This window comes from Bombus vancouverensis, chromosome 2 (genome assembly GCF_051014615.1).
Source record: "Bombus vancouverensis nearcticus chromosome 2, iyBomVanc1_principal, whole genome shotgun sequence".
NCBI lineage: Eukaryota > Metazoa > Arthropoda > Insecta > Hymenoptera > Apidae > Bombus > Bombus vancouverensis.
Genome location: NC_134912.1, coordinates 938,359 through 1,010,447, shown reverse-complemented (window position 1 = coordinate 1,010,447; position 72,089 = coordinate 938,359). Strand labels below are relative to the sequence as shown.

The 72,089-nt window shown below is 39.6% G+C and overlaps 1 long non-coding RNA gene across 1 annotated transcript; it reads right to left on the bottom strand.

Annotated features, from left to right (window-relative positions):
* Positions 1-35,028: 35,028 nt before the first annotated feature.
* LOC143304854 (uncharacterized) lies at positions 35,029-37,390 on the bottom strand. Its single transcript, XR_013061487.1, has 2 exons — positions 36,631-37,390; positions 35,029-36,536 (listed from the first exon to the last, which is right to left on the bottom strand). It is a non-coding gene; the product is annotated as an uncharacterized LOC143304854 (long non-coding RNA).
* Between the last annotated feature and the right edge of the window lie 34,699 nt (positions 37,391-72,089).

Sequence of the window (72,089 nt, the reverse complement as noted above, 5' to 3'; positions counted from 1 at the left end):
TTTTAATTTAATTATCTAATTAAATTATTATTAATTAATTATAATAGCAATATTTATAATAGTATTGTTAATTTTTTATTTTTATATTTTAAAATATATATATAATGTACGTATCCATTATGTATTTCCAATGTACGTACAGCAGATACTCACAGGAAAAACCAACGAGACTAATAATAAAATCAATGAATTAGAAAAAAAGAGCTATAGACAAATATCTTATAATATACCGTGGCATAATCTGCAATTTATTATAAAATAATTGATCCGAGCAGTATCAATTATAAAAGAAGATGGCTGAATATGATAGACACTGTCGAACACTAATCAAATATAATCATTTAGTTAATCTTTAAGATTTAAGTTAAGATACATCTTTGAGGAATCAATAAGTCTTTCGCTAATAGCCTAATAGATCTCTTGATAGATCAAACGAAGAAATACCTAACCGCGATTACAGCCAATTGGTACATATTATTCGATACATAATTAATATTTGTATCACGTACAGCGATGCAAGTGGTATTGAAGAAAATAGCCATTTTATGTTACAACTATAACGAGTAAATTTACTCGTTTAACTTGAGAGGAATTAAAAAGGTACCTGACTTTTAAATAAGCATTAAATAAGAAATTTAAATATCGCAGACGGTGATGTAGGTGTTATTCAAGAAAAGAGAACATTTTATTTTGTAATTAGCACGAGTAAATGAACGAATATCGATAATATAATATAATGATTAATATGAATTTTATCTGGCTGATTATTTAAATACCATAACATATTTCACAGTAACGTCATCGACTGCCGTTAGGCTCTTTTCCCTTTTTGTTCAAACTAATTGATAGTCGAAAACTAGTATCAAGGAGGTGTGAATTTAGTCTTAGTTTGTAGAAACTATTAAAATGATAAAAATGGATAGCGTATTAAATCGTCGAAGGCGCCAATTTACGATAAAAATTAAGAAATTGTTCAATTTGATTTTGTTATAATGGAAAACCCGTCCTTTGCTATGTCAAGAGATCGTTAACGTTTGATTGACATCTCGACACCTTGTCAAGATATATAAGGAACGCGGAAGTCGCGCGCGAGCTCTTTCGTGCCTGAAATTCCGGACAGTGAACATCCAAGAAGAATTTAAATATAAGGTAAATAAAAAAAAATATCAAATAACAACATTGTAACTAGTAATTTATAACGTCTAAGCCATTAATTTACAATACTTGAGAAATTAATTTATAATATTTAAGCTATTAATTTATAACATTTAAGCCATTAATATATAACATATAAGCAATTAATTTATAACGTCTAAACTATTAATTTATAACATTTGTTGAGATATGTATAATTTTCTGTGTTGGACTGGGTTAAATGTGTAGTAGAGATACTTGTATGTGAATATCAGCGTGTGGATGTATGTGTGTGCGCGGCGTCTCGAAAACAGATGAATGTAAACTGTTCAGTCCGTTAACAGTCGGGTATAGAAGAAAGTGCTGAGACGCGTGCAAGTGTGTATCGATGAATATATAAGAAATCGTCCATGAAATAAATATATTACTATTTTAAAATTAATCCTCAGTATAAATTTAGTGTTCTTATAACATTATTTCGACTTCAAAGATCCACAATTCTCAACAACATTTGTGCTATTAATTTATAACATTTAAGTTATTAATTTACAACATCTAAGCCATTAATTTACAACATTTGAACTGTTATTTTATACATTTAAGTTATTAATTTATAACATTTAGGCTATTAATTTACAACATCTTAGCCATTAATTTACAATATTTGAACTACTATTTTATACATTTAAGCCATTAATTTATAACATTTAAACTATTAATTTATAACATTTAAGCCATTAATTTATAACATTTAAGCTATTAATTTTCAACATCTAAGCCAATAATGTACAACATTTAAACTGTTATTTTATACATTTAAACTATTAATTTATAACATTTAAGCTATTCATTTATACCTTCTAAGCCATTAATTTATAACATTTAAGCCATTAATCTAAAACAATTACATCATTAATTCTTAACAGTTATACCAATAATTTATAACAACATTTTCCCATTAATTCAATATAATTATGCTCTTAATTTATAACAGTTGTACCCTTAATCGGAAGTAACTCTACATTCATTGATTTTAATCAATACCATAAATTCGTAGTGAGTGAATTAAAGATTTATTTTGCTTTATTTTATTAACGAAATCTATCAAGTCTTTGAAGTGCTATTTCATTTCCATATAGCATTATATTTTAACTCTGAATACAGTATTCAATTTCCAATTTCACTATTTCGTATAAAATCTGTGGTAACACAGAGTGTCGATGTATGTGTCACGTAAAATAACAAAATAAAAAAGGAATTTGAGGTAAAAAAATAAAAAAAGAAAACTTTATTTTTTTTCTAACATCAATACACTTTACAATCTACTTCCGAACTCTAGGCGTGACTTTCTAAGACTGACTCTTATGATTTTACTTTCGATCGGATCCGATTACTTTCTTTTGTCATCCCTCAACATCCCCACCGTCCATGCATTTGCTAGGCGTCCGCGATCGTTGCCACGTGCTCTTTCTTCTAGAACCTTCGGTGGAAGGACCGTTGGGATGTTGATGGTTCATTAGGCACTTCAGCGATATACATTGTCGCCGAGTGCTTTATCTCTATCGTCAGTCCGTCGGATTTGAAGTACGCCGGTCGTGACATATGTAACGATATATGGTATAACGTTATAACGTATTACTTTACATGATATAACTTTATAACGTATTACGTTATATGGTATGACGTTATAACGTATTACGTTATATGAGATGACGTTATAACGTATTACGTTATATGTTATAACGTTATAACGCATTACGTTATATGTTATAACGTTATAACGTAATACGTTATATGGTATGACGTTATAAAGTATTACGTCATATGGGATGATGTTATATCGTAATACATCATATGGTATGCCGTTATAACGTATTAGGTTAAATGGTATGACGTTATAACGTATTACGTTATATGGGATGACGTTATAACGTATTACTTTATATGTTTGTAGTATCGTGGACGAAAGGCCTGGGCAATATCGGACGAACTATGAACAGTGTCGCGAGAGCCGAGGCGCCGTCGGGCCCATCAATGTGTCATCGGTCTTTTCAAGTGCATAGTTTCGTGGAAAAGACCTACGTGACCCTGGCCACGAGCGTCTGCGGAACACGTGTGCGGTGGGCCTAGGAAAAGGACAACAGAATGCGACAACGGCCAGAGTGTTAGTCGAGAAACAGAGTGCGAGCGGAGGAGCCGAGTGCGAGTCGAGCGGAGAGAGTTTGCGAGTGGCGTTGCCGAGAGAGTGTGGATTGCACTGTGTTCTGTACGTTTGGTATGAATAGTTCAAGTTAAGCCACAATCGTCTTTTCTGTCTGATTAACATCTCTATTGTCCACTCTTTGTAAACATATTACATCACGATATTACATATTTTTGGGGGCTCAGCCGGGATTGGACAAGACAGAAAACGAAACGGTTTAACAGAGCTATTCGAGCTAGTTGTGAATTTACCGGTACGCGGTGCGGTAAAAGACGATATCGTTGACTGTTTGAGTTTGTGTAGTGTGAAAAATGGCAAACGTCGGGGACGAACGATTGTCGGGTGAAGAGGGTTCGACGCTGGAGGAGCTGAGGAATAAGCTCGCGCGAATGAACCTCCCTATATCGGGTGCGAGGTCAGTGCTGATTGCAAGGCTGAATCGGGCGTGTAGGGCTGGACAATCGTATCGTAAGGGATCGACGGGCGGTGAAGAGCTAACCGGTCAACGAGATTTAGAAAATGTACAGAGAACTGAGCGTGATTGTAACGAAGATGAAGATGTTGAGAAAATGAATACGAAGGAGTTGAAGGAGCGCCTCGCTAGTTTGGGTTTAAAAACGACGGGAAGAAAAGTAGAATTACGCGCACGGCTACAAGCGGCCATGGATGGTAACGACATATCGTCGGAAGAAGAAAGCGACGACGAAATTGAGGATGAAGATGACAAGAAAAACGCAAGAGGATACAAGAGAGATACGCGAAGGGTGTATCAGGACCGTGATGAATATTGTCGAAGGGCATGTGTTGGTTCGACACTGAGTTTTAGAGACGTCGAAGATGCATTAGAGTCGTTTAGTGGCGACAAAGGTGAAAATGTCGAACGACGGTTCGAGTCGTTCGAGGAAGTCGCTGATACGTGCATGTGGTCGGATGGGCAGAAGGCAGTCTACGCCAGGAAGCTGCTGAAGGGATCGGCGAAAATATTTGCGAGCTTCGAGTGTCATGCCAGGACTTGGCATGAGTTGAAGAGGGGGCTAGTGAAAGAATTTTCGAGGAAAGTCAACAGTAGGCAGGTTCATCAGAAACTTGAAGAAACAAAAAAGGAGAGTGATGAAGCATGTTTGGCTTACATGTACCGCATGCTCGAAATAGCCAGCCATGTGGACATAGAGGAGGAAGCAAAGGTGGAATACATAGTGGATGGAATAATAGACGACGAGAACAATAAGGCTATATTGTACGGTGCTACGTCAATCAAAGAGTTGAGGAAGAGGTTAGTGATGTACGAAGAGCAGAAGAGTCGCAGAGCAAAGTCGATCGTGAAGCCGGCTAAAACCCAGAAGAACGAGAAGCCCAGTCAATCTGTAGATGCAATGAAGAAAAGAAGATGCTTCATTTGCGGTAGTGAGGATCATCTAAGTGTTAAGTGTCCGGAGAGGGGAGAAGGTGTTAGGTGTTTCAAGTGCAGCGGATTTGGACATATTGCAGCGAGGTGTACGACACGACCGAAAGAGACTTGCGTAGTGTCAAGATCCGAAAAGGGGAAGTATGTGAAAGAAGTGGCGATAGATGAATATAGGTTTGTGGCACTAGTGGATACGGGTAGTGATCTCACGTTCATTCGATCAGACGAGTATGCGAGGTTAGGGTCACCACCGCTAGGTAAATGCAAGCTCAAGTTCGACGGTTTTGGTTCCGCTGGCAATGAGACCTGGGGTGAATTCACTAAGGTAATGACGGTTGATGGGTGTAAACTGCCAATCACTTTGCACGTTGTCTCAAACAAAATATAGACGAAGCACGGCCTGTTGTTAGGCACTGATTTTCTGGATCAGGTAGAGTTACGGGTTAAACGGGGCGAAGTGACTTTCTTGCGGCTTGACGAACAGACTAACAAAGACGTGTCGGATGTGTTTAGAATTAACGTAGTAGAACAGACCGACGAAACAGACCTAACACACGTGCAGGAACCGCATTATCGTGAAGCGATTCGCGATATCGTTAGGGGGTATAGGCCGGAGAAGAAGCGAGACGTGGGAATAACCGCAAAAGTAGTTTTGGAAAGCGACAAGCCGGTAGCGCGAAGACCGCGAAGACTGGCGCCGTCGGAAAGATAGGAAGAAGATGATTTGATGGAAGCGTGGACAAACGAGGGTGTCATCAAATCGTCAGACTCGGAGTATGCGAGTCCGATAGGTGTAGTTAGAAAGAAAGATTTGTGTGTGCGTGTTGCTAGATGGGCCTTGTTACTAGGCGAGTTTAAGTATCAGGTGTGTCATCGGCCGGGGAAAAGTATGCAGTATGTAGATGCTCCGAGTAGGAACCCCCTGCCGAGCACTATGTATGTAACGGAGAGTGAAGACGGGCTGATTGCACGGTTGAGAAGGGCACATAACAAGGACATTGAAGTCCGTAGGATTTTGGACGCCGCAACGTGCAGTCAGGCCGACGGGTATGTGCTAAGAAACGATATTCTGTATAAGGAGTGTGAGGACGATGTGCTAATAGTAGTACCGAAGGCGATGCAGACGCAAGTGGTCAGGTAAGCGCACGAGCGTGGGCATTTCGGGGTTACCAAAACCGAAGCTATGGTCAAGAAGGACTTCTGGTTCAAGGGGTTGTGCGAGAAGGTCGAACGCGTGGTATCCAACTGTCTCGACTGTATCCTAGCCGAACGGAAGTTAGGCAGGCAAGAGGGATATCTTAATCCGCTGGACAAAGGCGACACGCCGTTAGATACTTACCATATTGACCATGTGGGCCCCATGACAGCTACAAAGAAGAGATACGCGCACATCTTTGTAGTGGTGGATGCGTTCACGAAGTTCACGTGGCTTTATCCCACTAGGTCTACTAATACCGCGGATGTTGTCGACCGACTGAAGAAGCAAGCGGCTATTTTTGGGAATCCGCGGCGAATCATCTCCGATCGGGGAACAGCGTTCACGTCCAACACTTTCCGAGAGTATTGCGAAGGAGAAAACATAAAGCATTCATTAATCACGACAGGGGCACCGAGGGGGAACGGGCAGGTAGAGAGGATAAACAGGACTCTCATACCATTACTAACTAAACTGACTGCCCCTAAACCCGATGACTGGTATAAGCATGTTGACCAGGTTCAGAAACACCTAAATTCCACCGTAAACAGAAGCACAGGGAAGACTCCTTTCCAGCTACTGGTTGGGGTCGAAATGCAAGTCAGGGAAGAGGCGAAGATTAGAAAGCTGATCGACGAAGAGTGGGCCGCGAGGTTTGAAGAACAACGTCGCGAGCTACGTGAGGACGCGAAGGGGAAGATCGCCGCAACTTAAGAGGAGAATCGTCGAAGTTACAATAAAAGAAGAAAGAGCGCGAAGCAGTATCAAAGGGGGGACCTTGTCGCCATAAAGAGAACGCAGTTCGGCGCAGGGTTAAAACTCGGGGGCAGATTTTTAGGTCCGTACCGGGTCGCGCGAGCCATGCGAAATGACCGCTACACTGTGGAGAAAGTGGGGGAGCATGAGGGGCCCGCGCACACCTCGACGACTGCAGATTTCATGAAGCCTTGGGTCCTGAACGCCGAAGATGACGCATCAGACGATAGCGAGGGCGAGCGCAACATCTGAGGGCAGATGTTATTGCAGGATGGCCGAATGTAGTATCGTGGACGAAAGGCCTGGGCAATATCGGACGAACTATGAACAGTGTCGCGAGAGCCGAGGCGCCGTCGGGCCCATCAATGTGTCATCGGTCTTTTCAAGTGCATAGTTTCGTGGAAAAGACCTACGTGACCCTGGCCACGAGCGTCTGCGGAACACGTGTGCGGTGGGCCTAGGAAAAGGACAACAGAATGCGACAACGGCCAGAGTGTTAGTCGAGAAACAGAGTGCGAGCGGAGGAGCCGAGTGCGAGTCGAGCGGAGAGAGTTTGCGAGTGGCGTTGCCGAGAGAGTGTGGATTGCGCTGTGTTCTGTACGTTTGGTATGAATAGTTCAAGTTAAGCCACAATCGTCTTTTCTGTCTGATTAACATCTCTATTGTCCACTCTTTGTAAACATATTACATCACGATATTACATGTTATAATGTTATAACGTTATAACGTAATACGTTATATGGTATGACGGTATAACGTATTATGTTATATGGTATGACGTTATAACTTATTACGTTATATGGGATGACGTTATAACGTATTACGTTATATGGGACGACCTGTTTCTGTCTGGAGATTGATTCCTAATACAACGTGTGTCCCATTATATCAGCATCTCTAAAGTACAATTCTATGTGATTTCTAGGGAGAACAATACAACCGATCCACACCTTGGTCAGGCAAAACGTTTATCCCGTGACCGCGGCTACGCTCGGCGACCAGCTGCCACCTCGAACCCACCCTCGCCATCACATATATCGAACAATTACAAATGACAACAATTGCTTAATTACAGCTATGACAAAATCCAGGTTAAAGCACCAGAAGACTCTCGCAAAATTGCAAAGGGAAGGCTCCGGTTTTCCTTTCATCTCCGACACGTTCTTTTGTGATCCCGTTGGCCGCGGATTCGTTGTCGGGCCTGAGACCATCGTCACTAGTGTCGCGAGTGCCAATTGTCGTGATCAATTGTCAAGACTGTAATAACTCTATTATTGTAATAAACTACACCTGCGTGTACCGTACCAATGGTTAATTCCCGTGAAGATTCATTTGACGCCCACAACCCTACTCCCAGTGCTAATCCGACATACATATTAATATTTTTAAATATTTTTTTTTAATATTAAAAAATTTTTTAAATTTCCCTAATATTTTCAATATTATGCTCTAAATGTATAAGCTATTTAAATTAAACAAGTTCATCTTTCTCTTTATTTAATTTAAATATAAATTAGTAATAATATAGATATAAATTAGTAACCCCAACCTAACCCCAACGACCGACACCCTCGAACTATTACAGACGCGACAACGCACGTCCTTCGAACACTAACAACAATATCAGAAACAACCGCCAAGATCGAAGATCGGTACCTCCATCGCAGAATTTTTCGAATACTACAAGACAAAATATCACGTGTAATTATTGTAAAAAACACGGGCATCTAGTGAAAGACTGTTACAAATTTAAAGCCCGAGTAGATGTCGGATTAATCGTACCCTATGCTTCGAGACCATCGGGAAACCAAACACGTCCTTCGGGAGAATGGGGCGAGCCACGAAGGAACGATACGCCGAATCGCCCAAGAGTACAGGCGGCAATCAGGCGACCGGCGCCGACGGCAACAAACAGAACAAGGGCAGCCACCCCCGCGAGATCGACTCCACCACCCATAACGAGAGACAGAGCGAACGCAATGCCGACTATAAGATCGAACGAACAATCACTAAATACTGTCATCCCACAACCAAACAAGGTCACAGACAGAGAATCCAGAATCTCAAGACAAAAGGGAAAGAGTGAAGCACAAGCAACCGGCGAAGGAAAATCATCAGGAGTTGAATTCAGATTCGGAAGGCGACCTCTCCGAATTATTTCAGTAAAATTTAACGATTCCCCAACGACCCCAACTGCACGAATAGTTTCCCCAGATCTAAAAACTAAGACGAGTTTATTATTAGACTCTGGATCGGAAATCAATATTATCAAAAAACCTGCTTTACCCGATTCAGCCATCATCGACGAAAAGGAATCAATCGAAGTGCGAGGAATTACGGCAACGAGCCTGGTCTCCCTAGGGCAGACGGTAATACAGGTTGCGGGCCATCCGGTTAATTTTCATGTAGTCGATGATTCATTGCTAATCGATCAAGACGGAATCCTAGGATCCGAATTTTTTGCAGGTTGTAAAGCTCGTTTAGATTATGAGGAAAAACATATCAAGTGGGGAAATATTTATATTCCCTTCGATACTAAAGAAAAAATAATTATACCGAAGCGAAGTTGAATAACGTGTTCGATTAATATCGCTAATCCAGAGATAAAGGAGGGATTTATTCCAAGAATCGAGCCGAACAAGGGAATCTATTTTGGTAATGCAGTTGTGAGGAATCATAAAGGAAAAGGTTACATAAGAGTAATAAATACTACTTCAAGAGATTAAGAATTTACAACACCAACGATGGTAATTAAGGAATTTGAAAATCCCTCCCCGCTTCCTAGGACAGCGTGTAATACAGTTCTAAAATCGAAGGAAAGTAGACACGATAAAATAAATGAGTTACTACGACTCAAACACTTGAGCGAAGAAGAAAAGGAAAATGTTAAAAAGTTGATTCGTAATAATCAAGATAGGTTTCATATTCCAGGAGATACATTGGAAGCAACCGAAGTTCTGGAACATAGGATAATCACGACGGACAATATACCCATCAATACTAAACAGTATCGATATCCGCCAATACATCGAGAAGAAATAAATCGACAGGTCCAAGAGCTACTAGATACGGACGTAGTGGAACCATCAATATCTCCATATAACTCCCCGTTATGGATTGTGCCCAAAAAAACCGATTCGCAAGGAAATAAGCGCTGGAGACTAGTCATCGATTATAGAAAATTGAACGATAAAACGATTGGCGATGCCTTCCCACTACCCAACATTACAGAAATATTGGATCAATTAGGAAGTGCAAAGTATTTTCCCACGTTCGACCTAGCATCGGGCTTTCACCAGATCCGTATGTCACAGGAAGATGCCCACAAAACAGCATTTTCGACACCATACGGGCATTTTCAATTCAAAAAAATTCCCTTTGGATTAAAGAATGCCCCAGCAACATTTCAACGGTTGATGAATTCAATATTATCTGGTCTGCAAGGAATAGAACTATTCGTCTATCTGGATGACATAGTGATTTATTCCACGTCTCTCCAAGAACACGAAATTAAGTTCAATAAGTTAATGGAAAGACTGAGGAAAGTTAAATTACTATTACAACCTGATAAGTGCGAATTTTTACGACACGAGGTGAATTATTTGGGACATATAATTAGCGAGGATGGCGTGAAACACGACCCAAAGAAAGTCGAAGCCGTATCAAAATTTCCATGACCGAAGAGGGCGAAAAATATCAAACAATTTCTGGGACTAGCTGGATATTACAGAAGATTTATACCCGATTTCTCCAAGGTCGCGAAACCATTGACACAACTATTAAAGAAAGACACTCCCTTTAAATGGACAGAAGATCAGGAAAACGCATTCAATAATTTAAAGACAGCGTTAGTGACGAAACCCGTCCTGCAATATCTAGACTTTTCTAAACCCTTTAACCTTACTACAGACGCATCAGGATATGCAATAAGCGGTGTACTGAGTCAAGGGCCAATCGGAAAGGATTTGCCGATTGCGTATGCCTCAAGGCTATTAAATCCCGCCGAACAAAACTATTCTACCATAGAAAAGGAGTGTCTGGCAATTGTTTACAACGCAATGCACTTCCGACCGTATCTTTACGGAAGAAAGTTTACCATCGTAACCGATCATAAACCTTTAGTGTGGATGCATTCTATCAAGGATCCTACTTCAAGAATTTGGAAATGGAAATTAAAACTATCGGACTTCGAATTTGATATTGTATACAAAGAAGGCAGGGCGAACGCAAACGCAGACGCATTATCTAGGAACCCTCCGGAAGTTTGTTTACCAATCAGAAAAAGAGAGGAAGTCTCACCGATTCGCTATCCAGTCTCAAAAAGATTTGAAATAGGCACATCAACGGAAGACTCTCCCATATTCGAAGCTAAACCACACGTCTTGCCTCAATCCAGTGATTCTAAAAATCGAGGAAAGGGTTTTACCCGAAAACATTTTACAATAGAAGAAACTCCCATAAAGTATTTAGACCAAGCATTAGCAGAAATCGATGTAAGTACAGATAGAGAAATAACCAATCGAGAAAAAGAAGACACGAATACAACAAGCGAAAAAGAGACCTCCACTGTAATTCCAGAACTAATTCAACAACGAGAAAAGGACGCAAGACCTACGATAATTGAGGAACTAAGAATTTCAGAAACCCGAGACTCAATTGCGAGAGTAAATGACCATAAAGTAGTATTTATAGATATGCATGGTGTCTTTTCGTATACGTGAAGAGTAAAGACATTTACAGGAATACTTTACTTGTTTCTAGAAACTGTTATCCCGTTTCGCGTATTCGTGTATATTATTTTAAATATTATTTTCAAGGTATACCATAAACAATATCGCGTAAAAAGATCGATAAATTATGCTGGCATGCGTATCTTTTTACTTAATCTTATCGTAGTAGGTACGTTTAAACGCGGATTTTGATTCGACTATGAAATTTGAAGTTTGCTGTTAAATATACGCGCAAAGATTAATAGCGTGTTTTCCGAATTACAATGTAACTAATAAAACGAGATAAGATAACGCGTTAGATAGATGCTAAATTTTCCAAACTTTGTATTTCGCAGTATGCGTTATACGGCATAAAAGCGATACAAATGCGTAACTATTATTTTAATTATATTCGTTGGAATATATAGGATCTTTTGTCCGGCGAATAGTCAGATTACATTGTTGCGTAAAATGCTTAACTTGAAAGCGGCGCTCGCGAGTACATTTTGTTCTATATAAAGAAGCTATTAATTATACTTGACAATGAAAGTTTTGTCTATCCATACGCAATACCGCGGGCAATATGGCAACCAGATGTCTTCGGATACTCGCAGCGTATCCTCCATAGTTTCAAGGACCTTCCATAAATCTCATAGATTTCCTAGAAAAGGTCCTTCAAACAAAACAAACATCTGGTTCGGAAGAATTTCTAAAGACTATTGTCTACCACGGCTTAACTAAGGGAAGGTAGTTTTTCTCACGCACGCTGCAACTTTCCTCCCACTAATCACTTTCTCTCGAGGGCGGTTAAGACCCTTCGTTTAACCAATTAAAAACGAAGCCTATTCCCTCACTCTCCTAAATAACATCGGCACCAACAAATCCCGTTCCATGACAAATCATCGTCTCCCAAGACAGTACTGATTTTACATCCTTCGAACGGTCAACATCCTTCGAGCGGGTATACACACCCGTAGATCAGTCACTCACTCATCTCGTACATACGCACCAGTGTAACTGCCTTCGTTATAAGTTGTGGAATAAACGGTGAAATATAACTTACTACTGTGTCATATTCATTCAACCACCTCTGTTATCTTAACCGAAACAACAAACGACTACTTCGCGGCGTCGATTCACCGAATCGTAGCGAGAATTTACGCCTCTCGCTGACGCGTTTTCCTCGCGACCGCGTCTCTCCGCGAACGGTCGTAACAGCAGGTTTGGAATATAGTTAACGATAATTGTATTGTTATATTCGATCGATGTTTTACTTGTGGTTCTTCGGGTAGGCAATGAAACTCTGGTACAGGCAGTTCGAATCTTGAAAATCGTGTAACTTTACGTGCGACATAATTCACCTGCACAACGGTTTCGACGGTTACAACGATGATCGTTCAATTTTGTTTCTCAATATTATCCTATAGAATTAACAAGCGTAGCTATGATATGATACGAAGGTATGAAATTTACGATGTTATACATATTTGACAGTTTCTATGAATCTTTTTTTGCTATATCATGCAAACGTTATAACGTATCTTATCGAACAAACGCATAGCTGATACTGGTCATTATGAAATTAATATCGAAGAATCACCCTACAAAATACGTTCTCCTATGTATCCGATAAAAAGTAAAAATATAGAAAAACCAATAACCTCAGTCTGAAAAGAGAGCAAATGCCATAAACGTTATTCTATGTTCCGTGTATAAAAGAACGTTGTTATAAATTATGCAGAAGTATGGATATTTAATATTTTTGCTATAGAGAAATTCACTGGTTTGCCTTTGGTGATCGAGCCGATACTTCAAAGAACGGATACTTTGTGCAATTGTAATGGTTCATTTCACTGTATCGTATGTGAGAGGCATATGTAATATTTACATGGCACGATATGGTGTACTTGCAATAAAATCAGTTCGACAGTCTCGCTTTTGCACACTTTATATTCGTGGATAAAGATACTGACGAAACTACAATGGATTTGCAAAGCGTACAGCGGAAAGTTGCCAACTTCTTTACCAAATAGGTTACAGGGGGTAAGAAATTCCGCTAACTTAAGATCATTTTAACTCTCGTGTGTAAAATTCAACGAGACGTTTCACGTGAAAGAAATTTTAATGCGCAATTTGTTTCGAGAGAAAGTCAAGTGTCTCGGTGAAAATACATATGCATATGGAAACTAGGACGGTCCTTTAATCGTATACAAAATAAGTTTACCCTGTTCACCTTGTTTTATACGAAATTTCTTCGCCAACAATTTCGCGCAAAATATTTTCAAGCGATCTTGCGACCAATTACAGCTTTCAAGAAATTCTTAATACGCGACATATGACGCGACTTTCTAGCGAAACGTTTCCCGTATATCTTATAAAACTATTTTTATCAATTTTACGTTGCCAGATCGCGCTATGAATTGTGCCAGAGCACTAGAAAATAAAATTATAATATCGCGAAATACGTATTTGTTATATCTGTGCTAACTGTTAAAGTAATTATTAATACGCGTTATAGTAATTATTTATACGATATTGCAATTCCACGCATCAAGTTATATATAAAAAACTACTTTTCGTGGACTGTACGATTATGAAAGATGTTTAGGTACAACGGAGGATCGTGCGTCGTTGTCAATTAAATTGAACGAATACTACGAAATACGAAGTGTCTCGAATCTGAACCCTTATTCCCGTTCGCACGAGAGTAAAATGAACGAAAATTCTTTTCTCCTCAGAAAGATCAAAGGCAGATCGAAACGCCGAATCGTTTGTATGTTCTAGAAAATTAGTGGTTCTCTTGGCAAGATTTTTTTATCTCTTTGCTCAAAAATATCTAAAGTATACAAATTAAAGTTACAACATTTAATAACTGAAACAAATCTGAAATATTTAGATCCCATTTCTTCGACTATAGTCATGCAAATATGAAATTGTATAAACATCCTTAGTCAAGAGATAACGATAATAGTTAACGATTGTGCAAAGTTGCGTGGCAAGTGGCAGAAGCGTAATTAATTATGTTACCGATGCGTCCGCCTGAAAGTGTTAATTTTCCAACAAATATTTTAATGAGTAAAGTTGGCGACTCGATGGTTTAGCGTATTATTTTGAAGGAATCCGCACGCGAATTGGAAACAAGTGCTTGAACACGAATCTACAAATTTTACTGATAAACCGGTGAGAGTCACAAGGTGAGTGGATGTGAGCGGAGAACAAGGCACCCGGTTCGAAACTCAAAGCCAAGTTTCTTTAACGATGAAACCAATGAAAGCACTACCTACTAGCATTGTAATCTGTTCGAGAGCGCAGTCGAGCAGCAATACATCGTTGAATCTTTGCGCGTCTACACGCGCGTCTATACACGCACAGTACAGCGAATTATCTAGATGGCGAAAAGCGCTGGAAGAAGTAGTTTGTTTCTCCATTGGCATAATACGTTATGGCAAATAACACGTTATTATCAGAAAAACACGAACGAGAAAATATTTTTCTCCATTTTCTTCATTTCAATGTCACCTTACGATTAAACAAGACAATTTCAATATGGCATATAGATTGGAAGAGAAAACAACCTATTAGGTTCAAAGATGTTTAAAACCAATTGATAAATTGACGAAGCATTAAAGTGATATGGAAGCCAAATGTATAATAATCGAGCGATATTTTAATATCTTGGATATTCTAACATTACGATGTAACATATTTTAAAAGTCTCGAAGGGAATAAAAGAAGCACGTGTTTATCTCGAAAATCATATATAAAGACAATTTTGTAATATCAATGTAGTATCGTGGACGAAAGGCCTGGGAAATATCGGACGAACTATGAACAATGTCGCGAGAGCCGAGGCACCGTCGGGCCCATCAATGTGTCATCGGTCTTTTCAAGTGCATAGTTTCGCGGAAAAGACCTACGTGACCCTGGCTACGTGCGTCTGCAGAACACATGTGCGGTGGGCCTAGGAAAAGGACAACAGAATGCGACAACGGGCAGAGTGTTAGTCGAGAAACAGAGTGCGAGTCGAGGAGCCGAGTGCGAGTTGAGCGGAGAGAGTTTGCGAGTGGCGTTGCCGAGAGAGTGTGGATTGCGCTGTGTTCTGTACGTTTGGTATGAATAGTTCAAGTTAAGCAACAATCGTCTTTTTCTGTCTGATTAACATCTCTATTGTCCACTTTTTGTAAACATATTACATCACGATATTACATATTTTTGGGGGCTCGTCCGGGATTGGACAAGACAGAAAACGAAACGGTTTAACAGAGCTATTCGAGCTAGTTGTGAATTTACCGGTACGCGGTGCGGTAAAAGACGATATCGTTGACTGTTTAAGTTTGTGTTGTGTGAAAAATGGCCAACGTCGGGGACGAACGATTGTCGGGTGAAGAGGGTTCGACGCTGGAGGAGCTGAGGAATAAGCTCGCGCGAATGAACCTCCCTATATCGGGTGCGAGGTCAGTGCTGATTGCAAGGCTGAATCGGGCGTGTAGGGCTGGACAATCGTATCGTAAGGGATCGACGGGCGGTGAAGAGCTAACCGGTCAACGAGATTTAGAAAATGTACAGAGAGCTGAGCGCGATTGTAACGAAGGTGAAGATGTTGAGAAAATGAATACGAAGGAGTTGAAGGAGCGCCTCGCTAGTTTGGGTTTAAAAACGACGGGAAGAAAAGTAGAATTACGCGCACGGCTACGAGCGGCCATGGATGGTAATGACATATCGTCGGAAGAAGAAAGCGACGACGAAAGTGAGGATGAAGATGACAGAAAAAACGCCAGAGGATACAAGAGAGGTACGCGAAGGGTGTATCAGGACCGTGATGAATATTGTCGAAGGGCATGCGTTGGTTCGACACTGAGTTTTAGAGACGTCGAAGATGCATTAGAGTCGTTTAGTGGCGACAAAAGTGAAAATGTCGAACGATGGTTCGAGTCGTTCGAGGAAGTCGCTGATACGTGCATGTGGTCGGATGGGCAGAAGGCAGTCTACGCGAGGAAGCTGCTGAAAGGATCAGCGAAAATATCTGCGAGCTTCGAGTGTCATGCCAGGACTTGGCATGAGTTGAAGAGGGGGCTAGTGAAAGAATTTTCGAGGAAAGTCAACAGTAGGCAAGTTCATCAGAAACTTGAAGAAACAAAAAAGGAGAGTGATGAAGCATGTTTGGCTTACATGTACCGCATGCTCGAAATAGCCAGCCATGTGGACATGGAGGAGGAAGCAAAGGTGGAATACATAGTGGATGGAATAATAGACGACGAGAACAATAAGGCTGTATTGTACGGCGCTACGTCAATCAAAGAGTTGAGGAAGAGGTTAGTGATGTACGAAGAGCAGAAGAGTCGCAGAGCAAAGTCGATCGTGAAGCCGGCTAAAACCCAGAAGAACGGGAAGCCCAGTCAATCTGTAGATGCAATGAAGAAAAGAAGATGCTTCATTTGCGGTAGTGAGGATCATCTAAGTGTTAAGTGTCCGGAGAGGGGAGAAGGTGATAGGTGTTTCAAGTGCAGCGGATTTGGACATATTGCAGCGAGGTGTACGACACGACCGAAAGAGACTTGCGTAGTGTCAAGATCCGAAAAGGGGAAGTATGTGGAAGAAGTGGCGATAGATGATTGTAGGTTTGTGGCATTAGTGGATACGGGTAGTGATCTCACGTTCATTCGATCAGACGAGTATGCGAGGTTAGGGTCACCACCGCTAGGTAAATGCAAGCTTAAGTTCGACGGTGTTGGTTCCGCTGGCAATGAGACCTGGGGTGAATTCACTAAGGTAATAACGGTTGATAGGTGTAAACTGCCAATCACTTTGCACGTTGTCTCAAACAAAATATTGACGAAGCACGGCCTGTTGTTAGGCACTGATTTTCTGGATCAGGTAGAGTTACGGGTTAAACGAGGCGAAGTGACTTTCTTGCGGCTTGACGAACAGACTAACAAAGACGTGTCGGATGTGTTTGGAGTTAACGTGGTAGAACAGACCGACGAAACAGACCTAACACATGTACAGGAACCGCATTATCGTGAAGCGATTCGAGATATCGTTAGGGGGTATAGGCCGGAGAAGAAGCGAGACGTCGGAATAACCGCAAAAGTAGTTTTGGAAAGCGACAAGCCGGTAGCGCGAAGACCGCGAAGACTGGCGCCGTCGGAAAGAAAGGAAGAAGATGATTTGATGGAAGCGTGGACAAACGAGGGTGTCATCAAATCGTCAGACTCGGAGTGTGCGAGTCCGATAGGTGTAGTTAGAAAGAAAGATTTGTGTGTGCGTGTAGCTAGATGGGCCTTGTTACTAGGCGAGTTTAAGTATCAGGTGTGTCATCGGCCGGGGAAAAGTATGCAGCATGTAGATGCTCCGAGTAGGAACCCCCTGCCGAGCACTATGTATGTAACGGAGAGTGAAGACGGGCTGATTGCACGGTTGAGAAGGGCACAGAACAAGGACTTTGAAGTCCGTAGGATTTTGGACGCCGCAACGTGCAGTCAGGCCGATGGGCAGGTAGTAAGAAACAATATTTTGTATAAGGAGTGTGAGGACGATGTGCTAATAGTAGTATCGAAGGCGATGCGGGCTCAGGTAGTCAGGCAAGCGCACGAGCGTGGGCATTTCGAGGTTACCAAAACAGAAGCTATGGTCAAGAAGGACTTCTGGTTCAAGGGGTTACGCGAAAAGGTCGAACACGTGGTATCCAACTGCCTTGACTGTAGCCTAACCCAACGAAACATAGGTAAGCTAGAAGGGAACCTGCGAAATTACAAGAAAAGAAGAAAGCGTGCGAAGCAGTACCGAAGAAAGGACCCACACACACCTCGATTTTATGAAACCTTGGGTCATAAACGCCGAAAGTGACGCATCTGATGACAGCGAGATAGAAGGCAACATCTGAGGGCAGATGTTATTGCAGGATGGCCGAATGTAGTATCGTGGACGAAAGGCCTGGGAAATATCGGACGAACTATGAACAATGTCGCGAGAGCCGAGGCACCGTCGGGCCCATCAATGTGTCATCGGTCTTTTCAAGTGCATAGTTTCGCGGAAAAGACCTACGTGACCCTGGCTACGAGCGTCTGCAGAACACGTGTGCGGTGGGCCTAGGAAAAGGACAACAGAATGGGACAACGGCCAGAGAGTGTTAGTCGAGAAACAGTGTGCGAGTCGAGAAACAGTGTGCGAGTCGAGAAACAGAGCGCGAGTCGAGCGGAGACGGAGGTTGCGAGTGGCGTTGCCGAGAGAGTGTGGATTGCGCTGTTTTCTGTACGTTTGGTATGAATAGTTCAAGTTAAGCCACAATCGTCTTTTCTGTCTGATTAACATCTCTATTGTCCACTTTTTGTAAACATATTACATCACGATATTACATCAATGTTAAAGCTACTTCGCTGTAATAAATAGAAAATGCGACTTGCCATGTTTCTCCTCCGTAGAGCATAATCGTATATGGTAATATCGTAAATGAAAGCAAAAATAAAAATATGAGCCGCCCGAAGGGCAAAATGATTATCTCCGTTTGACGAACTTTTTTTAAATCTTGGCATCGATAAAGTCCAGCGGTAATTTTAGCATCGGTAAAATTCATCAATGTACAAATGTGTCATAAAATTTTAGCGTTCTTATAATAGTTTATCGACTCTCTACAACTTTGATTTCTATAACTTCTCGTTCAAATGATACGAGTTTAACTTTCATTGTCTACCATGCTATGTGTTGAAAGAGAATCAGTGGCAGACTATACTCTGCACATTTACCCTGACATTTGTCAGTCTGTGTTTTCGTTACTTAGTTATTTATCGTTAATTTTACGCGATTCTACTCGATTTTACGGTTACGTGTTTTTCCTTTTGTATCGTTAAAAGTATATCTTACCAAGCAATTTTCATATAAAACACAAGCAATAATTAAGTATTTGAACGATCGAAAATTGAAGTAAATCTTATTCGACTATCAGAAAAGTACAAATAGACACGATAATTTCCCTCGAAAACAGCTATAATATATATAAAATATAAAACTTTATGAATATCGATAATTGCGTGAAATTGATTACAACGTGTTCGCATCTAGCATAATATTTACATAACGACTTGATCGATTTACGGGTTACTATACTTATACCGTGAAAGTTGCGGTTGGAAAATTACCGCTTGGAAAGCAACCAACTCGCATATACCATACGCGATATACGTGTGTAGGTGTTAACAACGCATTAAATGAGTTAGGAACATTTCTCTGTACCTGTCAAATTATATCGCGACTAGTTACAATAATTATTGATTGCGCGAACATTATCCGAATAGAAGAATTTCAAGTATAATTTAAATGTCTTCGAGTCAGATTTGTTTAAGTTAGGCATTTCAGACTTTTACACGAAGTGTCCCTAGCTTTAATTAAAAATATCTCACGAATTGTCCATTTTTTATAACATTTTACCTCAACATCTTTCGACGTGGAACGTTCCAAAGAATCCACATATGTAAAAAAATATATATCGTTTCGTTAAAAAGAACAAAGTTCGTCTTCGTATGTCGTCTATTCCTCTGATAAAAAAGCTAATCACGTCAAATTATGTTCTCCCTCGGAACGATCCAAATTTTATTTGAAATATATCTCGTTAAGTCATTGTTTGCGCGATAACCAAAGTGGCTGCAATTACGTGACCCACCCTGTATACGATATATACGATGGGTTCGTTCGTAGTTGCATCTGATTATTGTCAACAGCACAATAGCAATGTCGTCTTTGGTCTCGTTTTGATCAGGAAAATCGCATCGATGCGTTATTGGAATCTTTGTTCACGGAAGATTTCAAATAAAGAAGTTTCATTAATGTCGTTGTCTCGCTGATACGAAAGCGAGAGCGAAAGCGAAAGCGGAAGCGGACCCCACTGTGGGGTTACTGGGTAACTGGAAATACTTTTGAAAGAAATTTCTTTGACGAGTATGCGATGATTATTACTACGATCATCGAACGATATTATACATACTTGTACGAAAGAATATGAAAACTTAGATTTCGAAAATTCAGAACGATGATTAAATTCTCGATAATTTACGGTTCGGTGCGCGTTTACGTGCACGCTACTGTTCTTTCTGACCTACTAAACAAGAAACTTGATAATTTATTAGAACGTTTCGATTATTAGCACTGTTATTTGAAAAATGAAAAGGAATAGAGCGAAGACGGTTGAATAAAACATTAGAAAAATAATTTCACGAAATTGTAGTTTGTCACGATGAGGTAAAATTAAATAAACTGCAATAGCGGAGATGTTAGAGAGCCGCGTTGACTCGGTCGACTGGGGTTCGGATTCGTGGCCAAAGGGCTCACGGCACGGTTCAAGTTCCGGTTGATCATCGGCCGGCATTTCTGCAACTCGATTTATTCGCAATTACGTTGTACTTATTTCAGCGTGGTTCTGGTGGTTCGGAACCCATCTAAAGCTGTAGCTCCCACATGTTTAACCATTTACAAGCTCGTCTTTACTCGCTCCACGTGTGAACGTTTACATTCATACTGGCATACTTAAAGAGACTAAAACCTCCGGCAAAAATGAAAGTATGGACGTACAAGTTGCAAAAAGTAGTTACAAATAATCCTGACAGTCGATGCGACTTTAGATAATATAAAAGAAACTAAGATATTCGCGATACCGACGATGACGTCTTTGTCAATTTATATTCTATACGGTTAATGAATTGAATATCAATAAATTCCACCACTGACGAATCGGTGGTACTTTACGATCGCTCGATCAACCAGAAGAGAAAGTAAAATTTTGTTCCGTGTTCTATGACACGTAGTTGACTCGAACCAAACGTTGTTGGAACAAACAAGTAATAATTATTTATCGCCATTCGAATTACAATTATATTACTTGCTTTTGATGCTACGCACAATTACCCATCGACGATGAGAAGGCGATGTTTAATTCTCCCTGTTCCTTACAAACCAAACTAAATCTACGCGAACCGTGCAAGATCGAGCTGCGAAACTAACATTGAATCAGGAAACAGCCAAAGGGAGTCTCGTCAAAAAGTTCGATCTCGCATTCGACGATTACGCCAGTTTATTTCTTATCATACAAGTCGTACAGTTTCACGAAAAGCAGTTTGAGCGATGTACACGACATGACGTGAACGATTTCACGAGGAAGATAAAGTTCTATAAGTAGTTGGTCCGTCGTAGCCAGCACGCAGACGATCTCGTAGCTCGAATATGGCTCGCATTTCCGAAGGGGGAACCGACTAAAAGGAGGAGAGAATGAAAGAGAGAGAGAGAGAGAAAGAGAGAGAAAGAGCAGAAGACTCGTAGAATTATATTGCCGTAGATAGGATGCAAGAGACCGCCGCATCTCGAGAATACCAATTTGATTTCGCTAGAAACGCCGGAAACGCAGCCGAAAGCTCGTAAAGTATACAAGCAACGTGGTCAACGAACCTTACGTCTTGCCGCTGCAGACTACCGGAAGTACTGTCCGTTACGAAAGGGTCGAGTCGGAGGCGAAGGTACTTAAGGAACGAACGATGACGCATCCCGAGTCCTTTTTCAGGCACTGATGTGGTCGTAAGAAGGATCATGCACGTTGCTCGACTTTTTGTCCCGACTCGAGCATTTTACTAGAATTCGCTAATGAATGCTGACCTTATTACCAACTTATACAAGGTTCCCTTTGTCTACCAAGTAATAGTTTGGTCGATTTTGGAATTCAGCAACTTTTGTGCTCGTTGGTTCGATTAGTTGTAATTTGAGAGTAATTAATACAGAGTTAGTTTAGTTCCGAACTTACAAGTTTGATTATTATTGGCAAATGTTACAACATCGAATTGCTTGCGCGAGAGCCTTTCAGAAGTCAGACTATAAATTAACTTTACTTTTTGTTAATTTCGTTACACGAAAAAAGCCAATCGACGCTTATTATAGTACGAGGTGTGGAGAAACAAACGACTCGATTCCGCAAGTCCATTTATTGCACAGAAATGACACAAACAATAACAAATTTTAAGGTATAAGTTTGAACGAATAGAATCGTTCAAAATGGTCCTTGAACGGCTCATATTATAGCGATATAATGGATTTTGTAATACATAGGCTTTCGAGAATAGAAACTTTGTTTCAGAATAAATATATCTTCGTAATTGCGTAACGCTTGCTTTAGTGAATTTTTCATCGGCATATGTTTGAAACGAAATTGATATAAGAACGAATAGCTCGTCGAGTTCTTTACGTTAAACGGAAAATAAGCGTGCATGTATATTTCTGTTCGGCAACCAACCTCGGCCCCTGTTCCTCGAGAAACACGTACAACCGCAATTTCTCTCGAGCTTCGTTAACAAACGTTGAGTCGTAGTATTTGTCGAGGAGCAAATCACTCGAAATTTTTCATTTCCGTAACATTCGTATTTTTGGCTCGTAAGATGCGTGGCAAATAAATATCCTGAATTGAGTTTACCTAATCGAATCGCATCCGCCCTGGTTATGCGATCGTTCGTAAGTCTAAAAACAAATATCAAGTAATTTGGTTAAATTTCTCTCGCGTCTCGTCGTTCGTTTGAAGATAAAAATAAGAACGTTGTCGGCAAATGTTTGACCAAAAATCGTGTTACGCGTGTACGGGTCGTTAACTTTATTCGCTTTAAATATCTTGCTCTCTAGCCATAACAAAATCATTAGCGTTGCATCGTAGCCCCCTTTATGGGATAGAATTCTGCAAAATGAAAACAACCATTTAGTCAAACAATGTTCAAACGTTGATACGTCCAAGATCCTCGTTACCTATCGAGTCGTCTATTAATCCGACGGTGTTATACCCTGAGCTTCGTAAACGATAAATGTCAAATGTTCTCTCTATGTTCAGCTATAACGTTATGACATCATTCGTTACATACGGTGTACCTTAAGAACGGAAATTTCTATCTGTATAAATAACGCCGAAACGGCGCGAGCGGAGAATTTAGACGAATGATCCGAAGGAGCCATGCAAACCGGAACTTTTCGTCGCCTCCATTTTCCACCGAGAGTTCGATTTAAATCCTTCCTTAGTATACTTAAAACCACATTCGTAACGTTTCGCTGAAACTCGTTACACGCGATAGACAGAAGTAAGTCATTTACATTAGTGAAACAGAAAATCGGTTTCCACTTTAACGGGATTGATTTGCAGTTTGATGTTGGTCGAGCATTTTTAAATCGTTTCGTTTAACGCTACGAATTTAGATGTTTGCACGTTTTAAATACAAGAATTTGGTATATTCAATTTTTCCAGTCATCTTAATTTATGTGCTTCGATGATCGATCTCCGTGTTTTTCTATTTATATGAACGTCTGTTTTCACATTCGGTTAGTAGTTACTTAGAAAGATTGAAATTCGAGAAACTATAGCGTTCTCTTTATAATAAATATATGTATACAATTGCAATTGTCATTCGCAAAGTACTTTATATTTTCATTGAACAACGAAGTATCTATGTTCTACTACCTCCGTTCGTTTTTTTTTCTTTTCTTTGGTATTTCGAACATCGCATAATGTATGCCAGGTATGTAAATATGAAACCGGAATTTGTGTATAGAAAATACACGTTTATTGTATGAAAAATAATTAAAAATATTTTACTCGAAGTATTGCCCATCGCTAGCGATACATTTTTCCCACCTGTCTGGCAATTGGTGGATGCCACGCCAAAAAAACTGTCGCCCTTTTGAGGCAAACCAGTCATCCAGCCATTTTCGTATATTTTCGTAAGAAGCGAAGTGCTGGTCAGAAAGTGCGTGTCCCATCGATGCAAATAAATAGTAATCGGACGGAGCCAAGGTTGGTGAGTAAGCCGCGTGCGAAAGTATTTCCCAACTGAACGCTTCGATCGTTTCCTTGACCGGTTTTGCTGTATGTGATGGTGCATTATCACGAATGCAAAATTACTTTGTGTTGCCTTTTTTGATATTCTGGTCGTTTTTCACGCAAAGCTTCATTCAAATCGATCATTTGTTGTCGGTAGCGCTCGGTATTAACGGTTTCGCCAGGTTTTAACAGCTCATAATAGATCACACCCTTTTGAGCCCACCAAACACAGAGCATTGTCTTACGCCCATAGCGATTTGGTCTTGTAGTCGATGTCGGTGGTTCGCCTGGAGCTACCCATGATCTTTTACGCTTAGGATTCTCAAAATATATCCTTCGATATAGATCGCGACGTTGCGTCGCCTCGCGTGGTTTGTGTTTTAGAAACGCAGTCGCGCACGAGCGTCATGGCACCATTTAGCGTTGCGTGAAATGGTCGACTAAAATTGTGTCTTACGTTTCTTTCTTATCTACGTTAACATAATAATACAAACGCGATTAAAAGTAATCGATTTCTATCGAAATTATTACATTTTTATGACCAATTTCAACGGAAGAATCAACGGAAACTTAAAAATGAAAAAACTCACGATTCAATTAGGAATGGGAGGAAGTTAGCCGGTCGAAGTGAACAAAATATCGATTATGATTCGATAATTCTTTACGATCTGCCAATAGTAAGAATGGTACGTGTTTATGCCAGCAGAATTAACTGAATCGCGTTTAATTAAGGTGCGTCTCCCAACAACGTCGATAACTCGATGACTCGACGGAAAATGTTTTCAAATTCCAATTATTGGATCTCGTTGAAGTTCTGTTTACGAGCACACGCTTAACATTATGTACTCGAATTCGTGTATAATCTGCGACTTCATAGACATATCCAACCCCCGTGATTGTAATTTCCCGTAAATGCTCTTAAACCACTTAATTTGTGGCTTTTCACTTTTCGAATAGCAGTTGTAACATAGAAACGTTATTGTATTATTTTAGACAGTTTGTTCTCTATTGCGATAACTAGCGCCTATGTTATTTAAGCTGCTTTCGAACGAATTAAACTTTGAACGAATTCTCGAAATAAATCTCTATTTAGGTTCCGTTTCTCTAGGTGTATTTAGAAAAAATATAAATTTAGATAAACATCGATACGATACATTAAAAGTTCCATTGTATTTTTTACCAACACCGTTATATCTATAAACTATAGATCCATAGATAACGTCACAGTTACTTCAAAATTATAGGTAAATATTTCTACACCTGCACTCTAATCTAATCTAATAATCGAATCTAATACGTCGAGAATCCTATGTTATATCTTTTCCGTCGCTAATATATCGATTTCATTAGCGGTAATTTGAGAAGAACGTGATTCTAGAACGTGTCCCTGGATACGTTTTCGGTCGAAGGAGCTTCCGGTAGACTCGCGGTCTAGTCAGGCGAAAAAATTTGCAGCACCAAAGAAAAGTAAATATTCTGCTTGTTGGCTGCACTTTGGCGCTGGTCGGCAAAGAAACGGCGAAAAAGAAGAGAGGGGCGGGGAATGGGAACGCTAAAAAGGCTACGCGCGAGCGCATGCAGCTGCAAAAGCGTAACCGTTGGCTCGCAGTAAATCAACCTGTTAAGAAAATGTGATCTGTTTGTAAAAAAGGGCAAGATACGGGAAGACCATTCACAACGGGGACCGACACCCCGTTGAAGTTATATTCCGGCTGTGAAGGGTTGAATCGTCCGTACGCGTACCTGTATTTTCGATTCACCCCTTTGTGCTACGATTACCAACATGCAATCACGCTTATTTCCACGCTTATGTGCACACGAGCTTTACTATTGGCTCGGGCAATATTTTCGTTTACGGCGCGTTCATTCGCCTTCAAAGGCGAAGGATAATGGAATTGCTGTTTCGTCGGGTAAACATTTATCCGGCGGGATATCTCTTGGTCCTGTAATTTTTACAGCGACGTGCCTCTGACTTTGCCTATGGCACGCAACTGCCACGCTTGCCAACTCTTTCTGTTTTCCTCCGGAAATATCGCGGCTTTCTTACCTCCGGAGTAATGTTTGTTCGAGAATGAGCCGTTTCTATGGTAATTTTGCGAATATCAAATAGTCACAATTTTTTAGAAGCGGCTTAGTAACGAGTACTGTATATTCCGTGTCACGCGAGTACTTACAATCATTTAAGTATAATTTTTACAAATCCTGTTAAGTAAATATAATTATCGTTGATCGACAGATAAACAAAGAATCGAAATAAACGATAACGTCGCACGTAAACTATTTTTTGGCTAAAACTTCGCACTACACGTTTATTGGGAATTTTACATATCGTTTCGATATATTTTGTAGCAAATGCCTATGAAAATACGTAGAATATAAAGAAAGACGTTAAACGGTAATCTGCAGCGTATATGTTCCTTGCCTTGCATTTGTAAGGTTTACAACGATCGAAATCAGAATACTTTTTAAATGAATTACCTTCAGACTCAAATACGTAATACGCACGAGCGGAAAGTTGGCTAACGAAACAGTCAACGAGAGACGTACCGTATTTGTTCCTGTTCCGTGATCTATAGATTCAGACGATCGGCGGACGATTCTGTTATACATACTATAAACCAAATAGATCCGAATTTAGCAAATTTTCGAACCTCGGTGATCAAGTACTCGCTTTAATAGTTTTTTTTAAGAAAAAAAAAAAAGAAACGCATCGATCGATATTAGTATACAAACATTAGTATATAAACATAGATCGTTTTTAAATTAAGCTGCATGTATATCTCTTCGCGTACATCTCGTACACAGCTTAATTTAAACAAAGAAGAAAAATAGAGGTCACCTTTAAACGTTTCCACTGCCATAGCAACCGCATAATACCATAATACCGTACGATGCACTACTCGAAACCGCTCAATTTTGTCTCATAAAATTTTCCACCATCTATCATTTTGAAGCTATGGTTTGGCCCAGTTGTGAGAAACGCTGTATATTCGACTGCATTGAAAGGGAATTATTTATTTTAAATTTCTGCTGAATAATGGAATGCTGAATTCATTATCTGGACGATTATTGCTCTTAGTCCGACATTAATTGCAGCAATTGAATGGAACATTCGTAAATGGTCAATAAAGAAAGGTATCGTTCATCGATAAAACAGTATTAGCCCTCGTGTATCGACAAAGAGTCTGCAGACACTATTGGTCTTTAACTGAAACGTTTTGTTCCATCTGTTTCATTCAGTGGACACAGTATCGTTCAATTATCATTTCTGCTAGTACTTAACAAAATCGTTCAACACGATCATTGTTAATCGAACGTTCTCATCGTTTATTGTACGTTAATTGCTAAATAATTTTCATGCGAAATTAATTTTTATCGTGTGAATTATTACAAAAAGCCATAAAAAATTTTGCGATCCATTTAATAAATTTTCCATTTATTAGGATTTAGCGAATAAATATCTTGACTTTAAAAAATTTTTAATTATATGGATATATGAAACAGGTTACGCTTATTGATAACATTTATCCTGAAACGACATCTAATTACACAACGAATTAATAAAAAGTGGGTGATATTCATGTCGGAACGCAAGTAACTTTATTAAAAAGAATCGATAGTTTCAAGTTAGCTTCGAATAAATCGCTAATAACGTCTAATAATAATAAGATTTTTAATAAATGAAACATTTCCTTTTAGCATTGGATAAATGTGCGAGATTCGCAACGGTAATCTTAAACGTGACGAATGATACTAAACGTTCAAATAGACTATTTCGTGTCGAATATTGCGCGAATACTTTATCCCGAATATCTTTAAATACGTGTTGAAAGTTTCATCGATCGAACGAAGCAAACAAGGCGAACAAAGCAAACAAGGCGAACAAAGCAAACAAGGCGAACAAAGCAAATCGATTTTAATTTTTCATTTCATTTGTTTATATCCGTCGAAGAGCAAATTTTATTTCTATAACCAAAGTTTATATAATAGTTCGCTAATTCTTCGTGCCGACTAGAATTTCTCGTTCGTATAATAGGAGTTTGCGTTCAGATAAGTAGATTCAATTGGCAGAAGCGCAGTTAATCAAGCATTAATTAGAATTTCCTAATAAATAGAGATTAGATAAATGAAATTCTATCGTATCTCTGATGCTTTTCCTCGGTATGTTCGTTTATTATGATTCTACGTGAAGTACTTGAAATATTCATTTACGAAATTATCGTTTAAGAATTACTTTTTATTAAACCTATTGGAAATAAAACCTATTTAAAACCTTAAAAAATTGTTACGTATCTTCAAAGATAAACCGAATATAAGGATCACCGAACGATGCAAATCGTTTCTTACGCAAACGTTAATGCCAATTTTTTCTTAAAAGCGTTACATGTATATGCCATCCTCTCTACTGTATCTTAAATAATACATCTCCACCCATTGTGTCGACATTTTGTGCTTCTACATGAAATATTTAACGCTTCGATACAGGGCTCCTATTTCGTTCGATTTATGTACATTTACTTGATAACGCTTGTAATAACACGTGTCATTCGCTTAATTCGTTTCTTGACTCGTCGATGTAAAATTGAAATATCGATGTATTCGAAGTGTCGTTTCATTTTGAGAGTGAATTTGTCGTTGATTCGCTATTCGTAAAACCTGTCATTCTCGATATATACGTAAAATTTTTATAGTAACAAGCATTAAAGGTTCAAGATATCCGATAGTTGTCGCGCATATGGCGAAAATCTGTTTTGCGCGATAGCATACCTGGACGAAGAGCTATTAAACTAGCGAAACAAACATTCGGTTTCTCGTCGCTCGACTTCAACAGTGTGTGCGTTATTTGCAGGGGCGAAGCCCGCGTTGGAAAGAGGCTGCAGCAAGTGGCGAGCATTAAAAATAACAATGACGCATAGTTGTAGACGGTGGAGGACGGTGGAGGACGGTTGTCTCCGTAAATTACAGAAATTCGCAAGAGAAGCCGTAAATACTTGGTTATCATACTTGGCGGAAGCATGCAGGGGTATTATACCTACATTCGCGTACATCGTGGCCAGAGATGGCGCCAAGCGTGGATATGGCTTCACCGTTTCCATTCATCGGCCTGGATATCAAATGCAATAGTTCATGCCGCGCTTCCGACTAGGTGGTCGACCAGTCCTCGACCTCTACCTCCTAATCCAGCCACCCACCGTTTCACACCGGTCTCTGGCAGATTTACAGGCGGAGAGGTTTGATATCTGCATCCAAGAGTCCTGGACTAGTTCCACCTGTCTTGGATCTCTGTATACTTTCCGTCAACTTGCGTTTCCGTGAGGGCACCGTTCGAGATGAATCAGCCTCCACTAATCGGACGGATCTTTCGCTCCGTGTTTTCGCTTCTACAACGTAGCGTGGTACGTTTGACAAACGATGTCCTGTTCGACCTTGTCGAAGCGCGGTATCTCGACGCGTAAATAAACAAACGAGTAACGATACAGTACAACGGTACAGTTTTGAGATTACTCGTTCGAGGACAGGTTGTAACACCGAGTTATTTAATATTTCTTACTATTACTAGAAACGTACAGGTGCCGCTGGTGAAATTAATGCGTTATTAATAGTTATTTTATCGAATTTATGTGATAATATTCTCTCGTCCATATGTTTATGATACCGCTTTAATCCCAGTTCTCTATTATAGTTCTAGCAATAGCAGCGGTTTCGATAATACGCTTCCACCAGTGTTCAATTCGCTTATTATACGAATTTTCATACAAGTAAATATATTGTAAGGTGAACGCTGCTCGAAATTAATTTTACAATTGTACAACGTACGTACGACGAAGAAGAAAGAATAAAAAGAGAAAATTCTCTGTCAGAACATAGTTGGGACATACAGGACAAGTTTCTGAACTTTCGTGACGTTTACAACTTTAAGAGAATGACGTACCTTCGTTACCAGATTATAACTTAGACATTGTCTAACATCTGTTTTAATATAGATATTCAATACGTGTAGATGCCATGGTTGCATAAATTCGATTTTGCACTTAATTAATCCTTGAGAGAAACATTAATCCTTAACCTATAGAGATTCGTATTTTTAATATCGTCACGGACAATTGCGATCCTTCAAATTCCTTCATATTCTATTTATCGAATCACCGTGTCATAAAAGTTAATTGAACTGTATGATTTGCGGAGTTTATTTGTTTACCATAGAAGACACACAAATACCGAAGCTTATAATATTCTCGATTACATCGTGGCAGTGAAATAAGAATTCTGTTCACGAATGATCTCACGGATTTTTCGTAATTTTCGTTTACATCGTTACATTTGTAAAATAATTAAATATAAAATAATTTTCTCTATAATATAATACGATACGTAACATCTGTCAAGCATTGGGAAATAAATATCGTTAACACTCGACCATTTCTTGGCTTATTACACCGATGAAATATAGGGGCAATGTGTGCTTGTTATACCCCGGGACAGCCTCCGTACAGGTTCGCAACGTAAGATACCAGGTAGAATAAAATTTGTTATAGATTCGTGGTAAACGTAGCGAATAACGAGCGCTGTAATACAATGTCAATGATCGACTGTGTAGGCACTAAAATTAACCGAGATGCGCCGTTCGTTCGTATCGAAGATCTTTAATTCTGCCAGTTACATCGTTTACCATTTCAACTACTCATTTCCACGGGACACAGAAGCGTGTCGTAGCCGACGACTTCCACTCCGCGAGTCTTTCGAGCTTTCTCGGCGTCCGGAACACAGATCGCGAGACATTCGCCTCAATTTCCACTTCTCAATTTCCGTTTCTCGTTCGAACTTCTTGATTGGTCACTTGGCCGTCGATAGATAAGTAACAGCGGTGGAAGACAAGGGCCAACTTCGATCGACGGCCAGATCACAGCTTCGAATTTCTGCGCCTTCGTGATTATGCCCTTTCCCTTAACCCTCCAACATCATCAAACTAGCTTCGACCAGTAAAACTAATTTTTTGAAAACGTGGCCGACTAGTTTTAGAACTGTGGCTTCGATCGCTTCAACGCGAGTCGTATCTTTTGTTCGAAGGGAATTCGACAAATTCGTGTACCAGGGAATGAGAAATATAAAATATAGATCGAGAATGTGACGTACGTTACCGTGAGTAACCTTAAAGGCACCTCGAGTTTTCGCGTAGAATCACCCCCTTTCCGCTTGTACCACCAGTTACCAACCGCCCTGTACACTGCGTCTCGTTACTTCTCGTAAGGATTCGAACCTTCTACGACTACTTCGGTAAATGAAAAACGATACTTCCAATAACTAATTGTTTCGTTGTAAAACAGTAAAAGTTGATAAAATAATTTCAATCTCGAAGCGACTTTAGAGAGATTATTATCGTACAGTGAACTAGAAAATTATTCGCAAATTCAGGATTTTACAAAAGGTATCGTTCTAGCAAAATTAATATTCGATAGAACAGCCTTTTCGCTTTGTAACTCCAGCATAGTTTTAGTGTAATTCGTTGCTTCGTAAGTACAAATCATCGTTTTCTTTATGATATCTATGCAGGTTTCCTTTACGATTCGGTTTGTTCGGAATCTTAATTATCTCTTTCTAAATAACAACTATTAAAAAGTCCTTTGTGTCGTTTTGTTACTTAAACAATTTCTAATATATCTTCGAAAATAATTCTGCGCAAATAATTTTGTAACTCAATGTACGTATATCGCGCTGCATATCGCTATATACTGTCATAGTCATTATTCTTATCGCGTCGTAATTTTCGCTGTACGACGATTTGTTCCTTTCGTATTCTCGAGTAACGTTTCGAGTGCGAGCTATTCGTTTACATGTCCGTTCGATATGAGTAAGAAAATCGAGTTGACGTTTAAGAATGAAACGTCCTGTGCATCGAAACAGCAGTTTGAGTGGCAGAAACGAATTTTGAATCGAAGCTTTCATCAGACTAGTAAACGTTTCACTTCGTTCCGTCTGTATTGAAATAAAGTTAGCAAAACCCTAACCGCCGAGCGAGCTGTCCCAGCCTTCCCGCCCTCAACTTTTCCAGGGTCGATTCGCGTTCACGGGAACCACTCTTAAGTTGTTCGATAACTATACCGAGCTACTTTGAAACTTGCCGCTGCCGTAACTTCATTAACGACAGGTAAATGCTTCGTATTGCTTGGTTACATTTTCAAATATTAAAAGGAAAACGGAGGGAAAAGGGGGGAAGAAAATATGAAATTTCTCTTCCTTAGATCCTGCGGAGATTAAAATACGTGTTTTTAATCTGTACGGTCTCTATCGGTTGAATTGACTTTAGTTCATGGAATCGATAATGGTCAAAATAACGCTGATGATAGAATAAAATTTCTGCCGGTAAGGGAAAGGCGAAGAAGGAAGTATCCGTTCTAACCTACGTGTAATTTCGCGTACTTTGAGAACTATACGTTGTAATTTAAATCAATCATTAGATCTCTCCAATAGTATATTCTAAATAAACAGATCTATATACTTCGATGGAAAGGATTGTAAATATGGTAGGAATATTAAAATACGATTCAGAGTAATCGGGAATAATTTGAAACAATTGAAACGATAGGACCATCGTCGTACAATTAAAATGTAACAACTTTGAATTTTATAGTCGAGTAAGAAAGATCGAGACAACGCTTATTTTCGCCATGTTAAGATTATGTTAAGATTTTATGATAATTCATCAAACGAAGCGTTATTGGTTCACTCGTGCAACGATACAAGGAAAATAATCCGAACGAACGTTGCTTCGGAAAGAATCGATTTTCCATGAAATTTACAGTTTCTAGAATTATTTCGTATTTCACGCGTTGATATGTTATAATGTCGATATGTTCGCTATGTCTGTGATAAACGTAGTATCTCTTACGTTACGCACGATCAGTTCGATCGCATAAACAGAATCACTAGAGATCGTAAAACACGAATGAAAATTTGAAGAGCAGTAAAAGGAAGAGTGGTGGCATTCGAAATGTTTGTCGTGCAATTAATCAGAATGGATAATACGCGAGATCCACTGTAACTTGTCATAATGACGAGCATATTAAGTTAATTATGGTCTTCAAAGTAATCTACGGCTGGCAGAGCATTAACCACGATCCCGGGGGAATCTCCCGAAATGTCAGTACGAAATGTCATACAAGTGTGGCGTTGGTAATCCTCGTCACCGCTTATCCTTCGCCTCTTCAACAAACCCCGAGTCAAAGGTTCCTTTACGTATTCCCGTTCCAGTTATGCACAAAACGATGAAGATCAAATAGAGACGATGTACCGATTCATGATCCGAACGCACGACATTTACGTTGCGCGAATCGCCGTCGAAATCGTAAGGCATTTAGAATATAAGCTGATTAAACGTATATTATAAAATTGTGATCGCTAAGTAGGTCGCCGAATAAAAGCAGCGAAATTTAACGTTTTATCGATGAATTTCGTTAGATCGATGAATTTATTAAAACGTGGTTACAGAATTTATATCTTATTTCTATCTTTATATCGTAATTATCATAGTTGTCGTAATTTTACTACCGTTAAATTCGTCTAGGTTCGATAACTATTCGGGAATTGGAAAAATTACCGATAAAATGTACAGCTTCGTTAGAATCTCCATTTAGATTCGCCATCTGCTGGTAGATTCGGCACCAAAGTTTCCTTCCCATTCTCTCGCTCCAATTGTACACGAAGGAATAGAGATCGAACTTGGTCCGTTACATAAATACTAGCATACTGAAACGTAGAATTCTAGAGGACTACGTTTCAAACAAATTTATTATTCGCGGCTGAAGATCTCCGTACCAAATGATGAACGAACGTTTACTTTGAAATTCATTTCTCGGGACGTGGTTCAAATCAAATATATTTTATGCGTGCAGCACGCTAGATATTCCAACGTACGTGGTACACAATAAATGAAGGTAATTCTTCTCCGAAAGCTAAATAAAAGAGGCAGAGAGGCAAAAATTTTCTGCGCGAACCGTTGTCTCGAAGAAGATCAATTTTTAAGATTTATAGAAGACGCCGTATTCTATCTTTAACTTTGCAGACTGTTTTTAAGCTAAGTGTACGATAGAATATCGAGTACGATAGCAACGATATTGGTTTATAAACTCCCGTCAATTTTAGCATAAGCCTTTTCGAATCTTTTCGAACTGTTTGGTAAAATTAAAAGAAAGGAAAAAAGGAAAAATAAAGAAAATTACAAAATTTACGTAGAAACATATTTACCGTATAAAAATTTACCTTACGCTTAAACAGATGTAGATATATTTAAAATATATTCAAAAAGAACGTATAAGCAAAAGCTCTTTTATTATTACCGTCTTACTATGCGTTATTATGCATAAAACAATGTACCTATATCGAGCAAAGTAATTTTTCTTCCCTCGAGACATTCGCGTTTTACTTTAAAAAAATTTCCCGTTGGTTTACTCTTTGTTCGGAAATCTGTTAAAACGTATCTTTTACGGTGTTTCTGTATTTAATTCGATCCGTAGTTGCGAATACTTTACTTTTAACACAAGATACATTTCCTGGTCTTTGCGATTGTCGGTAATCACATTTACGATCGATGATGAAACGTTCCCAGGAATGCACACTAAAAATCCAAGTAAGTAAGAAAGTGATTCAAGTGCATCGTACGAGCCAATATTCTGTCCAGTTTGTACCGTCTTATGTGCGGTAATGTGCACGGTCTTGGATCTACGGCTTAACTGCTACACGTAGAAGGAAAGTCGTAAAAAATGTTATCTCGGTAAACGAGATAGTAAAGCACTACCGTCGTGTATTTAATGTTTTTGTTATTTTACATCATCTTTATGTCCCCTCTCCCCTTAACTTTACGTCGCGTAATTGCTTCGTTTCTTTGAATAGAAAGAACAGAGAGCAAGTAATTTTCGATCGAACCGAACGAAATGACGAAACGGTCACCAGGCTCCAACACGCGACGAGACAATAAGCAAGCTGCTTCGAGTTTTGTATTAAATTTATTATCACTTTAGTGTACCATTTTTTATCATTATTATTTATCGTTATTCCCGATAACAGATTGTAATTTAACAGCGTATGACATTAGAAACAAAAATTTTGTCCTATAAAAATGAAATGTAGGGCCTGATAGTTTTTGCGATCATCGTACGCCACTTTTGTACCTTAGAAGTCGACGAGCTATGACTTCTATTACGAAAGTATGCATTCTGGACGAGCAAGAAATACGAAGTTGCTTTAGGACGCGGCCATAGATCACGGTTTGTTTGTTGTGGCGTAGTGTGGTGTCGATCGGTTTTGTCGCTGTACATGCAGCTAGGCCGTAGCTTGTACAACGAAAAACCAGTACAAAAGACAGGGTTAAATCGCAAAGATCGATAAAATTGTGAGTATACTATTGTTACTGGTATTAGATCGACGAGAGAGAGATATAGTTGAAGCGCGTTCGTCTTGATTAAATTAATAATCTTCCGTCGCGATGCGCGTACAGGTATGTGTCTGTAGGCATTGGCGTTTTACACCGTATTCGTTAAGTGGTCGCAACGATATAATATTATTTTATCTCTTTATTTGGTACTAAACTGCATCCTTGTTCAGAAGAAAAATTTGCCCCATTCTGGAGAGTTTAATTAACTCGCTTTTATTTCATGTAATAAAATACGCAGACAAGTACATATACTTCTCTTGATGAGATTATCATATTAGAGTTATTTTTCAGCCTCCTAGTGTAAAAATTTTACATCAGGTTGCTTATTTAGTTCGTATTTACTACGTACCGCTAAATATCTCTGCCAACGTAGAAATGTCGTTTAACCGTTCGTACCGTTTACGTTATTTACTATTATTTGTATATAAGCACGTATATACATATATCAGTGTAACGACATTTACGTATTTTGATTTTACTAAATTTTTCTAAATTCTATATTTTACGTAATTGCTTAGCTTTATATGCATTTTCATACAGTGCTCCGCCCCAAGGAACAAAAACGCCAGGTTTTCCATAGGTAGCTTTATAACGCTCTCGTGTGTAACGCACTAGAAGATGCTAGCTGCGAGTTTACTCATCGCCTGTAACAATGCCCTTTTTATTTCCTTTATTCATCGCGTTCTCGATAAATTTATCGCGAATAAGTTACTCCGGGTTAACTCGGACGAGAACAAAGTGCAGTATAATTGCCTAACACATGGCAAACGCGTTCAGTGGATAGAAACTCGTTACGTACACGAAACATCGTGAAATCTTATCGGTACCGTAACGAGACACGATCGTCTTGATTATATTGGCAAAGTTTGAAACGAATCTGAAAATATATATTATACAAGTTATAAAATATTCATCGGAAGCATACACTTGGCAAGATCGCCAAATCATTTCAACGGACGATTATTTATTACTTATTGTCACTGACCATCGATCGTTTGCAGACACGTGTCACAGACAGTGCGCATTTGTCTTTCGTGGAAAATCTGTAGACAACGCGAGACAAAATCCGATTCCACACTCCGCGGATGAAAACCTAATTCTGCGCTGACGGAAAATTGTCCGTAGACGTATATCCGCAGTTAATGGAAAGACATCCAAGGATGGAAAATAAGAGACAACGTCTGGGGATATATGTTGGAAGAACGTAGCGATCGGACAACACACGCAGTTCGATTTAATCTTTAATCGTTTTTACGCTGACAGATTCCTTTTGCTGTGATTTTCTCTTCTTTTGCCGACCTTTCTTTCCTTTCGGCAACGATTCTCGCGTTTCTTTTCATTTTTGGGTCAATTTTTTCTAATAAAATTTCAAAATCACTTTTCACCATCCTTACAAAATTCCTAAATCCTCTTCCAGATTTATCTTAAGACTGTCTTCTAGATTTATTTCTCGTGGCATCACGGCGCACTTCCACGAGTATATACTAGACTAAACGACATTGTTTTCAGATAACCTGCGTACGTTGTCTATCGACTGTCGGCGTACAACAATATACGTAGACTGTCTGCTGACAATGTCCGTCGGCGTGGACGAGGCTCGAGGCTTTAGGTTACGGTTATACTCGATGCGTATTATCTTGGAAATTACAGCCGCACCATTGTAACGCGTATAGGTAAAAGTTGTTCGGAGTGTTAGCGACGATATGTTCAAAGTTATTGAAATCGTCGAACTGTTCTCCACTATCTGTATAATTATTGCCGAACAAATAATTACTGCTGACGAATAGCGTACTAAAATATAAGAATAACGAGTTCGTGCAACCGATATCATATATCATATCGTATTATATCATACCTTAGTACGCAGCCATAGAATGACTGTTAAGTATTTAATCTTGTTACGGGTTTTCGTTGCAAATAAATAACGTAAAAATAACTTGTACGGTCTCATACATTTTATGCCGCGATGCGCACACGCATCTTCATCTCCTAAAAACTCAGGGTAAAAAGAAAAATAGAAGAAGAAGGAAAGAACGAATTAAATAATCAAACGGAAGACGATAAAGATTTCTCGGAACGTTGTCCTATTATTGCCACGCCGTTTTTAATACAAATATTGTTATTAAACGCTGTAAAACGAATGATATTGTCATTAGCATAGCAGAAAGAAAGTGAAACTATTCGATCTTTTACCTACTTTATACGCTTCTTTCTTTATTCGCTTTCGATAAACACCTCTTCGATAAATATTCGCGTTATTCCGCTTATACGCCATTCTAGAAAGGATAAGGATCAGCTGATTTCTCCGCTAATGTTCGATCTAAATGCATATTTGTCCCACGAGACTCGAAACAAAATTCCATTGTATTCGTAATTACCGCTACTACAGAATACTACAGAATATATCCTTTTTCTGTATTTCTACGATAACTACGGTTTGGCGAACCACGCTGTACGACGACGAACGAACAAAGCGAAACGATTTTCGTCGTTTCTTCCTCTTCCCTTAATTTGCCTTTTTGCGAAAAGGGAGTAAAAAGGCAGAAAAGGGATAGAAATTGAACGATAGAAGGAATGCAACGATTTAGCTGGTTGATTCGAAGTTTTAAACGTTTTAAATTTATACGTGGTATTTTTATTCGACTAGAACTATTCCAGTAGAACTATTTCAGGGTCATTTTCCTTGTCGCTTAAACACTTTACATTTTTTAAATAATTATCTAAATATCTAATTGCTCTAGAAGCGATTTTTATTACGATATCGTACGAATCATACGTACTTGCACAACAGCGATCCCCTAATTGTTCCGAGCAATGTGTACGCTATACTTTTTGTTGGGTAAAATTGCTCAGGACGTTCTTCTTTGTCTTTATAGCAGCTGCGCTCTGGAAAAGTTCGTCGCACATTGACTCGTTAGTTCCCTCTTCCTTCTTTCTTCTCTTTTTTCTTCTTTCTTATCGTCGTTTAATCGAAAGAAAGATTATAAATAATTTCTGTAAAAGTCGTTTTCAACGCTAGATTTGTCCCGATCCAGTTAACTACCGGTTACTCGAATACTTTCAAAAATTTCTATTTCTATGGGACGCGATCGCTTCGCAAAAACGCAGAATGCGAGATTTCCCAAGTTTCCATCAATTATTACACGAGTTTTAATTACACTAAGCGAATCGTGACACTGAGGTTCCAAGTATCTTTCGCTCGATATTCGCCAGGACGACTTTTACAGCGACGGGTAAAGGCGATATTCTGCGAGTATTAGACGTTTCAAATATTTACTTTTCTGGCCGCCAGTGGAGCGTGTCACGATTACGGTATTAATCTTCCGTTTATCGCGTGGCACGTCAAAGCGTTCAACGAATTCTCGGTAATTTTTTTGTTTCGCCTGGCTGCGCCTCAATCGCTTGGAAATTAGCGAGTTGAATTACGCGTTCACGAGGCGAACCTCTCGACGTTACGTAAAACTCGCGTTAGTCCGATGGAGCTTACTCGTCCCAAAGAAACTCGCTGCGGAGAACTTTCGAGTTCGTTAGCAACCGACTAGCCGGCATCCCGGTTACATTCTAGCAGTTTGCATAGTTTATGTCTTAACATCCCGTTAACGACCATATTATTGATACATTTTTTCTCATTTCTCGATGAAATAGTTTAAAACGCGAGAAAGTTTCGACCTCACTGTTGATGCTCGTACTTCTGAGAATCCATGTTTCACGTTGAAGTAAAAATTTACACAATTCTACGCCAACTATAGATACTCGTTCGGTTTTCTCGGAGAATGAATCTCGCGAAGAAAGACAGATACATGTACCACCAGTTGATTATACAGAATGACACATTGAAACATTCTATTAAGATCTATTTGCAAGTGTTCTTCCTTTTATAAGGAATAACAAACTTGCTACTTGATCGAATAATATATTCAAAAGATAATAATTATTCAGTCTGCCCTAGTAGATTATACAGAAATAGTTAATCGATCCGAAATACACGGTAGATCCAATAATATTTAAGTAGTAACGATAAGTAAACTGTACGACAAATACAAAGTGAAGGAACATTTTTTCTTATATAATCGACGAGATCTTTATTAGGATATTGAACGTATAAACTGTTTATACGTAGAGATCTAATCTAAGATCTTTACTTCGTTTTTCTTCGAATGTTTCATATTTACATACGAACGGAGATAGAAATAGAAAGTGTTCTGGTGATCGGCGTCACGCTTGATCCGTTAATTGTCTTTCAAACCGGGTGAAAAATTTAAGTTAATCTTCGGCTCGACGGGATCTTTCTGCCGTTTTTACCGTAACCGAATCGATTTTGCAAAACGGAAATCTTGAATCAACGAGCTCCGAGAGTGGAGACGCGTTGGATAACAAGCAGTGTTTTCTTCGATGCTTCGGGTACGTGTATGTATTGTGGCGGAGTAAGTACCGGTATTGCCAGACCAAGGAGACTTTGTTCCTACTGCGAGGTATAACGGGCAACCGGTTGGTCATAGGTTCTGCCAGGGTTTACGTTTCCGCCAGAGAGGTATCGTCGTGCTTTGAATTTTAATTGCCAAGCGTAGGGCTGTCTGTGGATCCGCACGTTCGGCGAACAGAGAGCGTTAACTACGATCTTGCTTAATTCAGGAACGTTCAGCGATTCTATTCCGTAGAAGTTGGTTCCTTGGTCGTCGTTTGCTTATCGTTTGCTAATCGTTCGCCGTTCCAAGTTGTTTCGTCCCGAGACTTTCCAACGGATTCCGTTCGCTCCAACGATGCTTTCTTCCGATCATGACTATCAAGCGGATAGAAGCAATTTTTTGTTATTCTCTCTCTCTTCGGAACCCTCTCAAGTACTGATTTTTCTAATTTATGTTTTTAATATTTACTTATATTTATCTGTATTTATTCGTAGGGTATCCATTATCTATTCAGCATATTTAGCTATGATACTTTTTAAGTTATTTCAGTTGGTTTTGCGTGATTTTTGGCAGCGATTAATACAAAGATAAATAACCTATGGACGAGTATTCGACGATTGTTGGATTCATGGTAGTTATCTGTAACTCGTTTTAAAGTTTTATCCTATTTACATTTATTGTTATATGCGACGTAAATGATGAAACTGAAACGATCTACACGAAACGCTTGACCGTTATCGCAATACATCGGAGGATTTAGAGATTAAACAAGAATTTAGTTGATTTACCGCTATTTATCGTTCTTATATCGTTTCCATTATTTTATTTTTCTAATAAAGTCTAAAGAGCGAGTGTTTTTAATTGTTTCTCGTGTAACCTGCTTTAACCTGGATTAACCTTGAAGAAATTTTACCATTAAAACGACGTTTAAACTGGTGGAAAATTTATAGTTGTGGTCAATGGAAATATATCGAGCGAAACGATTAAAAATCAGTCTAATGGGAGAATCGATATTTATAACCGTAATCTAACGGTAGAAAAGTGATGTATCACTTTGTAAGTGTCATAGTTATTTTTCTCTGATATTTTGGTTACGAATCGAGCGGAAAGAAAATAAGTTGAAAAGCTTTGGTAAAATAATCGAGGCTATATTTAAAAGTTGTGCGTGCGTTTGCGATCGAAAGGAATTTGATATTTAAGATACTTCGCTTGAAATTCAACCAACTCGATAGCGACAATTTCGCGAAAACGAACGTTTCAGTAGGGAATAAATTTTCAATTATTGAAAATTAAAGTTTCAATTTAAATTCCCAAATACAATTGGCTTGTTTTTCTATTTTTATTCGGTCGAATCACTACCGTATATGCGGTCAAATTGTCAGAAGGAGTCACATTTCCTTTTACAATTGTGCGTAACGTTTGTGCAACGGTGGTAGTGTGCGGATTTTTTTTCGATGTTTGGTTAATTCGATTGTAATCGATTGAGAACTAGATTTGTACCGTAGATTCTATCGTCGGTTTACGACGCATCAGATTGCCCCAAATCAATCCCTATTTGCAAACATCGTCTTCGTTCTAGCTCACCCTGAAGGCCATTCGATTCATTGGTTTTCGGGCCACGGATTAATCCTGGCTCTCTGTAAGCAGTGATGCATCTGTTAATCCGAGACCCTCTCACTCAATTCAATCATTTCTCTAGCTCGATCCTATCGTGCCGTTATATAATGACACTCCTCCGCCTCTGCTGGATTAAACGCACAAACTGTTAAACCGGATAACCGTTTAAAATAGTTTCCGGTCAACTTGAACGCATATATCCCGATTTCGATTATAGCGTCCGTATTTGATGGAAACGGCGCACTAACGAAATAACCGACTTTCATTTTAATTGCGTTTTCGATTTTCATTTAACAATCGTTGTATTTCTGAGTTATCCTGCCTCTGTGTACATATTTATACACCTATCGTATTCTTTTCTCTGATTTTCCGTATATCAAACGTTTGAAAATAACGGGTGTATAAATAGGAGAATATCAGATTCAATTTCATCGAATTTTTAGTCATGTACCGATCGAGATAAAAATTTCGCAAGCCTGTAATCGTTAACCACCTATTTTCTAAGAGAAGCACAGCTGCAGACTCTGTTGTCGAAAGAAGACCTTGCTGTACGAAGGCGAATTAGAGAGTTTCCGGAATGACGATAACAATAACAAACAGAGCAACTCTTAGCGTACGAAAGTACACGTCACACGATGTTTGATCGCGTACGATGAAGTAAACACGCCAATTATCGTATTTCGTACATTTTGTTTTCCCACGTAATAAACATTTTCAGTACAAAATGGCATGGAAACGATTTATCGAGTGAAATGTTTTTTCGATTTGACAAAAGAGTAATCGAATTGTAGAGTTTTCATTGTCGACGGATGATATTTCCGCTGTCATTATATAGTAGTATAAAGAATTGGGAAAAATATGATTTTCGTTGATTTTCGTTGATTTCCGACGTTGGTTTTTCTGTCACTTGGTGGCTGAAACGAAGTGAATTTAATACGAAATAGTCGAAGAAGAAAATAAGCGATGGATAGATTCAAAGATATAGATATAAATCTTTACTTGATATTAGTTAATATTAGTTACTTGTAATGTTCAAAACACATATTTAATAATAATGTCAAATGCAAAGACAGTTTCGGTATGCGACTGATCGACGACCTATGGAATTTTGAAATTGTTCTTCTACAAAAGACGGGAAAGGAGACTTATCGTGTGTTTCTTACCTAGATAGTCGTTAAATCTGTAGGTATACGTACTAGGTTTTGATTTGGTATTCGTTAGTTTAAATTTCTACAATTCAAAAGGAAAGCAAAAATAAATTGTTGGAAGAAACAGTTCGATAAATACATTTATACGCTATGCAAACGTTATTGGAGCGGAATCTCTGACGACATTTACCATGTTAAATGTTTCGAAATTGAAAATGTCGGATTACGATTGAACGCGTGCCGATATTTTCCAATTTTCACACGGACGCGACTTTAAACGGACATAGTTTTTAAATTTCAGATAAAAATAGAGAACGAAATCGTGCTTGCTTGCGAACGTACACCTACAAGGAAACAAGATGCGTTAAAGTTTATTTGGACACAGCAGCTTCTTCTGCTTTTTGATTTACAGAATTCACATTTATTTGAGACAATTACGACGTTCGAATTTTCTAAATCCGACGTAGTATGAAATAACTTATTCGAATGCAAAAACGAATAACACCGAAATCGATTTCCAGATCGTTCTTCGATATATTTCGAATAATTTGAAGACTATTTGGAGAAAGACGATTACACAGCCTGCTACGAGGTTCCATCGTACACCGTGTTTCGTCGATAAATGACTGCTTATGAGCGAACCATTCGGGAACCTAGTGTTAGAGAAAAAGAGTAGTTTGGTCTGTATGCATCGAAGCTCTTTCGTTAGATGAAATAAAAATTTTTTCCATTTCAAACGCATGAATTGCGCTCGAACCACTGTGTGAATGCATTTTCACGTGATTGGGGAGAAAAATGTAGGTAGAATCCAATCTGAAACGTATTCTGCTGCATCGAAGAGTGAAAAGTTAAAAAATCACGCACCATTGACACCGAGAACATTTAAAAGCAATTATTTCTCGAATAGAGAAATTACGATAAAATAATTTGTAAAAAATGACACCCTGTCACACGAATATGTATATCGTCGTTCTCCAAATAGCGAGTCACCAAAGAGTCGAAATATTATAATTTCAGTTGAAATACTTTCGATACCGTTGATTCTGTCGGCAAACGTTCCAGTCGAATAAAAGTTGAATGGCTCGAGGGCGGGGAGGAGGGGCTGGAGTCATATTTCGATGTTGTTAGTTTTTCTGTAAAGGAGCACGTAAAGATCGCTCTTTGTCTTTTTTTAATGGAATAATATATTTTTTAATACGTCGGTCGATGCAACTTGACATCCTTTATAAAACGAAGAAGAGAATTTTAGGTCCGCGCTATTATTTGTTTCGTTCCGAAGATGATGTACAGCGATCGGTTATGAAAATCGATAAATATTAATATCGTGGATATGGGAATGTACGATTTAAAGTTTAAATACGGTTAACGCGATGTTAACTAGTTAAAATGTTATCATATTTCCAATACTTTAGTTTTTCATTTGCGATATCGATTAGAGGCGACTGTGATCGATGTTTAATTGAAATCGCTAACATTTTCACCACGTATTGCACCTATATGTATATATGGACGAAATGATACCAGAGAGGCGTTGTTATCTGTAGATCGTGATGCTGCCAGATTTCCGGCATAGTTGCAACCGTTATCCGTCATCTTAATGCATAACCGGAAGACCGAGGGATGCACCGGCGCGGCTTATAAACGGCGCGATTATTCTTAGCTTCCAACCTAGCTTCTCCACCCCTTTACGATGTCTCATCCCTTAGCCACGATAACCTATTCCTCTCGTCCAGAAGAATGTAACGCCGTTTGCAGGTTAGACTGCCGACCTTTCTAAATACATTTGTTTGAATTTCATGGAACGCGAACCGATCGGACGAATACCCTTCGATATCTTTCCCTCTTACTATAATCTACCAAATGAAACCGACGTGCAAATGTAAAATATGACGTACGTCAAGTGGAATTAATCGTTCGATGAACAAAAATCAACGATACTTTCTAGTCTAGTTTCGGAAAAGCTAACGTATATGAAACGAGTTTATTGGCGCGCTCGAATATTACGATAGAAGCTGAACTCGCTAGATGGAATAGTTTATTACGAGTTATTCGATTCAAATGCAACTATCGTTTGCGATCTGTATTGACAATTAAGCAAGTATCAGCAGCCACTGTGCAAGCATATCGAGACAGTTTCTCAAATATTCACGATAATGCAAAGATCGTACGTGATAAAACGCGATAGATAATGATGCGGAAGAGAAGGAAAATGTCGGAACTGTAGTGGAAACTTATTCGTCGCGTTCTGTGTCAGATTTTCACTTTCTTTCGATTACCGAGATACGCTATTTACACGGAAAACGCCTAAACTATTTCGAAATTGTACAAAATGCGATAAAATTGCTTTCCTATTTTTAATAATATATCGAAAAATTTATTCGAAGAGACGCGCAACGACTTCTATATACTATAGTGCTGTACGAAGGAAGATACTACATCGTTTGGAAGAATCGAAGCTGTTTTCAAAAAGCGAATTTGTGCGAGACTCGTTTCGTACCATGAATTTAACGTGTCTGCTTTAAACGTGAAAACGCGATGATGGAGCTTTCGTACAATATGCGAAACTAGTTGAAACAGCTGGAGATCGTATTAGTCGGCTTTATAGCATCTGGTGTAAAAGGCAAGTTAGTTACAGCGAATGTCCGATTGTACAAAAGAGACTCGCGTGAATATTTTAGGTAATTTTCGTTTTACGGTGGAATTTTATAATAACTTTGTTATATCTGTATTAAATGGAATATGAAATTGTTCGAAATCACGGACAACTGTGTGCTAGAACAAAGACATTTGAGAGAAAATCGGAGGATAACGGCGTTTAAGAGAAACACGCGGCTCTCGGGAACGGTGTCGCAGCGTTTCAAATCTCAAACATACATATATGAAAACACACGGGAACAAATATTTTGCGAGGCCCCGCGCGCAATTTTCCATGTGCAAATTCAAATCGTGGTTGGGCTCTTACTTTGCGCGACCAAGCAAAAAAAGAAGAAACGCGATAAAAAAAAGAGGTATTCAACGGGTCAAACATTTCTTGGAACGGAGTTTTCCTTAAATTAACTGAACCTCTTTTACAGCATGCCCGGCGTGTCTGACGCTTTATAGCGTTACCAAAGGAAGCCAAGCATTCGTAATTTTCCATCCGGACTCTCCTTTCGCCGAACGAGATTCATCGCGAGGAAACTTTTTCTTGTCCCCTTTAAAATAAAGCCAATTAACGTTTTACATTGAAAGTCGATGTGATTTTTAAAAAGAAACGTTCCGACTCTTTATGAAACGTAATTGTTTCTGGAAGCGACTCCATCGGTGTCGACCGGGGAAAGGAATCGGCCAAGGGCCAAGACAAGAAATCGAGAAGACTTGGCGGTAACGGATCCTCGCCATTTCCTTCATATTTCATCTCGCTCGAATCGAAGTTACTTAAAACTGGCTACTGATATTTTCAAACGTAGTCGGCACTCGTCTGGCCAGCGGATGGTCGAGATAGGTACGAGATAGGATATTACTAAAAGTACTCGGAAGCAAACAGCAATCTAGAGCACAGACATCCAGAAAGGTTGTTTAACCCGTTGACCTCGTTAAACGGCCACGAAAAAGTTAAGTGAATTTCTCCCTGTTTCTTCGTCGCTTTTTCCACCTTCTCCCCTCCCTTCTTTCCATTTCTTTCTCCTCTCTTGTCCTTCTATCTCCGACTATCTTTCAAGCTTCAAGGGTCTGCCTCTCGCCCACCAAAGCGAAGCAGTTAGTTAATTAATTAACAAAATTACGCGGACGAATAAAAACGAATACTCGTCGTTGTCGTCGTCGCCGTCGTTGTCGCCGTCGCCGTCGGTTGGAAAATTGCAGGTAGGCAGGCAGACGTCGATCTCGCTCGGTCTATATCGTATGGAATTTCGAGGGCCGATCGAATCGACTCGAACGAGCCGAAGTGGCTCGAACGAAAATGTTCGTCGGCAGTAACGGCTGCTGATTATAAGATGGGATACGAAATGGCAAGAATACCGTCTCGATGGAAGCCGATAAGATTCGAGTGTTTGCCGTTTCGGGAACACAACTAGTCGATCTTAGTTAAGCCGAGCCTGGCTGAGACTGCCAATCCGGATTAACGGCCATCTATAAATTACGGATCTTCGAATATCTTTGGCAATGATAGGTTGGCACCGCCATTAACGCGAACGGGCCGACAGTTCAACTCGACGGAGTTGCGGTTCCCGCTTGATTTCCATGGCCGCTTGAAACTTGGATTGCTCTTTGCTAGATTACGGAAGTTTAGCTGCATTGTTGCACCGTTCCTTCTTATTTTAGCTCGCGCTACAAATTTTCCGTCGAACAATACGGTATGTATAAGTTAGACACTGGCAGAAATTTAATTTTCCTAAGTAGTCGATCGAAATTCATGAAACGGCTAAAGTTTCTTTTATTATCTAAAAGAACCATGGGTTGATAACCATTACCAAAATGAAAAAACAAATGTAAAAAATTTAGATTTTTTTATTCTTAAATGGATGGTTATCAAGCTAGTTGGGTCCGTTTTGACCGTAGTGACAGTTTTTAGCCTCGTTGACAATTTTTCAAGTGGCAGTTGGTCGATAAAAGGCATTATCAGCGCCGAAACTACGCTGCCATTTAAGGTAATTTAAAACGATTTAGATATCCGTTTTCTCGAAGGACATACGCGGAGACAAAACGGCCAGCCAAAAATTTCGCGGCAATTTTTGTCGTACTTATTCGTGAGTCGTTCGCCCAAGCTTGCTATAAGATGCGTGTGCATGCAACGAGAAACAAAGCAGCATTCCGAACAAATTTTAGTAAATTTTAGTATCGATTTGCTATCAAATTCAAAAGATCGAAAAGTTGTAACGTTATGTTATAGAAAATTACGTAAATTTCCCTTCTGTTGATAATCGATATTGTTGTGAATGTGCTAGCGCTTAAAAAAACAAATTTCATCATCGACACTTTAATAACTAACATTACGATACACGCTAGAGAATAAATTTGATAAATTTCTCAAAACAATCTTCAAAACGATTGTCTCGTTTAGTATAAATTCGTTATAAAGTAATATGAGAATGCGTAGAATCAATCGTATTTAGAGACTCACTTTGTATTCTGCTAAATCTTGAACCACGCAAGATAAAATTGCTTCCCTTCCAACCGGTGCAGTTACATTGGTAATTGGTTCCTTGAAATTCGGATGTAAAAAATAAGAAAATTCAAAGGATTAACGTTTCGCTAAAGCAACGATTGGAATAAAATATAGATCAAAATCAACAGAAATTACTGATATATCGATACATTCTCATTCTAATAAGCTACGTGTTTGTCGCATTTTGCGGCAAATTAATTATATTTTCGACTAAAAACTAAATAGATATTTAGCTGGAAAATTTGTATACAAATTGGGTTATTTAAAAATAAGGCATTTAAAAATAAGGTAATTTAAAAATAAAAAAAAAAATAAGGCATCTTTTATCCAAGGAAATGTATGTAGTATCGTGGACGAAAGGCCTGGGCAATATCGGACGAACTATGAACAGTGTCGCGAGAGCCGAGGCGCCGTCGGGCCCATCAATGTGTCATCGGTCTTTTCAAGTGCATAGTTTCGTGGAAAAGACCTACGTGACCCTGGCCACGAGCGTCCGCAGAACACGTGTGCGGTGGGCCTAGGAAAAGGGCAATAGAATGCGACAACAGTTAGTCGAAAAGCAGAGTGCGAGTCGAAAAGCAGAGTGCGAGTCGAGAAGCCGAGTGCGAGTCGAGCGGAGACGGAGGTTGCGAGTGGCGTTGCCGAGAGAGTGTGGATTGCGCTGTGTTCTGTACGTTTGGTATGAATAGTTCAAGTTAAGCCACAATCGTCTCTTCTGTCTGATTAACATCTCTATTGTCCACGTTTTGTAAACATATTACATCACGATATTACATATTTTTGGGGGCTCAGCCGGGATTGGACAAGACAGAAAACGAAACGGTTTAACAGAGCTATTCGAGCTAGTTGTGAATTTACCGGTACGCGGTGCGGTAAAAGACGATATCGTTGACTGTTTAAGTTTGTGTTGTGTGAAAAATGGCCAACGTCGGGGACGAACGATTGTCGGGTGAAGAGGGTTCGACGCTGGAGGAGCTGAGGAATAAGCTCGCGCGAATGAACCTCCCTATATCGGGTGCGAGGTCAATGCTGATTGCAAGGCTGAATCGGGCGTGTAGGGCTGGACAATCGTATCGTAAGGGATCGACGGGCGGTGAAGAGCTAACCGGTCAACGAGATTTAGAAAATGTACAGAGAGCTAAGCGTGATTGCAATGAAGATGAGGATGTTGAGAAAATGAATACGAAGGAGTTGAAGGAGCGCCTCGCTAGTTTGGGTTTAAAAACGACGGGAAGAAAAGTAGAGTTACGCGCACGGCTACGAGCGGCCATGGATGGTAACGACATATCGTCGGAAGAAGAAAGCGATGACGAAAGTGAGGATGAAGATGACAAGAAAAACGCAAGAGGATACAAGAGAGATACGCGAAGGGTGTATCAGGACCGTGACGAATGTTGTCGAAGGGCATGTGTTGGTTCGACACTGAGTTTTAGAGACGTCGAAGATGCATTAGAGCCGTTTAGTGGCAACAGAGGTGAAAATGTCGAACGATGGTTCGAGTCGTTCGAGGAAGTCGCTGATACGTGCATGTGGTCGGATGGGCAGAAGGCAGTCTACGCAAGGAAGCTGCTGAAGGGATCAGCGAAAATATTTGCGAGCTTCGAGTGTCATGCCAGGACTTGGCATGAGTTGAAGAGGGGGCTAGTGAAAGAATTTTCGAGGAAAGTCAACAGTAGGCAAGTTCATCAGAAACTCGAAGAAACAAAAAAGGAGAGTGATGAAGCATGTTTGGCTTACATGTACCGTATGCTCGAAATAGCTAGCCATGTGGACATGGAGGAGGAAGCAAAGGTAGAATACATAGTGGATGGAATAATAGACGACGAGAACAATAAGGCTGTATTGTATGGCGCTACGTCAATCAAAGGGTTGAGGAAGAGGTTAGTAATGTACGAAGAGCAGAAGAGTCGCAGAGCAAAGTCGATTGCGAAGTCGGCTAAAACCCAGAAGAACGGGAAGCCCAGTCAATCTGTAGATGCAATGAAGAAAAGAAGATGCTTCATCTGCGGTAGTGAGGATCACCTAAGTGTTAAGTGTCCGGAGAGGGGAGAAGGTGTTAGGTGTTTCAAGTGCAGCGGATTTGGACATGTGGCGGCGAATTGTACAGCGCGACAAGTAAAGACTTACGTAATCTCAAGACCGGAGAGGAAAAAGTACGTGAAGGACGTGTCGATAGATGGCTGCAGGTTTGTCTCGTTAGTGGATACAGGTAGTGACCTTACGTTCATACGAGCGGATGAGTATGTGAGGTTAGGATCACCACCTCTGGGAAACTGCAAACTTAAGTTTGATGGTTTTGGTTCCGCTGGCAATAGTACCTGGGGCGAGTTCACAAGGGTAATGACGGTCGACGGGTACGACTTTACTGTCACTCTGCATGTTGTCTCGAATAAGGTAATGACAAGACACAGTCTACTCTTAGGTACCGACTTTTTAGACCAGGTAGAGTTGCGAGTCAAACGGGGCGAGGTGACATTTTTACGACTCGACGATCAGACCGACGGTCACGAGGACGCGCCGGATGTACCGAGGGTAAACGCGGTAGAACAGACCGACGAAACAGACCTGACACACGTACGGGAACCGCATTATCGTGAAGCGATTCGCGATATCGTTAGGGGGTATAGGCCGGAGAAGAAGCGAGACGTCGGAATAACCGAAAAAGTAGTTTTGGAAAGCGACAAGCCGGTAGCGCGAAGACCGCGAAGACTGGCGCCGTCGGAAAGAAAGGAAGAAGATGATTTGATGGAAGCGTGGACAAACGAAGGTGTCATCAAATCGTCAGACTCGGAGTATGCGAGTCCGATAGGTGTAGTTAGAAAGAAAGATTTGTGTGTGCGTGTGGCTGGATGGGCCTTGTTACTAGGCGAGATTAAGTATCAGGTGTGTCATCGGCCGGGGAAAAGTATGCAGCATGTAGATGCTCCGAGTAGGAACCCCCTGCCGAGCACTATGTATGTAACGGAGAGTGAAGACGGGCTGATTGCACGGTTGAGAAGGGCACAGAACAAGGACATTGAAGTCTGTAGGATTTTGGACGCCGCAACGTGCAGTCAGGCCGATGGGCAGGTAGTAAGAAACAATATTTTGTATAAGGAGTGTGAGGACGATGTGCTAATAGTAGTATCGAAGGCGATGCGGGCTCAGGTAGTCAGGCAAACGCACGAGCGTGGGCATTTCGAGGTTACCAAAACAGAAGCTATGGTCAAGAAGGACTTCTGGTTCAAGGGGTTACGCGAAAGGGTCGAACACGTGGTATCGAACTGCCTTGACTGTAGCCTAACCGAACGAAACATAGGTAAGCTGGAAGGGAACCTGCGAAATTACAAGAAAACAAGAAAGCGTGCGAAGCAGTACCTGAGGAAGGACCCGTGCACACCTCGATTTTATGAAACCTTGGGTCCTAAATGCCGAAAGTGACGCATCTGATGACAGCGAGATAGAAAGCAACATCTGAGGGCAGATGTTATTGCAGGATGGCCGAATGTAGTATCGTGGACGAAAGGCCTGGGCAATATCGGACGAACTATGAACAGTGTCGCGAGAGCCGAGGCGCCGTCGGGCCCATCAATGTGTCATCGGTCTTTTCAAGTGCATAGTTTCGTGGAAAAGACCTACGTGACCCTGGCCACGAGCGTCCGCAGAACACGTGTGCGGTGGGCCTAGGAAAAGGGCAATAGAATGCGACAACAGTTAGTCGAAAAGCAGAGTGCGAGTCGAAAAGCAGAGTGCGAGTCGAGAAGCCGAGTGCGAGTTGAGCGGAGACGGAGGTTGCGAGTGGCGTTGCCGAGAGAGTGTGGATTGCGCTGTGTTCTGTACGTTTGGTATGAATAGTTCAAGTTAAGCCACAATCGTCTCTTCTGTCTGATTAACATCTCTATTGTCCACGTTTTGTAAACATATTACATCACGATATTACATGTAGTATGAAAACAACTGCAAAATCTTACTTACGTGTACCTGAGTTTCAAGAATAAAGCTCTTTTTCGTAAAATTTCATCTTCTGAAAATAGTAAAACCCGCTCATCTTATGAAATATTTCAGCGTTTGCGTAATTTGCATATTAGTCGAACATGACATTTTATAAAATAACTAGCGCGATAGAGAAACAGCTGTTTAATGAATTTGGCTAGTTATCAAGGTACATTAAGGGATGAATGAAAATTCCGTAAAGTAAAAGCCGCTTGCAATCGTTACTCGATATTTAAGGGGTTTCGTGTAAAATCGTGTTATACTTTCCATTTTAAATATTTATCGAGTAAATATAAGATCATCCTACGTACAGAATTTCTTCTACAAAGAAAATAAAAACGACGAAGATAAAATTGGATCGCGAGGCTTCCAGTTTTGGTGCAGAAATTCTGTTCAATTTACGCAGAATCTTCATCTGGTTACGACTGCTTATTTGACACCCACAAGGTTTTCTTTAGCAAAATAAGAAAACGAATCTTCGACGTTCCACTCAACGTCTGCACTTTGATATCTACAAAAGAAAAACAAAAAAGAAAATGTGTCGATAGTAGAGTTCGACTTTATGTCTACCATTTTCTAATATCTATGTTATAATTATAACTTATAATTCGTTCGACGATATAGGTGTAATATTCATGGGCATTCGAATCGCCTCGAATCGTATGAAAAAAGAAATCAAAGTTACGACCTGCTATCTTCATTTATGTGAAGTGAAATCACTGAAAAAAATAAAATTATATACGCGATCGAATAAAGGAACGTCATGGATGTGATGGAGAAAATGTATGGATCAGAAATAAGCCGGTCATCGCTGCTCGGTTAGTTTGCCATTCGATACCTACCTAAACATGCAAAGCTTTTCAGTTAAGTACTTTTTTTTTTTTTTCGTGGAGGAAACCTTCATAGGCGCCCCGCGCCCTCCGGGGAGAGGGCGCTGGGTAGTGCCGGATTCGTACCGGCTAAAACCTCCACGGTGGCCTGTCCTGACGCCTGAGTCGAGATGCACCCGGGATCTTTCCCGAATTACTACCGGTTACCCCCGGGCGACTATCTCTCCTTTTTTTGTCGAAGGGAGGCGTCCTGCTCTTCTTGGACCGCTGGGGGGGACCACGCCCCCTAGCGCCTCGCTCCTGCTGCGTCATCCTGGGGACCCCGTCCCCTGACGCCTCTTCCTGGTTCTTTCGCGCTCCTATGGTGGCCGCGGCGGCGCCGGTGGCGGCGTCGCGCCCCTGCGGCGCGTTGTGTTCCTCGGGCGCTGCGATGTCCTGGACGGATCGCGAGCTCGCTCCCGGTTTCTTTCCGCCCGCTCCTTCGCCAGCATGACCTGCTCGCAGTAGGTGCGGATGGCGGCGAACTCCTGGCGCCCTCTGAGCATGGCCGCGACGACCGCTTCGGGGGCTAAGCTCTCGCCGATTTCGAGCCGTAGGACGCGTCGTGGTTCCGCCCACGCCGGACAGAACTCCAGCGTGTGTTGCGCCGTGTCCTCCTCTTCCTTGCAGTGGTGACAGACGGGCGTCGCCTCTCGCCGAATCCTTAGCAGGTACTCGCCGAACACTCCGTGGCCGGTGAGCACCTGCGTCATCCTGAAGGTCAGCGGCGCTCCGCCTCGATCCCTCCAGGCCTCCCAGTTGGGAAGCACGGCGCGAACGGCCCGGTGCGGCCGCACGGCGTCCTCCTGGATCAGCTGCGATCGCCATCGTTCCCACGTCTCCTTCTTCGCCTTCTCCCGGATGTTCGGGGCCGGCTGGCTGGCGGTCGATAGCGTCGGGCCCCTCTGGTGTTCGTACACGCGTTCGAGCGCCAGGGCTTGCAGCTCGAACGGGGGGGATGCCGCCAGCACGGTCGCCGACGCGTACGACGTCGTCCTGTAGCCTCTCGCTATGCGGATAGCGGTCGTCCTCTGCAGTCTCCGCAGCAAGGTCAGGCTGCGGCGACTGGCCGTCAAGCTTCTGGCCCAGACGGGTGCCCCGTAGAGGACTCGGGACCGAACCACTCTCTCGTAGAGTCGGCGGATTCTCGATCCTGCTCCGCCGATGTTCAGTAGGAGGTCGCACAGGGCGTTGGCTGCGGCCGTCGCTTTCGGGACCAGTTGCTCGAAGTGCGGTCCGAAGGACCATCTGCTGTCGATCGTGAGACCAAGGTACTTCTTTTGGCGTTTCACCGGGACCTCTTCTCCGCCGATGTTCACCGACAGTCCGGGAGGAGGTGTTCCCCTTCGTCGCTGGTCGAAGAACCACAGTGCCTCGGATTTGGCCGGCGACATCGTCAGGCCGAGCCTTCGAATGGCGCGCACCGCGCACGCCACGGCGTCCTCCGTGCGATTCGCCGTGTCGTGCCACCACCGTCCTCCGGCCAGGACCAGGGTGTCGTCGGCGTAGCACACCATGCCTGCTCCCGGGGGCATCGGACATCGGAGGACGGAGTCGTAGGCCGTGATCCAGAGTATCGGTCCCAACACCGACCCCTGCGGAACGCCGCGCTCGATCCGTCTTCTTTCCTCCCCGTTCTTCCCGGCGTAAACGATGTATCTGTCTGTCAGGTACGCTCGGATGATCCCTACCAGGTACGCCGGGACCTCGAAGTGTCACAGGGCTTCCACGATCCTGGCCCAGCGGATCGAGTTGAAGGCGTTGGTGACGTCGAGTGATACCGCTACTGCCACCCCTTCTCGAGAGACCTTGTCCTCGGCCATGGTCTTCACCTTCTTCACCGCCTCCACGGTCGAGCGGCCGCGGCGGAATCCGTATTGGCTGTCGTGCCATCCGGGCGCCCTCTCGGTCATGTGAGCCTCCAGCCGGGCGGCGATGATCCTTTCGAGCATCTTGCCCACCTCGTTTCAGTTAAGCACTGCTTGGAAATCGATGGTTGTCGTCGATCTATGCGAGCATGCAACAGACGTGAAATATGATGCAAAAAAAATCAGTGAGCAACCTTCGGTCAAAATAGAATGGTCAAAGATGCAATAAGCTTTCATAAAGTTAATGCGACTACCCGTTCTAAAGTTACTGCTGGATTGTTTCCAGAGAATATGAAATAGGACAGTCTGTCATGTTCTTCCGTCAATTAATCTTAAAGCCTTCATTAGAATTTCATGGAAACACAAATATCAGGCCGTGCGTCTACAACCTAGTTGTACAATTTGCAAATTACGTTCCACGGTATGATATTAACGATTTTTGTGGCATCAATCATATTACGGTTAGATTTAGTTTAAACCTAAGACTATATATATGTTTTAATTATAAACTCGTCAATAATACATTTCGCTACATCGCGTTCCAGCTTGAGGAAAGAAAAGGGTGAAATATCGTAATAAATTTTTGTATTCGATACTCTAACTTTAATTACAAGGAACACTCGGATCAATTAATTAAATACAACTGCTATAAAATTGACGTATTTTCTTCCAAATATCTACCTAGATAAAAATCGATCAAGGATCTAACTAAACTAACGACGCGTTTATCAATAAATATCGCATTGACGGTACATACTGATCCTTTTGGTTGAGAAATTGATCAAACTTGAAATATCAACGGTAGGTATATCGTAGCGACGATCCGAGGACGCCCTTAGATATCATAATATTTTTACTTATTCTTTTACGCGTTTTCTTCTTCTTACTAAGGATAAAATATCACATTTACATTGGCAAGGATCAAATTGACGTCAATTTCTTTTTCGTTGATTCGATGATCGTGAAAATTTTTACTTGACATACAGTACACTAATGATGTTGAAATTTTTCTTTAAATCGAACAACGCACTAAAATTGGGCAAAATCGATTGAAATCCCTGTACGAAGCGAACGCTATAAAGTTCATAGAAAGTTAATAAGGGTTCGGAATAACGCTAACAAAATGGACTGTGAACTCGAGCACGCCCTACGCGATTCATTCGTATCGTGCATTAGGAGGAAATATCGTCGATCAAAGGTCATTCACTCCGTAGGCGGATACACGGTCAGATACACGGAGATTATTTGCGAAGGGCATAAAACAGCGAAGGGCGTCGTTAAGGGCATCGAAAGGAGAGCAACCACAACCATAGAACGCATAACGTAGATGGCATAGTAATGGGAACATAGGGGAACCATAATTCCATTGTACGTGCCTATCCATCCAAGCTGCTTGCGGGGGGTAACTCTCGCGGGAAATTCGAGCGTATTAAAAGTCTCGATCTAGGCCGGTTTGATAGATCGGCTGTCTCGAAATGGTTACCGATGCCAGCGTCGTTTTAGACCGCATCCCCTAAAGAATTCGTTCATGTAGTTGGAAATCGGCTCTTTTTCTTGCTTTTCACTTATTTTTATCAATCAGGTTATTTCCTTTATAGAGACTACTTGGAATTCTGCTTTTTCTACCAGATGGAGCATGAAACACGAGTAAACGTCGAGTAATCACGTAGAATAGAGTAGACTTTACGAGTTTGCTGGTGATTCAGAAAAGTAATTTGTCAAGAACAACGTCTCGAGTTCGTTTCATACACTTTCGTTCACGAGTCGATAGATACATCGAAACATACGTTAGATAAAACAGGATAGTAATAAAATATCGCAAACGATTAATACGATTTTTCCCTATTTTCCTTACAATACAGACAATTGATAAGTATCGATATCATTTCGTACGTAAAATACACGTGAAATATACTAAAATGTGTTTATCCTAGGTGCGCTGAGAAGAAGTCTCCAATGATATATGGACAGTAGTGTAAAAAATATCAGTGATATTACCTTTAACTGTATGCGGATACTTTCTCGTAACATGACAAAGTCGTATCTCTCGAAACGATAAGAAATACAGGAAAATTTTATTTAATAAAATTCGATGGTTTCGAAGTGGCGCATCGTGTGGTATGAAAGTAGGAGGAGCGTTGTAAACATTTCACTTGTATCATTTTGCGTTCCAAACGTTCTTTTTCGTCTGTATAAATAAAAAGGTACCGAGAATCTTTTGTTAATATTTAACACGCACATATTTAACAAAAAATGTCAATGTCAATTAAGTTTTGTTTTGTAAAAAAATGTCTTATTCGAAAAGTTGGATATTACTGTATTGATAAATTCAACAAAAAGGTCTCGCTGGTTTTCTATAAAATAGCGAATATGACCACATCGATACGAACGAACTACCGCTACGTGTCACGCGTGTGAAGTAATTTAACATATTTTCGGTGCCGGTGATGTACAGACTTTGTTAACTGACAAGTGAATAAGTGTTCTAGTTAAAGTGCAGAAAATGTAATAAACTAGCTTCGTATATCTCACGGGAGAAACGTTTTTGCCTATATCAGAGCGAAACAATGAAAGCTTTTAACGCGTCAAAATATGCAAAATTATTGTTAAAGATACGATATCTCGTTCAAAACACACAATATTTTGTACAATAAATTTCAATTTTACAGGTCACTTTATTTAAAACCAAAGAATTTCCAAAAATTAATTTTAGATTATGTTTGGCTATGCAATTTGCGATATGAAAGATATAAAGCAGAAATATATAACATAAATGACTTTTACTAAATATTTTAACAAATTTTATTTTAAAAATTACTCGATTCGTTCGTTTCTAGAACAAGAATATTTAATATAATATCGCGCAATGAAGTTTACATTCTCAATACCAATATAAATAGTTGTTGTAACATTTCTGATATATATTTCATTGTAATTTAATAAAACATATATCGATTATGTTTATAATAACAGCCAGTTGTCATTTTTTATAGAATTTTCGTTCTCATTGAGCGAAATATCAATGAAACGCTTGTACGTTTATTGAGCGCGGAAAGAAAAAGCGGAACAAGGCGACGGTAGTGACTGATGATAAAAGTGCTATTTAAATCGCCGTCAATGCTATGAATCGTTTACATTACTTTCGAAGCGTGTATTTCGTTTTCTAATTTGTATTACATTTAAAGCGTTAATCGAATAAAAGCGGTGCAGCGTGTTCGTTGCAAATGACGTTTCTTCCCCTTCGTCGTTCTCTTCTGCAAAGTCATCAACGGTTGCTTGTTCGTACGAAAAGATTTACGTAATTTGCACACACGTTGATGCTCCCTTTGCAATTACGGAAGATGTGGTTTTCCATCCGTGTTTACGTCTCTATATATATTTCTATGTACACGTATACAGAAGAGTCGATGAATTTTTTAAGATCTAAGATTCACGGTACGTACACGGCAATCACATCTTAACATACACGAGCTGAAACAGAAAGCATCAGATTTCACGGAAACAAGGTGTTATTAACCCCTTCGGACTCTTTCGAAAGTTTCCGCAAACAGTTCACGTAACGTTAATTGCGTAAGAAACATTTCCATTGCCGATTGTGTTTAGTCAATGGCTTTTCGCTTAATTGGAAAACGTACTTCCGAGTGAAGCAATTAATGCCCGTAAATGGGAAAAGTAATCGACCGAGCGAAGGTCGACGTTAAATATTCGTCACTTATTCAATCCCATTGGCTTTCGCATTCTTGCTCGTTCTTTCCCGTTCTTGCCCGTTTTTCCCCTTCTTTCTCCTCGGTGCAATGAACTTTGCCATGTAAATCGAGAGAAACAGATATGAAATAGAAATAAACTCGCCCTTTTGTCAAAAGTATATGGAAAGATTTATGGTCGAAGGTGATTTATCTCGAGATGTACTTTAGGTGGATGGTTTTATTTTTGGTAAATTATTTTCAAGTCCATGAATCGAATAACAGAGAAAAAAAGCGACGATGAATGTTTCGTTTAATACCTAGCGTGAAAAAGAACGTGTGGTGAATTATTAATAAAACTAATCGCATAAATTACTTCGCGCCCAAAAATAAAAAATCGAACGTTAACGGTCTGACAATTTGATAAAACGTTTTCTATTCGATTTTTCACGATTAACAGTAAAAATAGCAAAAGCTAACGGAGTAAGATTAACGGAAAGAATTTCAGTTTTTTCCTAGTTAAATTAATTTGTAGAAAATTAACTTATATTCGTATTATCGATAATTATTTCATAATCACTCGATAAAATATTTAAATATTATTATCTGTATCTGATTTGAAATTTGATCGATTTTGTTTAGGGGAATTCCATACGTTAAGAAAATTAATTACAATTGCTCCAATAAGGTTGAAAAGCACGTGAAACTAAACGACAGCCTAAATTCTTGCGAAACGTTTAATAGATGTTCGTACGAATCGGTAAATATGTTGGATCTCGCGCTAACGAGCGAAATAAACCAAGAGAAGATAAGGAGAAAGCTCGGAAATTTTAGGGAAGGGAATGCAAGAAAATCAGATTTGCGTGCTTCCGCGAGATTATTTTCGTGGGAATGGGTAGAAATCAGCGGAGTGCCGACGTCGACGTCGACGTCGCGCTTCCTTCCCCTTTATAATGCCGCAAAATAATAAGAATTTCGTCTGCTTAGTCCCGTGGGTGCTTACATTCCTATTTATGACGACAGTATCTCGGCCTCTTCATGCCAGCTGCTAGCAAATATGCACGGCTCGATCCCCGAGTTGTCGAGTATTTTCTTCTTCGGACTTCCTTGCCCAACCCTGCGGCAGAGCAACGATAATGGAGACAAAGTTACGCATTCTCCAGTCGATTCGCCCATTCTCGTCTTTTTCATTTTCCGCTTAGCAATGATAGAGGCGCAAACTGCGTAATCACTGTTGGAATACAACGATATCAGTCGCATGCGGATAGAGTGTTTCATCGTACAGATTCTTCCATTCGTTGCCCAGCGCCATCCCCACCAGCGTGCGTTCGTGAGATGCACCACGGCAGTTAGCACGCTTTTTCAAAAGGATGCCGGAAGAAGCGTGAGGATATGGATGGAACATTCTAGACGGGCACGTCGAGAAGCTACTAGAAGGTTCTGTGCCACATGTGACGCCACACAGACACCCACACAGGTCACACTCATTACTGCATAGAGAGTGGGGCTCTAAACCTTTTCAAGGGCCATGGGTCACTAAGCCAGTCTGTGAATAACTAGCCAACTGTCTACATTCCAGAACGCACATTTATAACTCTCGAAATAATTGTTTAATAAATATCACATTGTATTATTTCAACATAAACATTGTGTCTTCCACAGAATATTAATCCTAATTCCAAGATTAAATTCTAACAATCACTCGGGCCGATTTCCTCGGCAAATCACCGTAAAGTACCGAGTCTTTTAAACTTTCAACGGCCTTTAAGGTATTTCGAAAGGTATCCATATACATTTCGCACGCGTTGCTACATCATACACAGTTACGATATATCGCGCGCTCGCTTCGCAAATATTCATTTCTTTCGAAAAGGAAAACGGTCGTCGAGTTTTCGTTCTTCCGTTCTGAATTTATTTACGACATTATCGCGTATTCGATGGATATAGTATAAATATCATTTGTAGTAGGAGTATACTTTTACCATCGCGTATATAAATTTCCTTCAAGACTCGTAAGGTTGAATAACGTATACGTATAGTTGAAGAACTGAATGGTAAATATTGGATATTCCAAAGGCGAAGAAGCTTTCCATCAGAGAAAAAAATAAACTACATTTCCCTTAATATCAACACTTTCGTCATTTATCATTTTTAATATCATGTTCTTTCAATTGCGATCGTGTTTTGTTCGCACGCTACTTTCAACTCGTTCGATTTTATCCAATGTGTACTTCGATAAATTCCCTGTTACGTCTCGTTGTCACGTGGCTTGAACAGCGTTTAAAGCTTCGTTTGGTTGGCCATATCGCAACAACAGCGTCCCTTTCATCCTCGCATTTATCTTCCTTGCTCGTAAGTTCGCCGGCGAGCTGCGCGCCTCGCCGCGTCGTCTCTCTTCACATTTCCATTACGACAAGGACCTTAGTAGCTGCGAGGACATGGCATATAGCAGAATAACGAGCCATGAACAGCACAACACGCGGCCGCTTTATTTCACCGTTCCTGCAGCCTGAAATATCTCGACCCCCTGAAATCACTTCACACTCGCTTCCAGTAACTCGCGTCCCTCCGGCTTCTCTCTTCACCGGCGGTTCTCCATCCGCCTCTCTCCTATCCGTAGCGGGCTATTACCTTAGACTACACCTGGCCAAACTGTGGTCTCCAAAACGATTTTTAGAAACTGGTATGCGAGCAAAATACGAATTTACAAAAATTCAACGATAATACCAAAAATAGATACCTTATTAGCGTAAATTAACCGAATATTACGATTATATCTTAAATATCGTTTTATTCGAAGCGAGACTAACGGGAAATCAGAAATTTTCTTCGATGATCCTCGTATTAAGTATAAATATTATTAATTTTTGAACAGAGAAGAAACGTTCCGTGGAAAAGAATGCCGTTGCCAAATATTTCGCCTTCTTTTTATTTTCAAGCTACGTAAATCGTAATTACGTGTTATTTCGCATTTCGCGTTAAAAACAAAAATTAAAATCAAAAGAGATAGGATAGGCATGTTACGTGGGATAAAAAATTACTTAAACCATAAGCAACGAGAGAATTTCGTTTGATTTTAAGGAACATTATACGCACTGTTACGAGGCCAGATATATATTAGTCCAAATACGATTGTATTGTACAATTACTAGTAGGTTGAATACATTAGATAAGTAAAAAGAACGACAAGTAAAGAGAACGATAAGGGAAAATACATCGGGCTAATAGGTGAATTACAGAAATACGTTCCATATTCTACAGTACAGAAAGAGAAACATTGTCGACGATAAGTAAAAAACTAATTGCACGAGTTTCGTGTGTGCGATTGTGACTCGTTGAAAACTCGTTCTACCTGGAAAGAGAAACGGGAAAACAAAGAGCTTTGTTTGTCTCTCTGAAACGTGTATGCGACACAATTATTCCCTAACACTACTAACGCCGCTGCCAAATATGTGCTTTGTAATTTTCTAAATCGGCGATATTTCAAATCTTTGATCGATCGGTCATCGCGCTACAGTTGCAGAAGCTCGACAAATTTTAAAACGTAATATTAATTAATTTATCGATCATCATTGAAAACAGCAAACAGCATAGAAAATGCTTGTTCCTTAAAAAATTTCTCGTAATTTTCGATCGCTAGTTTTTCGTGTTGCATAATATTCTACGATTTGGTAAAACGTTTAACCGATTCTGCTCCAGGGGCGAAATTTAACGGCTCGGATCCTCGAATAGACGAATATAATTCGAATTTTTATACCAATAAATTCCAATCGTTAAAAGCAGCAAACGATGAAAGACTAATTCGATAATGTCGTACGATTCGATTGGAACAAGGAAAGACGAGTTTCAGACGAGTTTCGTCAAAAACTCCGCGAACAAAAGATGCTTTAGAATACCGATATCCAAAATGGAATTTTTCAAATAGAAAGAATTCTACGCGCATAGTTTTATCTGCAATTTTTTATTTCGCGATATAACATTTAGCAATTCGCATGTAAAAAATAAAATCGCAATTCAAATTTTTCTATTTGTTAAGTTTCAAAACAATCGGTTATCTACTTTGCGATGGTTCTATTGATATTCTATCCAAACGCAGTGCACACGAACAAAGCTAAAAAAAATCTAACGGACGTTGGAAAAAAATATAAAGCTCTCTATTTCCATGGGAAAACAGAGACGCAAAATCCGTAAGCAAAATACGATCGTAACGTGCGCACGGGTCGAGATTTGCTAATTCTGAACGGAGAATGCGAAGAATCGGAGAAAACTAGCGTAACGTCGAATAAAATAATAGGATGAAACCTAGAGTCGATCGATTACCCGCGATATCGCGTCTAATGCAGAAGAACACGCGTATAAACGATATCACTTGTCATCGCCTTTCTCGTTTATTGCTGGCAGGATGTGTTGGCAAAGAAACAGCATGTGATACTTGTAACAGATTGCATTTCGTGCCGAGACACACTTTGTTACCTGGGTTTACACTTTCATGCACCAGAAACGACCTCACGTTTCCCGGCTCGTGTCGGTCTATTTATTTTGGCCACTTGGGTTTTCAAGGCGCTGTCACCTGGTTCGTGACAGCGGGCCCTTTTCAAGTTCAGCGATCCGACTCGAAAAGCGTTAGAAAAATAGGCATTTGATGCATAAACCGCAGCCTTAATTTCCTTTTTCACAGCGCGTATGTTTTCCAAACTATTTACTATCCGATCTACGTACATACACGTATAATGTAAACACACAGGTACGCATCGTATCGACGATAACTTTTAGACAAGAGATAAGAAAATATGTGTACGTATAACGTAATTCTTGGGGTTAGGGGTAATTTTACGAGATTATGATACATCATACACACGTATAATACGATCTTCGACATTTCTCGAGATAAAATGATATTCAAAACCACAATGGTCTTTCATGGCTTAAACAAATGAATTTTTGATGACAATAAACGCAAAGCGTTATTTCATGAAACGGAACAGCGAACTGGTTGATAACAACATTATGATTCTTAGCCCTCCAAATATGCATACATGTGCGTATAACACTAATCTAATATAATCCGAGAATCTGATTTTCCGTATAATTTTTTTATTAATTATATTGGATTCACAGATTATATCGAAACATCCTGCGAACGGAACGAGAACGACGAATAGCAATTAGGTGAGTAAAGTTATCATGATCAGTTGTTTACAACTATAGAGGTAACGCTTCTTTGTAATTTCCCCCTTATTTTCCACACAAATTATCCATTAGTCCCTGATTTCTTAGAATGCGTAAAATTAAATCATGGAAATTCATCTAATTTTGAACATTGTTCCCTTCGTCCCTCCACTATATGACACGAGGAATTCGTGTAAAAATTCGTCTTGCGGGATAGAATTACATCGATTTGAGTGCGTTTTGCCCCGATCCTTTTGGCAATCGTCGGGCACACATAGGTACAAGATTTCTTTCTGCCGTTAAGTACGTGAGCAGACGGAACACGCGGAACGCTACACGTGACACGTTATGTTCTCCCGCGTTTCTTCAGCGCACATTCGTACAATACGTTATATGTTCCTCGCTGGCAAATCCTGCTCGGTCGAACGATTTTCATATCGAGGGAAATCGTTTCTTTCACGAATTCCTTTTCGGCTGATGCACCTTTTACAGCTTAAGGGACGACGCGGTGCAGTTAAAGTTCACGACTGAAGCACCTATTCGAGGGTGGCTTCTGCGTGAAACCGAAATCATTAACGGTTAATCGGGCAATATTTCTCTGGACGGTGATTTTCCATCGATCGCGTTCAATTTCGTCGCAATCGATAGAATTCTTTCCTCTTTTACCACTCTTCTTCCGCTTCCCCCAAGGCCAGCCCCCTCCCCCCGCCCTCTTTACTCTCTTTCAGAGTGATACACGAAGCGATTTTGGGAAGGGAGACGTGACAAAAATTTTTAGCTCTGAAAACTGATGCTATATGTATCGGTGAAATTGGATACCGTTATAGTTTTCAATCGAATTAATCACGAGTTAATTTTGGCCATACTATATTTTCCATACATCGGTTGGTATTCTTATATACACACAAGAGTTCTTTGCATTCGTATCGTTTAGCTGGAAAGCATTAATTCTCGGTATTACGAAATCATAATTTGCGTTCGAAAAAGATATTTCGATTGTAAGTTTTAAAAACCTATCGTACGAAAGACAAAGAAATCGTAAATAGGGCAAGCACGATAAAGTACGAGGCACGTGACATTAGGAGGATATAGATCATCGTTTTGCTAGTTTCGAAATTTGTTGAAAAATACGGAGTTGCTAAATCACGAAATCGTGAACTGTATTTATGAATTTTGATGTCACAGTTGCGTACTATTTGTCAGATTCGGTTCACTTTTGTCGTCGTTAATATTATTTCAGTACAGAAGATTTCGTTCATTCTATTTTTGTGTTTATGCGACTATTGATTTGCATTTTGTATTTGGCAAGATAAATGTTAAGACCGAATTGCTCGGATAAAATAAACAGAGGCGAAGACTTTATTGTATACGCAAACAGCATTTAATTCCAGACTGAACAAACGCTAGATACGAATATACACGTATAAATGTGAAAACACGATAAGAAAATAATGTCACTGAAGAAAAAACGTTAAGTATAATAAGAATCAATGTCTAGTTATATGTATAGGTAATTTTGACTTGAGAACTAGGCGAGATTACGCGGTGGAGTTTTGGTCTTGTAGAAATAGGTAATGGAATAGGGATATGGTATATGTATATACATGCATGCCTAGGTAGATATTACATGATCAATACAGCAGAGTGGGAACTAGTAGTAAGAGGAAAATCATGTAAGACATAGCACATTTCAGAAAAAAAGAGACAAAAATGTAAGAACCGAAGAATGTGTAACGTGATTTTAAAAATTAGAATCCGTAATAACTTACTATTGATCATCGAATGTACAATAATTATTGGCAAGATCAGGACGGTACTATTACTTTCGCTAAGAAAGAAACCAACATCTCCTAGAACATATAAATATTATAGTTGCAAGCTTTAATCGACGAAACGAATGCTGTACTCGTGTATTTATTCGTTTCTACGGTAAAAGCACAAATGCTTTGTGTCGCTTAATGCGGACCGTTTGCTTTGAAAGTCAGCTTTTATCATTAAAAGAGAGCAAATAATTACTTGAAAATTAGCAGAACATTTCTATATAATGATATTTCAATTCCTTAAATTGTCTACGAAATCTTGCAACTGTAATATGATTAATATTAAAAATATTCGAAACTTATCTTATACGCGGATAACGCTAATTATCCGGCTTACAAAGTACCACTTACAAAATATCGATAGATGTATCTAAACCACTCGAAAGTTTTCCACTCGTTCTATCAATCTTCGTATATCTTATCGGAAATCATTTCATTTCTGAATCGCATTAAAAATTCTCCGACTTTCGTGTCAGATATAAAATTCTTAAACGTTTGCGTCGGACAAGTATCTGGCGTATGAATTTTTATCTTATTCGTTCATAATTTATCCAGCAGCACGTTAATTTTTCAATGACACGGCTGCTGCTATACTCGTATGCTGATTATAGAGAAAATGCCGACAGACTGAAATTCGTTCGCTAAGTAACGAGGCTAACTCAAATTTTCCGGAAAGCTCGCAGCTCTGACACAGAGTAACAAGATCGAGTGTAACCAAGTCGAAATCTCTTCATCTGCCGTGTCGACACGCGCTGTCAGTCGTTCCGTTTCGATGCCTCGCCGCTATATATGGAACGAGAAGTTGCCAGACTATCACCAACCCCATCACCTACATCCTCTTCGCGTAGTAAGGATCCTCTTAATTGCATGCGGTAATTATTGTTTACGTGGCAAATACATCAGTGAGCCTCTATATCACAGATGTTTCGCGTAGAATCTTCCTAACTAGTTTTGCCTTTTAATCTCGCCAACAGCCATCTTTCAAATTCTAACCAATTCGATTTTCGCGTAAATCAAATTGCGAAATATGAGGAAATAATGAACGTTAAACGATCATATATATACAGGGTGGTTGGTAACTGGTGGTACAAGCGGAAAGGGGGCGATTCTATGCGAAAAAAGAAGTCGAAAATATAGAATAACAATTTTTCGTTCGAGGCTTCGTTTTCGAGAAAATCGACTTTGAATTTTCGCTCGGCACGCGTGCACTTTATCGCGTCTCGTTATAACGGATCTCACTGTAGATTTTTACAAAAATTTAAAAAAAGAAAAATTAAAAAAAAATTTTTATTCTATATTTTTGAGTTCTTTTTTCGCGTAGAATCGCCCCCTTTCCGCTTGTACCACCAGTTACCAACCATCCTGCATATTTCGTAAGGCTTGTTTAAATAGCGTATACGGTAGAATTTCGTTTATACCAACACCAATTTTTTCTAATTACCTATGATTCTTCGTTTACAATAGTTCAGATAAATGAACTCAGTTGACAGAAATTTGTTTAATTCTGTTAATTAATTACTAGCTAACTAATTTCGTCCAAATAAATGGAATTCGTATAGACGGAGTTGTAACGCGATAAGAAACAAAGAAAAGAGCTCCTCTGGACCAGCAAATAGCAGACTATAAAGAGTGAAAAAGCTCGCTCTCTAAAATAATAATAGTTTTGAAATATCCGAGCGATGCACGTGAAAGCATCGTTTATCGGTGGACATTAAAAGGTACATAAACGCGAAAAAAAAAAAAAGAAATAGCGCGATAGGTAAGGTAAGTAGCGATATGGGGATAGCTGCGTCAACGGGAAGAAAAGACACAGAGCCACGTAGAGTAATAAAACGTGCGCCGGAACGACCCCTGGGCTTTCAGCAACACATCTTCATCGGTCTCGCTGGCCGTTCGTGTTCCTTATTCCATCGCTGTTAGCTCGGTTAGCATCATTAGTGACGTTAGTGTCTGTTTTGTTGACGCAGTCGGTGTTGGTATTGGCGTACACCTGACGGTTGTGTTCCGAAGCGACGAGTGACCTGTGCAGGTTCGCGGCAATGTAATGGAATAAAAGTGATAGACGAAACGAGATACGACGCGTCCAGAAAGGGAAGAAATTCCAAGCGAAACGACTGCTTTCCAACGATCTACCGACAATGTTAAAAGAGTAGCTATCCTTGACTTATGAGAACGCCATTTCCTTCGTCTTACAGAGTTATCGGAGAAATTGAAAGTGCCATATTTTCATCGGTTTCCATGGCTTTTTGACGGAAAGCTTCGAGATCCGGGTATGAAAGAAATATACTTAGAATATCGAAGAATTTCTTGTATCGATCACACATTGCTAGATAAGAAACAGTTACTGTCATGGTTCGATAGTGGAGGCATTTGTTGTATCGTTCGATTTCTTTGAGAAAATTTATGCAGCCGATATTTTATGTACTCAATTCGATAAACGCACGAGTTCGGTCTATTTAATGATCGAACGGTTTAAAAAGTGTTTATTAATCGATATATGTATAGCGAAAACGTTAGATCCCTATTTTTCACATTTTTTTACATAACGGCAAACGATAAGGAAATTAAACGATTGACAGAGTAGCCATAGAAATGGTGTTGACGTTTAAGAAGACGCTCCCGATATTGTGAACGTGAAATCAACAATTTGTCTCCGTTAATAAATAAGTCTGAAGATTAACATAGAAGCGAATTACAGGCGACCGATAACGAAATAAAGCTAAAACAGCAGAAATCATATTTTCTTGGAGCACCGACAGCGAAAGTCAAAGAAACTTGCGACAAATCTATGACAGTTCTGTTCGAAAAAAGATGTTGCCATCATTCTGGTGCCTGTGCGAAGTAAGGAGAGACGAGAAATAAAAGGAGTAAAAATACGAACGCTTTCAAAATCAATAAGCGCAAATTGTTAAAATTTCATATCGACGATCGTGTCTCGAGTTGTAGAAAAGCGATGATATCATATAATAATAAGTACTTTCACATTTTGCCTCTTTACTCTCTATATTCTTCTACGTATAGAAACGCTACGTTACGTATAAATTGAATCGTTAAGAATGCCAGTTGGCATGCCGCGTCGTATTGCCGAAGCGTCAATGAAACCTCTGTTTCCTTAGAATCTATAATTTTGTCATCGACATACATACACATATACACAATGGCTTGAGTACAGTTTTCATAAAAAATATTTTTCTTGTGGATTTTATAAAATATTTATAGATGTATTCCGTTGTTGGCTGACCCACAGCCTCGCGATTACAACGTAATATTTCCTAGCGATATAATTGTACGAACGACAGACGGTATCACGGACATAGAACGCTGTTCGATAACGTATAAAGTGGCACTCATCGAATTCTATAATCGGATATAATCCAAATCAATTACGTAAAATTGCATCCCATTCCTTCCAATAGATTTTATTCCAACTAAGAAATCAATCTGATTTCGAAGATAATATGTCACTGTACGATTTTCGATATGATGGATAATGTTCCATCCTACTTTGAATTCCGTCGTTCGACTGTCGCCCTATATTCCGATTTAGCGTTAATCGTCACGTTTAAAAACAGCATTCAGATTATAGAACGATACGACATATTTATTCCTAGCTGTTCGGTAACGCCGTCTCTGGAATATAACGAGCATAATATCGAAAGCAACGATGAAAGGGTACGACGATAAACACTTCGAACTTCGATTAGTATAGTATAAACCAAGGTACTGCTATCGCTTGTTTATACGAATCGAGCATCGTTAACGATGCCACAAATTCGTAATGCGTTAACATATGATGTATGTAAACGATTCAAACGTTCGTATTTTAAAACAGATATATCTATCGCTTATCTCGTAAATTTATGAAAATGATACAAATGCTGAGTTAATCGCTTGTAATTAGGATATATAAACGATTATAGTTTTTTAGTTTGCGACTTGAAAGCGGAAAAGCAATAGTTGCAAAATAGTTGCAGAAAGAAAGATCGTCCGAATGAATTGAAAGATCATTTGCCAGAAAAATAAATGATTTGAAATGAGAATGTAGAACAATTGTCACAAGGTCTGAATATACACTTTAATATAGGACAGATAAATAAACATCCGAGTCACGTATAATTATAGATATCGTTCAAACGTTGCAACGAAATGAATAAAGTTACGATTTCTGAAGCTTGGACGTAGAAACGCGAACAAGTTAGTTTCTCACGAATAATCAGGGAAATAAGTGTGAAAATAAGAACGGCGAGGTAGCGGAAAAAGCGCATGGAAAAAATTTGGAACGTAAGGCCATAAAGTTTTGAGACGTTATAATACGTGCGTTGAGCATTACTGTTAAAGAGCTATAAGGCAGCTCGTCCTGCACCTGCTATGTTGAACGTTATACTTTGTACCATCCTCCCAGTAGTTGACAAGTTATTACACCTACGTTGTATACAAAGTATTATCTCGTATCGTACTTGTAAAATATGGCCTTCCATTATATTAAGAATTTTCCAGCAAGCACTGCTATATACTTGTTTTCCAGTTTGCTGAAATAAAACAATTTAAGTCAGCGAAGAAGACCGAGCTATCGTAGGCTTTCGCGAAATTTATTGCGTAACCATCGACAAAATTTCGTGGAATCTCAGTGTCCTAACTGATGCTAACGATGACGGAAGACCTAAGCGATGTTAACGTGAATTTAACTATCAGAAAACGTATAAAGATTCGCTGTCCAATAATCAAGGATAGATCAAGAAATTGTAATAAATATATAGCGTTGTTGGTAGTAAAATGTCATTTTAACTTTCCAAGATCGTCTGTTCAAAGTTAATGTACGAAATTCGAACAAATTTTGCTTGTTCCAGATAACGGGTAAAATATTTGCATCTTGAAATTTCTAGTGTTTAACGAATATCTAATGACACTTTTAGTATTGCGAAGATTTAATCCTAAATAACGATGCATGAATAAAGGAAAGCTAATTCTTTATAAGGTATATGTCGTAGGAATTTATACCACGTATGTACATGCTTTCCAGACTAATTTAAATTTAGATTAGCAACGAAACTAAACAAGTTTTAGGTATGAGGAAAACGTAAGCCAAGTATACATTTCTTTGAAAATATTCTTGTACGATGTTTTTTACGAGAAGATACAATTAAATATTCGTACGTGGTTGTAAAGATTAGATAAATATTATATGGACACCTCCACCCCTGCCCTCCCCATAATACTCTTATAGTACTCTTACGACACAAATTCACCCTCTGATACCGTTTGAGAATTCCCCATGCAAGAGAAATTTCCCATACAAGAATTTTTAGATCAGATTCAGTCATTTTTTCTACGGTTAGAAGCTCGGAGCTTAGACCGACGAGCAAAGAATTCTGAAAAAGTTTGAACAAGAAAAATAAATGGTGAAACTGTAGAAACATTGTATCTACGGATTCGATAATTTTTGCATACGTTATATGTAGAATTCGATATTTTCAACGATCTTTTCTATACACATAGAGGGTGGACTAGCTTAGTTTCCGAGATATTGGGGAGAAAGTGCCACTACAGTGTGTTTCTGCCTGTAGCTTGTGCGTGTGTGATAGCATATATGTCAGTATTAGTCACTGGCGATAAACGAATGATAAAAACTTGAATACATTATCTTATTGTTTAATCGTCGAATTTTATATTATATAATTGATTATAAGATAGAAAGTAATTCGTATATGTTTGCTCTCTTCCATAATATCAGTTTCTGGTTGAAGCTTTATGTATTATTTCTAGACAATTTAGTTTGCCAAATTTTCGCAATTGTATCGAGACAAGACTTGTAAATTAGTATAAACTAACGTAAAGTGAAATAATATTATTTACGATATATGATTTTAATAGGAACGAAAAATAATTTCACGCGTGGCCATTATATCTTTAGAATAATCGTGACAGTTATGCTTAGCTTAATGCATTAATTTTCACTACAATTTAACAACAATAAAATATCGAGCTACGTAAAACGTAAATGTACTTTTCTTTTAAAGAGAATGATAGATATATTAGGCCCCGTATGAGTCATGGTATTTATCTATGTTATTCCAACAATTGAATGCGGATAATCGCTAAAGCACGCTGAGGAAAGGTCTATTAACTTAGACAGTTTGATCGATGGAAAGAGTTAATTGAAAAGATCCTAGAACGAATTTCATTTTAGCAAGTGATATATTTTCTAGCATATATCTTCTATTAAAACAATTGTTCCTTAATTATGTTACTTTTACTTATTACTTAATTGCTTATTGTTATTGTTACTGTTACTTATTGTTATTGTTATTGTTATTATTATTGTTACTTAATTATAGATAAAAGACACCTGTTAATAAATTTGTATATTAAACAGAAAAAACAAACACGGAAAGCGGATCGTGGGAAATTTCAATCTGATCTTCCCTATGAAAATTAAATCGTAATTTCGTAGCTTTCAAAGATAAACGAAGAAATTAGTTTTCAAGTTGGCATATTTACAGGTTAGAATTCTGTGATCGAGAGAAATGTGCCGGAAACACAAAGTGTCGTCGCGACTATCCACTGTTCATCGGATAATGGTAAACATAAAACTAATAAACATCGGCGAGTACGAGGTGGATCAGTTTACGGCTCTCAGAGATGCAATGCATAGCGCAGAAGTCATGCGCACGGGATTGCTTGCGGGCTATTGTGTCATACAAGGTGACGTTAACCAGCTTCGTGATTTCCTTG